Consider the following 72,089-nt stretch of genomic DNA (forward strand, 5'->3'; position numbering starts at 1 on the left):
GCTCCTGGGTGGCTCAGTTGGTTACGCATCCAACTTCAGTTCTGGTTATGTACTCATAATTTGTGGGTTTGAGCCTCGCATAGGGCTCTGTGCTGATACCTTGGAGCCTGGAGCCTGCTTCGGATTCTGTGTCTCCCTCTCTCACTGCCCCTCCTCCTGCTCATACTCTCTCTCTCTCTTTCTCAAAAATAAATAATCAGGGGCACCTGGGTTGGTTGAGCGGCCGACTTTGGCTCAGGTCATGATCTCACGGATCGGGGTTTGAGCCCAGTGGCAGGCTCTGTGCTGACAGCCAGCTCAGAGCCTGGAGCCTGTTTCTGATTCTGTATCTCACTCTCTCTCTCTCTGACCCTCCCCTGCTCATGCTATCTCTCTCTCAGAAATAAATAAAAACATTAAAAAATTTTTTAAATAAATAATCATTTAAAAAAAGAGTACATTTAAGAAAAAGAAAAAGGTTTCAAAACTAGTGACTAATATTTTTTGTTTTGCATGAGGGAAAAATCACAACAAATTATAAACTTTAAAGAGTTAGCAACTGTCACAAATACCATAAAATTTAGAAAAACGGCATTTTTTTTATTAATTAAGTGATTGTCCTTTCTCTATAATACTTCTCTGTGTATTTTGGCCACATTCTTTGAGGGCCCCTTTATAGAATAATGTGCTATCATTTTCTGCAGAGAAAGAATAGGATAACTCTGTTTTTCTTCCAGGGAGATTGATTGAAACCTATTTTTTTAATATGTATATTATGATGGATGGAAAAATTCTCTTTTAGGTTCAAAATCACTGTAGTAATGTGATGTACATCCTTAAGAGAAAGCCTCTATCAATTTCCTTTCACATAAGAACCAAAAGATTTTTTTGTCATTTTCTTCTTTCTTTTCTTTCTTTCTTTCTTTCTTTCTTTCTTTCTTTCTTTCTTTCTTTCTTTCTTTCTTTTCTCTCTTTCTTTCTTTCTCTCTTTCTTTCTCTCTTTCTTTCTTTCTCTCTTTCTTTCTTTCTCTCTTTCTTTCTTTCTCTCTTCCTTTCTTTCTTTCTCTCTTTCTTTCTTCTTTCTTTCTTTATCTATATTTTCCTTCTTTATTTCTTTTTGAGAAGCAGAGAGGGAAAGAATCTCAAGCAGAATTTACACACACACACACACACACACACACGTATACATACACATATATATCAATGTTTCAGTGTGTTAGCACTTAATTTTTTACATCTGTATTTAAAAGGAATATTATTCTGTAGTTTTCTTGTGATGTCTTTGGTTTTAATATCAGGTTAAGGTAACCTCCTAAGATAAGTTGGAAAGTGTTCCCTTATTTTCTATTTTTTAGAAGAATTTCTGATGGGTTGCTATTAACTCTCCTTTAAATGTGGGAAAATCTGTGATTACTAATGTCACCTCTTTAGTCGTAATGCTTATTCAGATTGTTTCTTCTTGAGTCATTTTCAATAGTTTATGTCTTACTAAGAATTAGTCCACATAGTCTAAGTTACTATTTTTTTGTGTTTTTTGGTTTTTTTTCCTGCATGAGGAAAATAATGTTAGAGGGTAAAGTAACTGTCCAGAGCTCATGACGTGGTGTTTGCAACCAGGTGTGTTGGATTTCATGGCACTAAACCAGTCCTCACAAAGATATAGCTTCCCAACAACAGGCAGGCGTGGAAGCCCACAGCCTTGGGGACTTTCTCAGAGGTCCTGAGAGGTCTCAGACTGGAGTAAGACTCATGCTACACTGCACTGAACTCTGCTTCCCAGCTTTCTGCTGGCAGAATATTCATTGGAAACTACAAAGTGAAAGATGAAAAAAAATCTGGAGAGCTAGCATTTGAATTTCATTTGTATTCTTTAAGTGTATACACATATCAAAATACTCATATATCTTTAGCTCAAACTTTAAATTTTATTTTCTTAACCTACGAGTTTTAGCATCACCATTTTTCTTAAGCTTAATTATTTTTGTTTTCTCATACTTTTCTTTTTGAACCTTGGGGTGTTTTATTAAATAGAATTAATGCCAAAACATAATATGTTATACTTTAATATTAATATAAAATTTACACTAAGTAATGTGCTTCTCGTATTTTAACTATAATTTTTGTCCTTTATTATAGTGTTACTATGTTCTCAGATAATACAGAAAATAAAGGAAGTCACAGTTCCTGACTTAAAGAGATTTACTCTCCATTAGTATGGGTATTTCAATTGTTCTTTCTAGGCTTTCATTTTAAGCTTTATTGTTACAGTATTTTTAAAATTTATCCTTATTCTATTAGCAAAATTATATATTAATAATAGATAACATGTTTGATGCTTATTAATATGCTATATCTTCCAGTTAGCTTATTTCACAATTGATTTCTTACACAACATCATGAAATAGATATTATTATACCCTTAATTTTGCATAAGACGATATTAAGGTAGAGAAATGCACATAAATTCACAAAGGTTATATAGCAACTAAGAATCAGATTAAATCTGAGACCTAAAGTTTGCTTTTAACCACCATACTTTCCTAATTAACATCTCATTGCAAAGCCAAGTATGGACAACTTTCTTTTTCCCTTCAAGTACATTTTTTTTAAACTGAAGTATAGTTGACACACAATGTTACATTAGTGTCATTTGACAAGTGGTTAACTTCTGAAAGCCTAGCCCAGAGACATTCCACCTCTGACTGTACCAGGCATAACAGTGCTGGAATTCTTAGGAATAAAAGTGTCTTGACTTGTGGAGATGTTATGTCAAGTGAGATGAGACATAAACATTTGAGACTCAAACAACCTAGATCATATTAGAATTAATTTACCTTTAAGTAATGGCTTTCCAAATCTTTCACTTATTTGAATTCGCCATGATCAAGAAAAGTAATGAGTCCATATAGAGAGAATCTTCCATGATTCATCTTCCCTGAACATTCTCTCTGAAATAATAATTTGGCCAGGGATTCAAGCTTACCATAAATTAACAGCATTGTAATTTAAGTGGAATATATTATACAAAACACAGAGGACAAAAACAGCAAGTCTGTGTTTTCCACTCCAGCTTATAGCCTAAAGTCTAGAACAACATGTATAGACCCAGCTATCTGTGAAACTTGGCACGTGCTAACCAATCTCACCCCCCTTTACCCAAATGTTTCCCTTTTTCTATAATCATCATTTCAGTGACTGGCATTGCCACCCACCCTGTGTCCAAAAACTCAGAAGCCACAGTATGCTTCTTTTTATATTTCACCTCCTTGATCTTTCCTGTTAAATACATTCAATGAATCCATGCTCATACTCCTAAACAACTCTTATTTCCTTTTTTTTTTTAATTTCCACAACTACTGCTGTGTTGTGTAGCTTTCACAGCTCTTACTATTCCACCCCGTTCATTCTCAACACTGCTGTCATGACTGTCTTTTAAAGATTCAAATCTGTTCTGGGTGCCTGGGTGGCTCAGTTGGCTGAGTGTCCAACTTTGGCTCAGGTTATGATCTCATGGTCAGTGAGTTCGAGACCTGCATCTGGCTTTCTGCTGTCAAGGAGGATCCCACCTCCGATCTTTGGGCCCCCTCTCTTTTTGTCCCTCCCCCACTCATTTTCTCTCTCACTCACTCTCTCTCTCTTTATCTCTCAATCTTTTTCTCTCTCAAAAACAAATAAACATTTTAAAAAATTCAAATCTGTTCAGACAAAATTATCAAAGCTAATAGACAAAATGAAACATTCTCAACATGGCATTATAGAGCCAACAATTATTTGGTCCCCAATCAACTGCCCACCCTTGCTGCCTCTTGTTCTTGTTTTATGCATGGCTTTAAGTCTTCCTTCAGGCCATGACAACTTCTAAGGATGAATGGGGTCACATTTTCAGTAATCATTTGTTTTATCAATGAGTATCCACACCTGTTAATTTATATTCCCTCCAAAACCTCACTGAATACTTTTTTTGTGTGTCCTTGGGATTGTTCCATATGAGCTCATGGACAGTCTTCTTGGCTATGACTACCACATGGAAACAATTCCATTGTCTTTAATTGTTTCCAATGGGAAAACTTTCTTGTCCATGTGAAGAATTCTATTTCCCAATTTGCCATGAATTTCATCCCCTCCCCCCCTCAAAAAAATTCCACTGTGAAGTTTGCTGGACTTGTAGTACTCCCTGGACTGGTGGTTGGTATTCAGGTCTGGTCACCTGTTATAAAGTCTCATTCTGCTATTTTGGCCTCTAATATCATCAGGCCAATAATAATTCCCCCCGTTTTCTTTCTCTTTCTTTTAAAAAGCCTTCTCTAGGGGGCACATGGGTGGTTCGATCAATTAAATGCCCAATTCTTAATTTTGGCTCAGGTCATGATCTTTGGGTTCGTGGGTTCAAGCCCCGTGTCCAGCTCTGTGCTGATAGTGAGGAGCATGCTTGGGATTCTCTGTCTCCCTCTATGAGCATCAGTATCTTATTTCTGTTTTATTTTTATTTTTATTTCTGAGAGAAAAAGAGAGAGAGAGAGAGAGCATGAGCAGGGGAGAGTCAGAGAGAGAGGGAGACACAGAATCCGAAACAGGCTCCAGGCTCTGAGCTAGCTGTCAGCACAGAGCCCAGTGCAGGGCTCGAAGCCATGACCCGTGAGATAATGACCCGAGCCAAAGTCAGAAGCTTAGCGACTGAACCACCCAGGCACCCCTGAGCATCAGTAGCTTAGCCTGCATCTTACTTCATAGTCCATCATATCTTTCTTTGATTTTACCCCCAGGGTAATAAAGTCCCCCAGGTGGGTACTCTATTTGTATTCCCAGCATCTACCACAGTGCCCGGAACATAGGATGCACTCAGTCAGTGTTGGTTAAATGTACCAAGAATACCCTTTCCTGTGTGCACACAGAAAAGCATGAGTTCGGAAAAATACAATTTATAAACTTAAAAAATGCTGCTTATTTTTCCTCGTTTTGTTTTGTTTCTATCAAACATTTATTTTGTATACACTCAAATGCTTATTTTTAAGCATCATGACTGCCAGATTACAAACTGTAGGATAAGTGAATTTAGGGGACTACAATCATGAAAGAGACTCTACATTCAGTGACGTGAGTCATTAATTCGACATCTCATTTATCACAAGACTTAACTAGAAAAAACAAAGAACAAGAACTAACATAGAATTCTGGTTTTGTTAGCAAAGAAGTTCAAGGAATCTGTATTTAATCAAAACATCCAAACAATCTCCAGATACTGTCTGGCAACAAATTTAGGATTTGCAAAACTGAAATGTTGATATGCTCAGCTATAAATATTACCTTGATGAAAGACAGTTCTAACTCTGTCTTCTACCATTTTCTATCTGATAAGAAAGTTACTATTGAATGTGTTTTCTTAGGAACTCATTAGATCTAACCTTTCTGGAAACATCCAGAGAGACATAATTATTCAACATGAAAAAAGCAGTCCAGATTTTACATGGAAAATGCCTACAAAACAAAGGTGCAAAAAAATGAGAAAGGACAAGAACCAGAGTAAAAGCTTTCCTCAAATCTAAGGACCAATCCAGCAGCCTTACAAAAACATAGGAAACTTCTTTTAATGTCAATGAGAACTCTGAATTCTCAAGTTTGGGCACAGAGCCCATTCTGTGATATGTTAACTAAAAGAAAAATTTTCTTTTCCAGGCGTCTGCCTTCCTTCCTCTCCATTTCCATGGCAAGCTGTTTCAAGGTGCTTCATGGAAAGCTTCTCAAAACCAATGTGTTCTAAAAGCCACAAGTTTGGTGACTGATGAAAGAACCATAAGAGAGAGTTTTTGCATCTTTTCTTTAACAGAGATCTTGAAAAGCCAAATGACTGGGAAAGAGCATGATTCACCCTCTGTAAATGCTGAAACGTATGTTTAACTGTCACCTCCTGCATTTTGCAATGGTACCTATTCAAAAGCTACCCAAAATATGCAAGTACTGTTCTGAGGAGGGAGGAAAAAAAAAAACTGAGTCATGATAAATCGCATACTGAACTTTCTTTCATTTATGGAAATTGTGAGTGTTTAAATGTTACAAATACTCACATTTCTATTCACATTATGTGAAAACTTATACAGTAAGTCTCTTCAGCTATACAGAGCTCCCTGGAAATGAGTTATTCTGAACAGCTGAATGTTCCAGACGGCTTGGGGTTAACTCACTAAGTTCCAGCTAGAATGTAGCAACTATCTCCAAAACAGACCAGGTTTTATCCATCTAAAATGTTTCAGAGCATAGGCCATGCTTAGAGATCAGTTAAATTTCACAAAGTTTATTCTATAAGTGTACACAAGTGTGCAAAGTATTTGGTACAGTTCCCTGAACAGGGTAAATACCTCAATGAATGGGAGAATTGTTGTTAGCTTCTTTGATTACAACCATTATTCCTAAAGATTCTTAATCTTTCTAGAAAGCAGGGCATTAGATCATTGGCTGTTTTGATCCTTGGATCATTTGACTGAGGACTATTTAAAACAGAAAATAATTGGGGCGCCTGGGTGGCTTAGTCGGTTAAGCGTCCGACTTTCGCTTGGGTCATGATCTCGCAATTCGTGGGTTCGAGCCCCGCGTCGGGCTCTGTGCTGACTGCCAGCTCAGAGCCTGGAGCCTGTTTCAGTCTGTGACTCCCTCTCTCTCTGACCCTCCCCTGCTCACGCTGTCTCTCTCTCTCCTAGAAATAAATAAAACATAAAAAAAAAAAATTTAAAAAAAAACACAGAAAATAATTAAGTGGTCTAACTTGGATGGATAAAATATGCCATGAATTTTTGTGTCCTCCTAAAATTCATGTGTTGAAACCTAATCTTCAATATGATGGTATTTGGAGGTAGGAGATAATTAAATCATAAGGGCAGACCATGACTGTAATTACTGCCCTTATTAAAGAGACCCCAGAAAGATTCTCACCCCTTCTGCCATATGAGAACAGAGCAACAAGATGGCCGTCTATGCATCAGGAAGCAGGCTCTCGCCAGACACGGAATCTGCTGGCACCTTGATCTTGGACTTTTCTGCCTCCAGAACTGTGAGAAATGTTTTTTGTTTATAAAACATCCAGTCTATGGCATTTTGTTACAGTAGTCTGAAGAGACTAAAACTATATGGTACTATACCACAGAGTCATGGAACTCAGCACCTGCAAAAGAATTAAGCAACAATACTCAGTGACTCTGGTATTACACAGGGAAAATCAGTTAGTGCTGCATTGAGTCATCCACATGTTTCAGAATTCACCCTACATGTGAATGCTTATTTCTTCTGAGATTATCACAATTTTCAAAATTGGTTTCCTTTATTAATTTAGAGAATTATGCCCACAGCTTAGTGAGCATATGGAAAAAACTGATGATGCAGGAAAGAGAGGGTATAACTTCAAGAATGAGGTCCTAATGGAGATGAGTAATGGTTGGCCTCAGTAGGAATTGTACCTATTTTTCCATTGTAAAAACAGTTTCACTTAACTCAGTCTATTTACTCAAAAAAGGACCAGCTATAAGGGATAAAACAGTAACCAAAAAAGTCTGTGGGTACAGGAGGAGACCATTTTCATCTGGTTGTATCTCATTTACTAAGGAAGTATGAAGTCATCAGCTGAGCTTTTATCACAGAAGTTTGAAGAAGAAGAAAGTATGAAATCATTGTCTAAAAGAGTGAGAAAAAAATTTTACCATGGAATATAGGAAGATCTTTAGTACCTGTCTGATAATTTTGTCATTCACTCTACTAACGCGTGACCAATGATTGTGGTCATGAGATTTTCTTCAGCAACTTTCAGCCACCTGGGCAGAGGCGAGAGTGGTAGAAGGATGAATCCGATTACAATTGTGGTCTTGCCGGAAGCGTACTAAGGAAAAAGAGAAGGGTAAGAGGAAGAGTGTTTGCAGAGGAGAAGTCATGATCCTTAGGCCTTGTGACCTAAACTTGAAAGGGAGAGATGGTGGGAAAGTAGTGGCTCAATGGATAGCATTTCCCAGTGAATGTGAAGCATGGCTGGAGTGATAGCACTAGCCCAAGTCAGCTGGAAGGAACAGATGACTTTACTGCTGGGCTTTTGTTTTCCTTTTGGGAAATATTCTGTATCTATTCTCTAAATGGTCATTTTACTGTTATCAGATAAGAAGCCTTTCAAAAGTTGTTCTCAGAAGTTGCAACACGAACTTTGAAAAGTTTAGTTTGGTTTTTTAAACATTTGACATTGAAAACAATTTTGTCCTATTCATTTTTTAAATGAGGCGATAATTTCTAAAGAATTAGGGGCTTTTCACCCGGGTGATGGATCCCTTCAACTTCTTTTTCTTTGCTCTGTTCTGAATATTTATTTCTGCATTTATTACTTAATGTTTTTTAAAAAAATTTATATTTGTTTATTTTGAGAGAGAGAGCATGAGTGAGGGAGGGGCAGAGCGAGAGGGAGAGAGGATCCTAAGCAATTTCCACTCTGCCAGTGCAGAGCCTGACATGTGGCTCAGACTCACGAACTGTAAGATCATGACTTGAGCCAAAGGCAAAAGTAGGATGCTTAACCAACTGAGCCATCCAGGTGCCCCAAAGTTATTCTTTTTTTAATACTATTTATTACATTACATGATTATATATGTGTATTGTTATATATTTCTATTATTTCATACTATTTATATTTTATATTATTTATTATTATCATTTAAGTAATAATAAACATTTATTCTGCTCACCCACATTATGCTGGATAGGCAGGATACAATATAAACTATGTATCACATGGTATTAAATTTCATTCTGGAAATGTTGGGACAAGAAGATGACTATGCAAACTAATAAGATTTATGAAAATTATTTGTGAATATAGTTTATAGATATTGATCTCAATTTGAGTCAAGAGCTAATTATTTAAACAATAAGGAACAAGTCTAGAATTTAAGATTCTTTCTAATGAACATTCCAAAACAGAAACTTGCATTTAAACTATTGCATGTAGTAGTAGTTTACTACTACATCTCAAGTTTGCTAGGTGTTTGCAGAATATAAAGTAATTTGAAAGATTCTGGCCATAGCCAACAAAGAATAAAAGAGTTCAGAATATCCCAAATTTCACAATAAAAAACTCAAGATTAAAACATCAAAGTGAAAGTCCTTTAAAAATGAGGAAAAAATAAAGAAAAAATTAGCCTGTTAAAAATTTGCTTGGAGAAATTTTCTTCTCATCTTTTTTTTAAATGTGTATTTATTTTTGAGCACATGAGAGAGAGACAGTGAGTGCAGGAGAGGGGCAGACAGAGAGAGGGAGACACGGAATCCAAAACAGTCCCCAGGCTCCAAACTGTCAGCACAGGGCCCAACGTGGGGCTGGAATCCATGAACCAGAGGCTCAAACCAGTGAACCACGAGATCATGACCTGAGCCAAAGTCGGAAGCTTAACCAACTGAGCCACACAGGCACTCCTCTTCTCATCTTCTTAATATTAAGCACAGATACACACATTCTTAACTTTGACTTACAGTTCCCTGTTTTGTTTAAAGCTCTCCCTGGATCATAATCCTAGCTAATGAACATGGAATCGAAGAAATGTAGCAACGCTGATTATTTACAGCTTTATATCAATCTATCTGTATGTATTTTAATGTTTCAATATATATTTACTGCCTTTAGTGATATTAAAAGAACTATCTTTTAGTCATTCAATTCCTACTTAATGCTTTCTCTAGGTTTAGTGAAGTGCAATTTACCAGTTACTTCACTGAGACTGTTTTATTGCTGATTGGACAGATTTGGTCATGGGTTTAAATCATGGCTCTTTGTTATAATAACTATGTGGCACTGAGTAATTGGTTTAGCATCTCTAAGTCTCCAATACATCTCTGTAAATTGTGGAAAGCATTTGAACCTACCTCATAAGATTACTATGAGTATTAGATAAAATAAATTATTGAAAGCATAATTCCTGCCACTTAGAATAAACAAATGATAGCGGAAATATTACTGTATTATTCTATAAGAGGTGCACAAAGGAAGCCCTCGGAAGTGATGTTATTATTGATATACTACAAATGGAAGGTGAAGATGAGTCAGGCAGAAATGTGCCCCCCGGGGAGGTACATGACCATTCAGCACAGCTTTGGCATCAGACCAGTGTTAGACTCTTTGACAGAAGACTGCACATGGTAATGCTACCTATTGACTCAGGAGAATGGGTGTTGTGATTGTTACCATCAGATCACCTGGAACAATGTTTTAAAAGAAAATTTATACAAAAAGCATTTAATCATATCTAAAGTAGAAGACAATGAGTCTCTGTATTTTTGTTTTTGTTGAATCCAGATTCAACAATCATTAAGATATGAAAATGACGTGTTTTAAAATTCTTTCCTCTGTGATGATTTATTCCTGTAAGGAAAAAATACTCCCAATTTCCAAAATAATAAGTGAATTAAATGTAACAAATTAAATACTAGCCATGTATTATTCAGCACATATATACTGGTTTCCTTAGATGTACTAGGTGCCACGCTAAGCTCTGGCATGGAATGGTGAAGAAGACAGACACCTCTCTGTCCTGAGAGACATCTGTTTGCATCATCACAACCAAATGTGGCTCAGAAAGCCCTAATTCTTTCATTTATGCAACTCATCAATTACTCCATAGCTGCTGAGGGGGAAAAATGGGACTACTTGTCTCCGTGTGGAAAACAGGAAGCATACCTGACATCTAAATTTAAAAATACATTATCAGAGTAGTTCTTGCTAAAGATGAATTCTGCTAGCTAACCAGTGCTTCTTTTACTTTGGGGGTTGCTTTTTAAAAAAAATCTCCATTATTCATAACCTATTCTGCTTATATATTAATAGTAAATTGAATTCAGCAGTTAAATAAGATTATAGGATTGCAAATTTCCAAAGATCTATTCCTATTAGCAATCATATTGGTATCTTACTAAAAACATAAGATAAATCTTAAGCTTTACCAGAACACAGACAAAATTGTTATGGTAATAGTGATACAAGTGAAGATATACCATTCAATATCTTCGATATTTTTGTGGTTCTTCTACTCTGGTTACTAAAATACCAAACACAATCCCAAGCTACAGATCCCTTCAACAGTTTTCCTGTTATATTTGGAATCGCCATGCTATCACCCATGGGGAACTTCTCTGGCTTGATATTTGTGCCATATTGTCTGTTGGGAAGTCAGCACTTCTTTCCATCTTGGCTGTTCCTTGTGTTGCACAGGCTGGAAGTCTGAGAACTAGGTTTCTCAGATTTTCTGTCAGAAGAGTTCTAAGTAAGATCCTTCCAATGAGAAGCAGTGTGCATGAAACATGGAAGGTAGAAAGGAAGCCGGAGACATATACTATCCCTTTGGCTGCAGTGGTCAGATATGTGGGTTTTTGGCAGGTGTGGCATATTTGCAATGGCCTCTCTTCAGGTATTTTCTTTTGAAATCATTCACTTCATTCTTGGAGGTGGTGGTGATTGCCGTGAGTTTCTGGCAGTTTCTATAGCTTCTTGGCTTCACTAATTCTCTGTATCAGATCCCTTTCTATTTACTTCGAGTAGAAAGAGATTCGTTTTCCCGACAGGCCCTAGATAAATTATTTCTAAATTAAATCAGAGGAGATATGGGGTGCCTGAGTGGCTCAGTCAGTTAAGTGTCCAACTCACAGTTCGTGAGTTCAAGCCCCATGTTGGGCTCTGCGATGACAGCTAGGAGCCTGGAGCCTGCTTTGGATTCTGTGTCTCCCTCTTTCTCTGCCCCTCCACTCACACTCTGTCTCTCTTTCTCAAAAATAAATAAATATTTTTTAAAAATCAGAGGAGATAGAAATTGGGAAACTAACAGATCAAAAAACTTGGTAGAGGTATCTTTATGATTGTTTCATGTTGATCTTTCATTTAGGCAAATAGTAGGTACTTAATAAGTACTCTTCATATTAATTTTAATTCATTAAAAATAGTATTTGGATAAATTCCATATTGGGAGAGAAAAAGCCCACCGATGTTTATTATAAAACAGGGGAATAAACTAGTTTTTATAATATCAAAACAAGGATATATAAAGTTTTCATTTTGATATTATCAGAATAATAGCGCTAATAAAAATAGAAATATCAACTAATAAGCAAATAACTATTCAAAAAAATTTTTTAATGCTTTTATTTATTTCTGAGACAGAGAGAGATAGCACGAGCAGGGGAGGGTCAGAGAGAGAGGGAGATACAGAATCTGAAGCAGGCTCAGGCTCTGAGCTAGCTGTCAGCACAGAGCCTGATGTGGTCCGAACCCACAAACTGCAAGATCATGACCTGAGCCGAAGTCGAACGGTTAACCAACTGAGCCACCCAGGCGCCCCAGCAAATACCCATTTTTATGTTTTCATATTTTATATTAAAAGCAGATCTCATAATATTGACAGGTCTTTGTGGATTGTTTTAAAGCCATTTTTTCCAGATTGTATGTCAACTAAATAAATGATAGAGTGTCTTACTACTATTCAGAACTGGAATATTACCAACTTAAAAGAATTTATTTATCTAGGTATACTGTTATTTTATACTATTAAATAAAAAAATTCTGGTAATAGGTATGATCAAATCTACATTATACTTTGCTGCTAGAGAGGTTTTATTAATTGAAATTATCTTTGCTCACCCTCCTGAATTAATAAAATGTGGCTGACAGTCATCACAGCCTTCCAGGCCACAGTTGTTAGGAAAAGATGGTTGCTAGGATACCTTCATTATTTCATCGTTATGTTACACCAGTCTATCAATTAATAAAGAAACACTCAAGTTAATTCTCAGTCACATTTATACACATTCTTAGCATATAATTTCCCTTATCTCCAAGTGACATTTCTCCCTCTAGCACTCACCTTCTACTCCATAAAATATTAAACATGAGGTTATCACATCAGTTTACAAATTACAGCAATGATGCACGTCTTCTACTTAACCTTTCCATTCACTTTCCATCGTGGTGAAAGTTCTTCCAGCAAACACCCATGCAGAGGGTAAATGATTTTTTCTACTTCTCAGATTTATTTCCAAGAAAATTGATGTCTGGGAAAAAAATGCATGTATTGAATTGATATTTAGTCCTTTTTTAGTTCTTTCTAAGGGGAAAAGTGGAGGAGGAAATCCCTTTGAAAGTCACTCCTGAATTTTTAGATATTCATAACTATTCCCAGATTATTGCTTTACATTTTCAGGTTAGATTCACAGAAGATGTCTGTTACGGGGTCTTATAAATACATTTTTTTATAACTATAATCCTGCCGTCAGATTCGACACATGCTGCCTTGAGTTGCCACTTGATACAGCAAATAAATACAATAAATGAAAATACTTGATATAATAAATTTTCTCCTTTATACATATTTAATTCAGTGCCTACTGATTCCAGTTTATACTACCAAACTAAAATGCATTGGTTTTTCAAAAAGCAAGATTGCAACAAGTTCTGAAAATTGTCTGGCAAAAGAGAAAATATTAATTCTTGCTATAGACAATATGTAAATATAGAAATTTTCTCAAGATTTCATTTAGGTTTTTTAGTGTTCAAAAATATTTAAAAAGTGCTTAATGTTTAAATGAAAATGTTTTAATGTTTATTTTCAAGAGGGAGAGGAAGAGAGAGAGAGACAGAGCTCAAACATGGGAGGGGCAGAGAGAGAGGGAGACAAAGAAGCAGGCTCCAGGCTCTGAGCTGTCAGCACAGAGCCCGACGTGGGGCTCAAACCCACAAACTGTGAGATCATGACCTGAGTTGAAGTCAGATGCTTAACCAACTGAGCCACCCAGGTGCCCCAAGATTTCATTTAATTTTGATATCTTCTTTAAAAATCCCAGTAAATAAAAAACCTTGTGATACAAAAAAACTTGAGTACTATGTGGATAAAATCATTTGCAAAGCTTCAGTTAGTAAGTTCAACACTCAAGGATAAAATTAAGATTTCCTAATTTTTACAATAGTTTTATCATTCCTCAAATTTAATGGTTAATATTTGCATTTGAACAGTTGTATCAAATCATACATGTGATGGGGGAGCCTAGGTGGCTCAGTCAGTTAAGCAACCAACTCTTAGTATATGTGCTGCTAATGCGAGCACAGTTAAGCAACCAACTCTTGACTTTGGCTCAGGTCATGATCTCAAGGTCATGAGATTGAGCCTTGTGCTGGGAATGGAGCCTGCTTAAGATTCTCTCTCTGTCTCTCTCTCTCTCTCTCTCTCCCTGTCCTTCCACCACTTGTGCTCTCTCTCTCTCTCAAAAAAATAAATAAATACACAAATACATAATAAATAAAAACAAAAATTATTTACCTGGTAGAATGCAAAAAAAAAGAAAAAAATTACAGAATACTGAATTCAAGGAGTGGATGTCTCAACTTTTAAAAATGTTTTTAAGCTGTTCAACATATTTTTATATTTATACGTAAATACATTAATGGTGATGGTATCAAAACCCAAACTGACCATCCAGATGTAATTTTTCAAGAAATTTGCCTTTGCCAAAGACTGTTCACAGCTGTTTTCAATCCACTAAAGTACATGTGTGGTCTTCCTTTCAGGTCAAAGAAAAATATCTTTCTCTTTTTAAATTTCCATGTGTGGTTTGGCAAATCACATAGTTAATGTAAGAACATTTTCATGTAAAATAATGTTCTTTATCAATCTTGGTATTGTAAAATGGGTTGAAACAGTCTTCTAATGAAATACAAGACATTTTCTAATATATTCAATGCTTTATAAATGTCTCCCAAGTGTCACATGCATTTTGAGCACCATGCAACCAGAGTTTTTAAACTCTGAGAATCAGAAATTAAAAGAATGTAACAATAAGGGATGCCTGGGTGGCTCAGTCAGTTAAGCATCCAGCTCCTGATTTCTGCTTGGGTCATGATCTCACAGTTTGTGAGATTGAGCCCCTGCGCTACCCGCACAGAGTCTGCTTGGGATTCTCTCTCTCCCCCTCTCTCCACCCCTCTCCAGCTTGCTCTCTCTCTCTCAAAATAAATAAACATTAACAAAAATTTTTTAAAGAATGTAACAATAATCTAAAGTCCAGGATTATAGTATTTTTATGGAATAATAAATTCGGGTCGTTTTGTTTCATGTTGGTATCAGTTCCCTTTTTATCACAGATCACTTGATTTTTCCTTGGCAAAATATGATCGCACTTCATTTCTCAGATAGTGTCCTTGTGACTCAGCTTCATCTACACTTTTGCCAGATTCAATACATTTTTTTTAATAGTTTATTGTCAAATTAGTTTCCACATAACACTCAGTGCTCATCCCCACAAGTGTCCTCCTCCATGCCCATCCCCCCTCCCCCCACATCCAATACATTTTAAATAGTATTCGTGAGGGCATTGAAAGCATTTTAAAAATCATTTTAAAAAAGACCAACATTTTCCCCTAAAACTCAAAAAAGACACTGGGTGCCTATGGCTCCCCACGATTTTGGCAGGCTTAACAAAATCTAAACCCATTGCTTTTTTCTTTGTAAGTTCCATTCCTTATTTTAAATTCATCATGGAACCTGTGTCTGAAAATAGTATAGTGAGGTAAATTTCAACGTGAAAAATTTATGTTTTCATCTACCCATTCCTTTTTATTTTAAAACATAAATAAAATTTGCAAATTGGATCCTCCGGTTATAACATGAACACATCCTTTCTCAATTTTTCAAATGACTTCAACATCCATTCTCTGTAGGTGCACAAATGCAGCTTTGTCCTTTGTGTTGAAAAGTATACGCTCACCGATTCAAAATATTAGTCCCTTCTTTTGCCCATTTATTTTTCAACAATTATTTTTTATCTTAGTTTCTAGCCCTTAGGGCAGAATCAACTCTCTTTTTACTTATTTCTCCTTGGCATAACCATAGTCCAACAATTCTAAGCTGACCTGACACATTCCACAATGATAGTTTTCCTAGTCAACTCAGTCAAATATTTATTAATGGCCTACTATGTGTCATAAACTATGAAGGTGGGCTACTCTGCCTACCCCACTCTAGGCTAGGTATCTATGCTAAAACTTCTTAAAATGGCACACTTGACACTAAATCACCAATTCAAATTTAAGGGGATGGATGCCAACATTGCCTCCACTATAGGCAGATGTAAAACAGCGTACAATTGTTTAATCTCGATTCATCTTTCAATTAAGAATGTCTCCCAAGTGTTACCTCCAGCTGGTTTATCTCTCAAAGGGAATAAGCTAAAAGAAGAAAATAAAAACAAAACAAGAAACTCAGTAGACAATGGAAAGACACCTTTATAACCTGATAGGAGGGGGCATGGTCTGGGGTGGGGGAAAGGGTGGTTATTGTTACATGCGGGAATATGGAAAAATCTGAATAGGAAATAAGAAATGAAGACCACAAGGAGAGGAGAATGAATATGTCCAGGAAAAATATTTAATTTACTAGGGCACTTTTTAGTTGGTTTACAATTTTGATTCCTTACTAGCAATAAAACATTTTAAAGTAAAATATTTTAGAGTAAAAATATTCTAGAAATTTTAGAATTCACATAGAGCATCAGTGTGAATGCTCAGTATGTTCAAACAAGGATAATGTACTTTTTAAAAATTCTCAACTGAAATATACATATTTTTTAAAACATGGAGTATATAAGGTGTATCTGAATATTCTTCTTGGATATTCAGAATTCAAAATCATACTTAGTCCCCAAAGCTTCACCCACTCTGGCGAATGCTCATTTGAGAGCTCCAATAAGAAGCTGTCTCTACAGAGTCTAAGGATTCCCCTCACTATCCTCTCTGTCTGTTGTATTCATCAAGAGGCAGTGTCTGAGCTTTAAATCTCGATTTCAGCAGACGATTTCAAAGAGCTGACATTCTTATTCAAACTCTAGGCTTAAAAGATGCTGGAAATCACCCAGACTTTGAGTAAAAAGAACAGAGACTATTTCTAATGCTCTCTGGAGAAGCATAACCTTTTACAAGCAATAATTTACTCAGCAAACAGAAAGGGAATAAATAAACTCCCCAAAATGCCTTTATTAGGCAACATAACATAAGCATAGCACAGTATCGATGACATTTCTTTTATGTAAACGAGGAATGTGCTGTTATCCCGGTGAAGGTGAACAGTGTTTGGCTATAGCAAAGAGAACCAGGAATCCGTTAATCTGAAACCGGACTACAGCCCTACGGGTACGCTTTGTCGCACACTCACGTACGGTGGCTTATTTTAGGAAGGTGAGGGAGCAGCTGTAAAAGCCAAGGACTATAGGATGTTAAGTTTAAATTGCAGACTGAAAGTGTACCGCTCTCTACATGTTGATACAATTTTTAGTTTCTAAAACTCATTGATTCACTTCTAATATTAGGTGGAATCTATGACAAAGGATATAACTAGGTCTATTCTGCTCCTTGAAAGTTCATGGCTTGCAATTGAACACATGAAAATATAAAGAAATTTTACAGACTGTAAGTTTGAAAATATATCATGCTAGGAAAAAAATGTTAATAATCACAAATTCTACGATTATTTTCTTGTTTGAAATCTGGGTAGCAGAGACAAATGCCCCTTAGATTCTTTCAAGGGGCGCCTGGGTGGCTCAGTCGGTTGAGGGTCCGACTTCGGCTCAGGTCATGATCTCGTGGTTTGTGGGTTCGGGCCGCGTCTGGCTCTGTGCTGACAGCTAGCTTAGAGCCTGGAGCCTGCTTCCGATTCTGTGTCTCCTTCTCTCCCCGCCCCTCCCCTGCTCACACCCTGTCTCTCTCTGTCTCTCAAAAATAAATAAATATTAAAAAAAAATAGATTCTTTCAAGATTTCTGCTGATGCCCTCTCATCAGGAAAGAAATGCTCATTACTAATTCTTCAAAAATTTCAGAAGTATTTTGGCCTTGGATTCAGTTTCCCATTGTTAAGATGAAGAAAATAAAGTGTAGAAAAATTTATTCAACTTTTATGTTCACATACTTATTCAGCAGTAGAGTTAGAACTCGGAAAATACCTTGGGTTACCTGACATTGCACATTTATGAATTCTGTAACTCACACTAGGCTCAACAGAATTTTAAAAGTGTAATTATTTTTTCCTTATCCTTTCCTGCCAACACTTGAAATGAATTCAACTGCAGTTGCATTAGCAGCATGGACCTGGTGATAGCATACAGGAAGATGAAACTCAGAGAAAACTAGGAGGAACTGTATGAGATCCTACGACATTTCTTCTAGTAAATTCTCTCCTGCTTTATCAGACCAAAAAAAAAAAAAGTTATTTGCTGCTCTACGGCATTGGGCTACATCAGAAGACTCATACGTGTAAGAATTGTTACCTTGAAAAAATAGTTCTTTTTTTAATGTTTATTTATTTTTCAGAGAGAGAATGCAAGCAGAGGAAGGGCAGAGAGAGAGGGAGATGCAGAATCTGAAGATGTCAGCACAGAGTCTGACAACGGGGCTCGAACCCACAATTTGTGAGATCATGACCTGAGCTGAAGTCAGATGCTTAACCAACTGAGCCACCCAGGCTCCCTGAAAGAATAGTTCTTAAATCATACATAAGCATGGTTTTAAAACGAGTTCTACTTGTCAGTCAACTCTGAAATAAACATGAATATTCATTCGTCACTCATTTGAAACCCTGAACTTTTGGACTTAACGTAGCTCAAGGCTTATTGTTTTATAACATGTTCGTGAGAACATAATGAAAGGAAAATTATTCATCTAATTTGGGAGAAGTGGCTGCCACATTTCGGTGTGGCATGTGGCCTTTCTATGTACACAGTGATGCCCCTGCCATGTACCAGCTTTTCAGCACTGGCATGTCACCTGGCCTGTGGCATCTCACATTCTCATGTTCTCACACTTGTGTTGTGGCCCAACCGACTTGTTTAAGCCAAAGCCGAAAAGCAGGTGGGGCGCATGCTTGAGGGAGGCTGGAATGGGAGGCCACATGCCCTTCCAAGTGCTGTAAACACCAGGGTGTGTTTGGAAATTTCATCTCCTGGTTACAGTAAACAAGACTTGCTGGAGCATCCAGCAGAGAAGTGGCATGCCCTTTTCTACGAAAAGGAATTTTTAAGAAATAATATGAGCTATTAGTGAAGCACAGAATAACTTTTCAAATCACCTATTTATAGTAGTGCTCCATGTCAACATAATGCAATATACTATAAGGCGAGCTGATATCTTATGACGTAATTTATGAAATGACTTAATCACATATAGTTCTGAAGTTCAGAGAGCAAACCTTGGAGGATACAGCACTATGAACTGGATGTTAAAAAAAACCACAGGTCTGGAGTTTTGCATAGTAACTTTTTAAAGGTGAATGTATAGTATTTTTGTAAGAAAAGATTAAATGATAGAATTATAGTATAGCATAATGATTACCTTTTATCACATCCTTACATCTCTAAAAAAATTATTCTTTTTTTCTAATGTTTATTCATTTTGGAGAGAGAAATAGAAAGGGGGGGGCAGAGAGGGAGAGGGAGCACAGAGTCCCAAGCAGACTCCAGGCTCTGAGGTGTCAGCACAGAGCCTGACTCGAGGTTTGAACCACAAACTGTGAGATCATGACCTGAATTGGAGTGGAATGTTCAACTGGCTGGGCCACCCATGCATCCCTAAAAAAATAACTATTCTATTCTAATTTTGCAGAAAACAGTTTTTTTTTTTTTTTTTACAAATAGTTTATNTAAAATCACTCTCTTGTCTAATAATTAAAATATAATCAACTACATAAAAATGAGATAATGTCCAGTATTATCAAAAGGTTTCATTATTGTACGAAAAGTCTAATAAGTCGTGTTGGAATAATAAATAGCCATAACACAGCAACTTGGTTTCCAGTGCATTACCAGCATTAAGGGATTAGCACAAAACTATGGACTACTTAGCTCATCATTTAATGATTTAATATTCATTGAAATTCTTTTTCCCCTAAACTTAAGAAGTGGAATAAAAGTGGAACTAAAAGTTATTTTAAGTTGGATTATATGCTCTTTAAATATTGTTGTTTCTTTGTTCCTCATCTTATGGCTGAAAATTCCAGCCATATAACTTTAGTTCTTTTTTTAATATATATTTTTACATTTATTTATTTTGGGGAGACAGAGCACGAAAGGGAGAGGGGCAGCGAGAGAAGGAGACACAGAATTCGAAGCAGGCTCCAGGCTCTGAGCTGTCGGCACAGAGCCCGATGCGGGGCTCGAACCCATGAACTGTGAGATCATGACCTGAGCCAAAGTCGGATGCTCAACCCACTGAGCCACCCAGGTGCCCCTTTAGTTCATTTTTACTGGTCCTAATTGATCGTGTGATCTTTATTTTTTTCATGTGGGACACATTAAGAAAACTTATAGCTGTATGAAAGTTATGTCCTGATTTTTTCTTAACACATACCCATACACAAAGACTTATAAATATATCAAGAGTTTAATTTGGAGGTGAGTGGTCAGTGAGTATCAAGAAAGCTGGAGTTTACTCCCCAGCTATACTTTATTGCTGAAGCTAAGCTTCAGGTTATGCAATACTGAAGATTTAGAAAGATTTAACAAAGATCTTTCCTTCCACAATTATAGTTCTAGACCAAGTTTTAAATCCACTGATTAAGCCAGTTGAGAAATATCCCTTATCCAGGCAGTAATATACTATACAACTGTCTTGAGGATATTTTAGGAGCTTTCATCCACAAGGTAGAAGGCCCACTCTGATTTTTATTAATGAGACTTCCAACCTTAGAGCTGACAGCACAGGTTAGATGACAAAGATAGATGGAATTTTCATTGAGGGCAACAGAAAGAACAGGGATGATGTCATTCCTCTCTCTGTCTTTTTTTTTTTTTTTTGAAATTGAAACACACTTCTAAAGAATTGTAATATGAAAAGGAGCTAAGTAGGAGTGAGACTTGCTTTAAAGCTTTCTTAAGGTAAATAGCTAGATTGGAAGCTTTTTCTTTCCTTTTGATTGTTTTCCCCCAGATTTGCTGCTAGATATTTTGTGTATCTGTCTCCAAAATTTTACTCTCTACCTCATACGTACAAAATATGGTATAGGTAAGGTTATGCAAATTTGTCAGCCTCTGTCCTCATATAGAACAAAGCGTTCAAATAGCTACAGCGCCTACCAGACCACAGTGATTCCAACTTTTTAGTTATAAAGTATTAAAAGTGTTAGAGAAAAGCATGTCTAGTTGAGGAAAATTTTTTAAAGCTTCATGGAAAAGGAGACATTTGAATGTCAGTAGAGATTTGACAGGAGGGAATGTGTAGAATATTTTAGGCGAAGGGAAAACCTTGAGGGAATATATAAATGCCCAATATGTGCTTGGGAGGTAGCCAGAGGGACAGTTTGTCACTTGTAAAAGGCAGAAGGAAAGCCGGGTGAAATAACACTAGATGGCCTGGTTGGCCCAGATCATCGGTGGTTAGGATTCAAGGCTGAGGAGTATATTTAGTAGGCAAGGAGGAAACGCTGAAGGCTGTTTTTGGTTGGAAAATGATGTGCTTAAGTGTGTTAAGCACAGCACACACTTGTGTGTCCTCTTGTTTCCTTAGGTATGGCTTCATTCCATCAATTTTCCACTTGACTATGCATGTTGTTGGTATGATTCCTGCATCCATATGTGATGCCTTGGAGGTGACGAGGGCTCGATGACTTTTGCAATAATTGCTTTATGGCCCTAATTATATCTAGCAAATGCTTTAAGATAAACTCCCTAACCTCTATTTGACATTTTATATTGAATTCTTTCTTTTTGGTTCTCTTTCTCACCTCTTTCTTTCTTTCTTTCTTTCTTTCTTTCTTTCTTTCTTTCTTTCTTTCTTTCTTCCTTCCTTCCTTCCTTCCTTCCTTCCTTCCTTCCTTCCTTCCTTCCTTCTTTCCTTCCTTCCTTCCTTCCTCCCTCCCCACCTCCTTCCCTTTCTCTCTTTCTTCATTTCTTCTCTTCTTCCTTTCTTTCATAATGGCATCATGAAACACACACAAATCTAAATTTCAAAACTCTTGGTTTTGATATTATTTTGATGCTGTCCTATCACCTAAAACAGTGAATTAATTTTCTTTCATCATCTATAAAATTGGTGACCATGTTTTCTTCCCTTTAACCTCTTTAATTTCATAGGCCATAACCTCTGGAATATATTTCACTAGTGGACAAAGAAAGATATCTGATAAAAATAAATAAATGTGAATGGTTTAAATCACCTTCATACATTCCCATTGGTGGTTAATATTAAAACTTATTTTCAATGTTTATATAATAGAACCTTGGGTTCATATATAACATAAACAACAAATTATATATTTCAGTATGTTTATGAGCATTCAGGGGTTGCAAGTTGGCCAGGTTGAGTTCAATCGGTTGATAATTTCATTTCTGTTTTCTATAATGGTTTACTGAGGAAAGGTATATTTTAAAAATTGCTTTCTCATTAAGTTCCTGGAAGAAACATCTGTCTAGTGATGGTCTCAGGTGTCTTGCATAGTACCTACGATATAGTAAATGATACAACAAATGTTTATTTTTTGAAGGATACGATTTGGATTTAAAAACATTTATGTGGTCCAGGTTAGATGATAGGAAAAACATAGCTGCTTTTGTCACGTGGAATAGTCCAAATGAAGATTTAAGGATGAGGGAAAAAATACGTTCTCTCGCTTTGAGAAGTTACAGTAAAATGTGATTATATTGTATGTGTTAGTTTTAGTAGGTACAGCCAAACCCTAGAAACCCAGTGAGTTTATATCTGACTGTTTCCAAACAGGTCCACATCCCTAACAGTGAGCCGAATTCTAAATGGAAGCCAAAACAGCCATTCTTATCCTTAGAGGTACACAAAAATGACTTTCAAGTTCAACATAGCTAATCTTGCTAATTCTGTCAGGTAAAAATTCCTTGATCTTGGGCAATGCCTACTCTGGATGCATCTATTAGTCAAATCTGCATAAACAAGTATATAACTTATATGTATATACACTTTGAATCATTGAGATTTTGACTTATCTTCTGTCAAAGAAGGATGCATATTTTTGACTCACTATAAGTAATAGTTATAACTTCTCATTGATTGTTAATGTGAAATTAATCCAATTCAAATACTTCTCTAATGAATTTAGTAGTACACTTCCAATAACTAATTTCTGACGTGTATATGATCATAAGAGACTGGAAAAATCAATATTTTGTTTCAGGGGTGCATTTTTTTCCAGGAAAGACATATCTAGCCAATGATTTTAAATGTATAAGATCAAGGGCGCCTGGGTGGCTCAGGTAGGTGAGCATCCTACCCTTGATATCAGCTCAGGTCATGATCTCCCAGTTTCTGTGATGCAGCCCTGCATCGAGCTTGGGCTCTGTACTGACAGTGCAGAGCCTGCTTGGAATTCTCTCTCTCCCTCTCTCTCTCTGTACTTCCCCTGCTCACACGCACATATGCACGCTCTCTCTCTCTCTCTCTCTAAAAATAAATAAATAAAATTTTAAAAATGTATAGAGTCTGATGTTAATTCTGAAAGTCAACCTTTTAGAACTGTGATATAGACACAGAAACAAATATTCAACAAATAATATATATCATTTTTGTCACTCAAAACTTATTTTCTAGGTACCCATACTCTCTATATATCCTAAATATTAGCTCCTGGCTGATATAAGGTATCCTTTATTTTGAGTTGCCTTGTCCTTCAGGATTTAAGTACAAATTTGTCTCAAAATCTATTCACAGGATCTCTGGGGATTAGTAGTATGGGCCTTGGTCAGATTTCCGTTGTTCCTAGACACGACTGTTGTACATTTCTTCTAAATCTTTAATTGTCTTCACATCTTATAGCTTTCAACTATTCTCGTCTCTTTCCCGTGTCATCCAATTATAAAGCAAATCCCCTTTCCATGATTACTTTAACACACTGCAGAGAGAGAGGGTTATGAGCCTGTACATTAAGACAATTTGACTGTTTCATCTAAGTATTCCATACATTTTGAACATTTTCCTGGTGAATATGAAACATTCCCACAGCCATTCTCATCAATAGGAGTATCCCACTAGCCAACTCTTCTTTTGTCTTCAACAATCACACCCCCTGGTACATCCTTAAACCCACCCCGAGTCCAACCTCTTTCCATCTTTAAACCCTTCCCTCTTTCCATCTTGGCTACCTCTGTAAAGTGAAAATTTATTAGGTAGCCCAAACAACCTCTTTTTGTGTAACTTTTACTGCATTCTAGTGCTGTTCTGAGAGATATATGTGATTTTGAGAAACAAAATAAAGTTATCTTTTCCCAGATAATCCCGATGCCATCTTTGAACTAACAGGTCTTTCTCTTCTGATTAGATGTGCATTACCCAAGGTTATGCATGCATGTAAATGAACTGTGTACGCATATATATTTCACTTTCATCTTATTTTTATTCTACCCTCTAGCACTTCATCCTTCTATAGTTAATTCCTGCTAAAAAAATGTAAATGTTCTGATTTCCCTAAGCTTTATTTAAATTACAAGCGTGGTGATGCTCACACTCGCTATTGCTATCAGTCTGTTTCCTCCTTGCACTTAATGACTGAGCATCTTGCTGACCACTTCTTCTTCTCTGTCCACCACTTCGATCCTTCTCTGTCCACCACTCTGTCCTTCTTCGATCCTCTAGGCTTGGTCTCCATTGCTGCCACTCCGCTGAAGGGATTCACTAATTCTTTTCTTCTAGGAAAATCCTTTTTTACTTCTTCCTCTCCATGAGCATCCTTTTCATTTCGAAGCTCCTCTTCACTGTAGTTTCTCTATCATTTGGCACTGGTAGTTATCCCCTGCCTGATTTCAATTGTGTACACTTTACCAGCCCTCATGTTTCCTCCTGCTTTCTATGATTTCATTCTCTAACGTTCCTCCACTTCTTTTTTTTTTTAATTTTTTTTATGTTTTATTTATTTCTGAGAGAGACAGCGTGAGCAGGGGAGGGTCGGAGAGAGAGGGAGATACAGAATCTGAAGCAGGCTCCAGACTCTGAGCCGGCAGTCAGCACAGAGCCCGACACGGGGCTCGAACCCATGAACTGTGAGATCATGACCTGAGCCGAAGTCGGACGCTTAACCGACTGAGCCCCCCAGGCGCCCCAATGTTCCTCCACTTCTATTCTTAATCGTAAATAACTCATCCATATGTTTTGGCCCAGCTACCACTTCTAAACAAGCAATTCCAAGATCTATAATTCCAGTCCTCCCACCTTTCAATCTTGTATTTCAACTCCCTGTAGATTCATTGTGAAGTATCAAACACCAAATTCATTATTTTCTCATGCAAATCTGTATTTTGCATTTCTTCCTTTATGTCACTATTCTTGTCTGCTAAATTTATTCTCAGTGCCTTTGTTCTATCAATTGATCAAGTCCATGGACTGTTCCTTTAACTACCTATCATGTTAAACATAAACTTTAGCCTCCTCTCCACTTTGACAACAGCCACACTAGCTCATACCTAATTACTACACACTTTAGTCTTTATATCCTCTTGATTTATAGCATCATTTCTCATACTAATCTCCATTCAAAAAATCGCTACTTAAATTTTCTTTTCTTTTATGCACGTTTTTCTCCAGGGTCTTCTCACTACATTACAATCAGCACATACTTATCTGTATATTTTTTTCTCAAATGCAATTTTATTTATTTTTTTAAAGTTTATTTATTTTGAGACACACAGAGAGACAGAGAGATAGCACAAACTGTGAGATCATGACCTGAGCTGAAATCAAGAGTTGGATAGATATTTCACCCAACTGAGCCACCCAACTGCCCCTCTCAAGTGCAGTTTTATTTTTTTTTTTAATATTTTTATTTATTTCTAGGAGAGAGAGAGAGACAACGTGAGCAGGGGACGGTCAGAGAGAGAGGGAGATACAGAATCTGAAACAGGCTCCAGGTTCTGAGCTGGCAGTCAGCACAGAGCCCGACGCGGGGCTCGAACCCACGAACCGCGAGATCATGCCCTAAGTGAAAGTCGGACGCTTAACCGACTAAGCCCCCCAGGCGCCCCCTCAAGTGCAGTTTTAATCACATCGCTTTATGTGATCTGAGATTAGATGTCTATTGCCATTTTGCCATTTTGGCCTGCCTTATACACTTTACGGTCCTTTGTCAATGGCCCTTCCCCTTCAGCAGAAAAACTGGTCTCAACAGTTCTTACATCTATCTGCCGTTTACTACCTCCAATCATGATATTTTCCCTGCAGTGACTCTTCCCCCTATGCCCCTCACTCAGGCTGATCATTTCACTAAAGATTTTTTCCAACGTTTACTGATTCCAAACAGCCTATGGGGAACACTTCTGGATTTCAAACTCCCTGGTGGCAAGGCGTATGTCTTCTCCATGCTTGTTAAACCTGATTACGCCAAGTACAGGGGTGTGTATCCAACAGGTGTTCAAGGACAGGTGAGCTACAGAACTAGGCAAAATGTAGTCCAGCGGTGAGTCAGTAAGTCACAGTCTTTCCTCCTATAGCTTGCTGCTCCTCCCCTGACACCCCCTCCCTCTTTAAAGCTCAATTATTAATGTGAAATAAATGAACAGTCAGGGAAGAAGAAATACTAAAACTCGCTATTCATCCTGAAGCCCACCCAAGCCGAGCAATGGAGAGGTGACACTCTGCATCAGACAGCGTATCTTTAATTTCTCCCTGTTCCAGCTCCTATTATCTCTCTACTGCCACAGCTGCATATTGCTATTGTCAGTGGTAAAGATGAGACATCTCTAATTAGAGGGCAGGGTAAATTGCTTTTATCTACTTTTAACACGCTTTTACATGGCACCTGGTACACAAGCCTTAGCTAGGCAGCCATAATTTGAAAAGCAAATGAATGCTCAGAGAAATACGATACGTTTTTAAAAGAAAATTAAATATATAGAGTAGCAAAATCAACATGCTGGAGACTGCAGAGTTTTAGAGCTGTCAGAATCCTGCACACTTATGTATTATAGTGAATTAAAATAAGCAATCAGGGTCCATGTACCCTGCAGAGTCCAGTGGCCCTGTCTTTCTTTTTCTTTTGGGGATAAACGGTAGGCTTTAAAGTCTAGAAAAATTATCAGTGCAAGAAGCAGACTGATGAAAGGGTGAATGAGCTAGAGGGATGGTTAATCTTAAGTCACATCTTTTGGGATATGTGCCTCTTTTAAAGGTGTCTCCTTGATGGTCTAGAAGAGTAGATTTTCAGGTGACAGAAAAAAATGCAACAGAGTCATTTTTTTTCCTTTTTTTACTTCATATATCTAATCACCTTCATAATAAATAAATCTATTACATATGACTTTCTGCCTCTGGTTTTAGATTCAGGTTTTATTTCTTTAGCAGTCCAGAACATTTTCAACAACCAGGCAACGTATCAGCTTTTGAAAAATAAAACAAGGAGATTTCAACCACAGTTTGAGTCATGGTGTGTTGGACAGTAATGTCATTCAATAAAAATATGTGACCTTTACTATTGGTTAGAATACGGATTCCAGAGTTTGGGAAGCTTGAGTCATTATATACTCCATAGACTCCTCTCCCTCTGATCATTATCAGCAAAAATGCACTAAGTGTTTCCCTCTCACAGCAGCATGAAGACCATGTGCTTGGCACTCGGTGCCATCATTACAGCCCTACTTCATGCATAAGTTCTATTACAGTTACAGGAGGTAGGGTATTGCCCTCCAAACTTTGGCTACTTATTTCCTTGGAGACTTCCTGATTACTGACTATAACTTTCAGGCTCTAAAAACTGGCAGCTCTAAATAATAACTGGGCTACACTGTTTATTTATTGCTGCCTTGGAAAAGAAAAATAACTCACGTCCTTTAGTGCATTGGATAAAAAGGACTTTCAGCTAAGAGAACTGTAAACCCAGTGCTTCCAGCAGGAGACCTGCCTCATTAGTGATCCCGTTTCCTCAGTTCCCATATGTGGGCATCTCTATGCATATAGAGCTTGTGAATTTCTTCTATCTTTAATATACTATAAGCGAGAGAGTATAATTTAAAAGGCTAAAGTAAGGGGCATACTGTAGAAGTATGTCTAATTTAACTAATTGATCCATATGCAAGATTAGTACCTGTGCTTCACTACATTAAATACTTAGAATGTATTGATTCCTATTTTAGTCTTTGTAGTCATCATTAGCATGGTTGGTTAAAGAGCTCTCTGCCTTCCATGCACGAGAGAGGATCCCACTTTCTGGCCCTTCCATCCACGGGTGTGCCTGCATCACCATTTCTGACCGGTGATTCATGAGCAGAAATGTCCTTTAAAGGCTGATGTGAGACTTTCCAGAACTTTCTGCCTAGGCAATCAATAATGTTCAAGATGGTGGCTGACCCATCAGTTTGGATCTGGAGCGAAAAACAGTGTGAAGGATTCAGAACTGCTGTGTTTGTCACGTAGCATAAGCAAGAAATTAAATTTAAACTACTGAGATTTTGGTGCTTTTTGTTATCATCGCATTATTTCGCTCACACTGATAACCACAGTGTTGTTACTCGTTTCACACTCTTAGTGTGGTTCCACCTACTGTACTTTTAATTTAGGTCCCTCAACACACTTTGATTATAGTACTAAACAACTAAATTACATTTTCTCCTCCTTTATTGGTTTATAATTATCTGGAGGACAGAGACCCTTCCACTCATCTTTATCTTTTCAACCCTTAGTACATTGCTGTTACACAGAAGATGCTCAACACTGAATTTGAACTGAATTCAATTTTTCCTGTATTAACATTTCAGCTCTCTGCTCAAATGGTGAATGAGCTAGACTGATGGTAATCTTATTAACATTTTTTAGATATGTACTTCTCTTAAAGTTAAAAAAGGCAAAAATGATAGTTGGTTTCGTAGTAGAATATACATTAAATTTAGTAGGCTTGGCTTTAACTTCTGATTCTAGCTATGTGACAGTCAACAATTCATTTCTGGAAAATATTTACTAGTTGTTCACTTATTCTTTGCCAGACAATGTTCTAGACCCTGAAAATACCAAGAGTAATAAGTGTTCCCCAAGAGTTAACAAGGTGATGGAAAGTTGCATGGGTTAAGAGTTAGATCCTCTAACAAATTAGACAATAATATCTACTTTATTTAATAGACTTATTGTAGGAAATGATATATGTATAAGGGTTTTATAAATTTCAAATCATTTTGTAAATACACACATGATATTTTTATTTTAAATTTTTGAACAATACATTTATACTAATGATTATCCACATGATTATGTTTAACAGCTCAGTATTCTACAGATTATATGATTCATTTCATGTGACTAGTTTGATTCACAAAGAAATAACTTTTAAGCTGTTATAAAATTTTAGATTAGTGTTTTTGTTTGGAAGAGGATGTATGTGTAAAAGGAAAACAAGAGCCACAAATAAACCTTTAGTTTGGCGGAATGCAGGTTTTAATTTCTAATTAAAAAAAAAAAAAAAAAGACAACTATTTCCCGGAAACAGTCATTAAGGAATTAAGAGGACGAAAAAAGGTAGGAAGGAAGAAGACCATGATTGGGCTTACCAGGTGACCTAAACTGTAACCCTGGGTCATAAAATGATTGATTCAGATGCATATAATTCATTCAAAGAAAAGGGATGCCTGGGTGGCTCAGTCGTTAAGCATCTGACTACTGCTGAGGTCATGATCTCACTGTTCATGGGTCAGTGCCCTGACTGGGGCAGATCCTGGGTCTGCCCCTCCCTCGTTTGCACTGTCTCTTACAAATGAATAAAAGTGAGAAAAAAGAAACATCGTGTTTTTTGAATATAAAAAAATACACATGTATACTCAAAGACAAATTTGTGTGTAACTTGCCAGAGTCAACTAATTTGGTAGGTAATCAACCAAAAAAACCACCCTAAGTTTCTTGGGCAGCAGGTTTAATGAAGCATTTCCTAAACTACAGGTTGTTTCATACCTCAGCCACAGGAATGAGGCCACCTCACATGATCCCTGGGAAATCCGCATGCTCTACTTAATATATCAAAGACATCAATTTATTTATTGTGCTTTTTAGTTGTTTTTTTAATTTATTTTTTAATGTTTATTTTACTTTTGTGAGAGGGAGAGACAGTGTGAGCAGGGGAGGGGCAGAGAGAGAGGGAGGGAGACACGGAATCTGAAATAGGCTGTAGGCTATGAGCTATCAGCACTGAGCTCCTTGTGGGGCTCGATTCTCCAAACCATGAAATCATGACGTGAGCCCAAGTCAGATTCTTAATGGACTGAGCCACCTTGGCACCCCTATTGTGCTTTTTAAATAGGTTATCAGTAATGATCTTTGCCATTCACTCATTTGTGTATGCAAAGAAACAGATTCACATAATGTCCCATTCTGTTCCAAATGTCATGCGGGGCCTTGTACATACAAAGGTGAGTTCCACCTAGTTTCTGCCCTCAAAGAGCTTTGGATGTTTTGCAAATGTTTATGGCTTTGTACAGAGACATATATTAGGTTGAACCTCATGAATTGCTAAAGTCGTGATAATATTAAAAAAAAAAAACCTGTAAAATGAAGGCTTAGCTTTTAAGAAGAATAAAACTCTAATTGGATACAAATGAAACAATTAGATAAGTGTGTGGCTTCTTCGTACTTTTTAAATCTTATTACAAGAAACAAATGACCACTATTTAATAACCCAGCAGTATTTTCTGTTCTTATGTATATTCTGTACAGCAAGGCCAATCTGTCAGAGAGTGTAAAATGTCCTGCAAAAGAAATAGATATCTCTAACAACACATGTAAATTCACAGGAGAATTTGGAAAACTTGACCTGATAATGAGATTTAAAAAAAAAAAAAAAAAAAAAAAAACCTCTTCCTTGTCTCTGGGACAGGTAGTCAGCAGTAGAGTTTAGCTCTTAGAACTCCCGTACAGCTTAGCTGGAACTCCATAGATAGAATAAAGTGCTGTGGGTTTGGTGGCAACAGTGTGAACTGACTGCCTTCCTTGTGTGCAGATTGGTCTGGGGGTGGCACAGCCCACTATAAAATTCCATGACAAGTGTGGGGGAAATTGCTGTTGCCTTCCATTTCATGCCGTCTCCACATACAGCAGCCTTATAGACGAAATGATCCTCTTTCAGCTCTCTGTGTGAATCTTGATTGGACTGAGCTATTAGGGTGGCCCCCCTACTTTCTAGAAGTTACCGATTCAGGAATGAGCTTGTAAATCGAGCCAAAACCAATCAGGCGCAGTATTCTCCTCCTTATAGGGTTTGGTTCAGTGAAGGGCATATGATCTGAATTGCTCTAATCTGAGAGAAGCCCAGGACTCCTGTTTGGTGATTAGAGAAAGAGAAGTTATCTTTCTCCTTGGAAGTGAACCAGAAAGCACATACCTCTGAAATCTACCTGTAGCCATCTTGTGACAAGGGAGACACCATTTTATGGTCCATAGAGGATGGTAGAGGAAAGAGAATGACAAGACAATGAAGCCAAAGACCCATGATGTTGTGAACTCCACTTTTTTCTACCACTTTCTTTTTTTTTTTTAATTTTTTTTTAATGTTTTATTTATTTCTAGGAGAGAGAGAGAGAGAGAGAGACAGCGTGAGCAGGGGAGGGTCAGAGAGAGGGAGTCACAGATTCTGAAACAGGCTCCAGGCTCTGAGCTGTCAGCACAGAGCCCGACGCGGGGCTCGAACCCACGAACCGCGAGATCATGACCTAAGCGAAAGTCGGACGCTTAACCGACTAAGCCACCCAGGCGCCCCTTTTCTACCACTTTCAAATGTCAGTAAAGTCCTGTTAATTCAGTAGTGCTATGAGTGAATTAGAGATATGCTTAATTGGATCTGGTACCAAAAAGATGGTCCTCTCTCCACAGCTGCTATCACCAGTAAAACTATGGTCACCACGAAGATCACTAATTGCAGAGAGCTACCTGATGAGATCGCTGGAAGAGAAGAGGGAGAGAGACTGCACCCAGCAAGTGTGTAGCCCAACCCTAGGAAACTCTCAGAATTTTCTGGGCATGACTTGGTGAACAACATTAGTGGGGCACTTGCTATTATACAGTGAATGACACCGGATGTTATTATTGAGAGAACATTGATTTCCAATCCACTATCTCAGGAGCACGGTGGTATATAATCTGTGTACTTCCTGTAACTCAATCTAATTTGTGTCTTTTCTTCATCCTGAAAATTTATTGTAGTCAATTCTAGATTTTCTTATTTAAGCCACTTAAGGATTTTTTGGTCTTATATAAATCCTTCTTCCTGAAATGTTAGAATATATATATATATAAATTTGGTGATACAACTCTTTAAGTTTACTTTACAATATTTAGCTTTTTTTTTTCTTCTTCCACTCAGCATCGTGGAGTGGAGAACAAGGAGATCATAGTTTGGTATGATCCTCAGATATGGCTATTACCTACCCTTGGATTCTGGTGACATAGCTCCCCTTTGTAGGCCTCCACTCACTGCTTCTCACACTCTATCTTTTGGTCACAGCCCTGAAACCCCAGATATGGTCTTTTAGCTTCTTTCATGCTTCCTAGGCTTTTCTTCTCTTCTCTTTTCTCTTCCTCCTCTCCTCTCCCAGACTTGGGAGAATTAGAGTTTACTTTCATTTTGTTTTTTCTTCTTTATGCCAGAGTAAAAATAAAACTGGTTATGACAATTCTTTATTATCCAAATCCATGACTCATTGGGTTTCATGTTTTAAAAAGATGACAATTAACCTCATTTGCCTTCTTTTGCATTTGCCTGTGCCTCACTTCTCTATGGTGCTGGAGTCCAAGGTCTAACTTACAAGAGTGTGTGTGTGTGTGTGTGTGTGTGTGTATGTGTGTGTGTGTGTGTGTTGTTTGGGGTGAAGGTAAAAAGGTATTACAGGGATTAATAAACATCTGTGGTAAATATTATACCACTGCAGTCTATCTGTAGAGTGGTGCTACAATATTTACAAAATGCACATTAGTGTTAAACTTTATGGCAAAGAGATAAATGTTCTAGAATGTCACAGAAAAGGAGGAATTCCGTAAGAGCCTGGGAATTAGGAAATATTTCACAAAAGACATGGGAACTCAGAGAAATTACAACACACATATCTAATATGTCAGGGAATTCTAAGATAGAAGAGCAACAGAAGCAAAAATACAGATGAAGAAATATATGTGCCCTTGGAAAAGTTAGAAAGTTCACATCAGTATCTTGGTGATATTTGGTGGAGAGAATCAAGACAGCACATATGTGGTTGAGATGGATTATGAAAGGTCCTAAAAATGAGGCATTTTGGTCTAGAGTTCATGAGGTAGACATTTAGCATGTACTTGAAAAGTTTACTATATAATTCTAACTGTTTTTTGAAGAATGAGTACATAGTGTTTTGTGACTTCCTTGTCAGTGAGTACATCATTAAAACACACACACACACACACGCACATGCACACACACATGAACTTAAACAAAGAGTTAAAGAAATGGCAGAGGGGCACCTGGATGACTCTGTTGGCTAACTGTCTGATTCGATTTCGGCTCAGATGATGATCTCACGATTTGTGGTTTTGAACCCCATGTTCAGCTCTGCACTGACAGCACACACTGCCTGCTTGAGATTCTCTGTCTCCCTCTATCTGCTTCTCCCCTGCTTGCTCTCTATCTCTCTCTATCAAAATAAAATAAACATTAAAAAAATGGCAAAAATGTTGGGAAGTTATCAATTCTCTGTAACAGATATAATTTAGTTCAGCTTCTAGTCAGCCAGGATCAAAGTGAATTTGATGCTTGTGTGTTTTGAGGAAATATTGCATCATTACAATTAGACTCTGACTTTTCTTTAGATCAGACATCCACTGGCCAAGTTAGAAATGTTCCCAAACCTTTCTTCAAAGGATCCATCCAATTCCTATATTAGAAGCACTCTAAGCAGCCACAGCTGTACAACTGGGAGTTGTTTACTGTTCTTAACAGGGGATTTTACAATAAAAACATTTTTCACTAATTACTTCAGCTTTTAGAATTAATATTAAATTCATTAAAGGTATGAGCTCATAAACCTAGTTCCTCCTTGACCTGTTAAATTCAAATTATATATTAACATTTAAAAGCTATTGCATTCGAATTAACACTAAGGTAGTTAATGCTGATGTCAAATTATGAAATATGACCATGTTCCAAAGTGAAGTTTTATGTAGGATGTAAACCATATCACATTATTGTATTTTAATAGTGTTTTTTTTAATTTTTAAAAAAATTTTTATTTATTTCTGAGAGAGAGAGAGAGAGAGAGGCAGTGAGAGCAGGGGAGGATCAGAAGGAGAAACAGAATCCAAAGCAGGCTCCGAGCTTGCTGTCAGCACAGAGCCTGATGCAGGGCTTGAACCCACAAACTGTGAGATCATGACTTGAAGCGAAGTCAGACACTTAACCAGCTGAGCCACCCAGGCACCCCTTTAACAGTTTTAAGCGGGCTTTTTAACTTGAATAATTCACCTTACTTAGGCAGTTTACTTTTGAGCTGCCTTAATAAATTAAATTTTTAAATTTCCTTTCCAGGTATTTCCCATTTTTTGATTAACAAATAAAATCTACCTGAGTAGTTAAATAATGCTTGCAGAACTAATACATTAAATTTATGGATATGGTGAGTCTGAAGCTATCTTAGGTGTTTCAGGGCTCTTTCATGCATTGATGCTCATAACTTTCCAATAAAAACAGTAACAAGGTCCATCACTCAATCACATGTTTAAATGTAAATCTATTAGAAAATCCACTAGGCTAGGGGCGCCTGGGTGGCTTAGTCGGTTAAGCGTCCGACTTTCGCTTAGGTCATGATCTCGCGGTTCGTGGGTTCGAGCCCCGCGTCGGGCTCTGTGCTGACTGTCAGCTCAGAGCCTGGAGCCTGTTTCAGTCTGTGACTCCCTCTCTCTCTGACCCTCCCCTGCTCACGCTGTCTCTCTCTCTCTCCTAGAAATAAATAAAACATTAAAAAAAAAAATTAAAAAAAAAAAAAGAAAATCCACTAGGCTAAATTCTTATTACAAGCTCTTAAGTAATCAAAAATATATAGATCATTCCTTATCACAAAATATTGAGTTTATGAGCTTGATATGGTTCATTGATTATACACTTAAGTCTACATTTTCTCCAGGGTTAAAAAATGTCCACTCAGGAAACCAATCGTGTCATTCCAAATAATTTGGAGTTCCCTTTCCAGACAAATTCTTAAAATTGCCTTTTCAGTCGGGTTGTTTTTCAACTAGAGAATGTGGCCCATTTGTGGGTTAAGGATGAGGCATCTAAGGACATGATACTCAAGATCAGGAAGGACATACTGAGCTTCAAATGAAGTGGTCTCTGGCTTAGGGTCTATAGTAAAGTTACATTTTGCTAAATTCTTTTCATTTAAAGACATTGGCAATCCACAGTGAAATTAGCTAACTTCCTTCATACTGCATTTTCAAAAATTTCTTTGGCTCTTTCAAGATATTAAGTGACATCAGATTGGATTTAGCATTTTTCCTTCTACTTTTCTGGCTCCATATCATACTTTGTAAGATCATTCTAACATTCAAATGACAATACCAAATGGTGAAATGTTGTCTAAGCAAAATGTAAGAGAAAAATCTGCCCTCATTTTAAATTCCTTTAATATACCAGTAAACTTGTTACACATTATGCTCTGTTGAAACTCAATGTATTTGGAGACTATTATGGTGAACAAAAAATAGTTCTTGTCCTCAAGGAATATAACTTAGGGAAATAGAGAAACAACGAGAAATTTGCAGAGCCTTGTATAATCTCTGGCTCTGGAACTAATGGGAGAGAAGACTGAATCTTTTCTTGGGATAATCAAGGAATTCTTCCCAGAGGAAACACCTTGATTATTGCATTAACACTTCAAATCACTTTAAGGTTTTCTATTGGAGTAGGGTTGAAAAGAGGTTCTTCGAGTGCAGTCCCTAAGTGGAAACAGCATCCACATCACCTGGAAACTTGTTACAAATACCAGCTCATCACCTCATATCTATTGAAACAGAAACTCTTAGGTGGGGCCCTGCAATCTGTATTGCATAAGTGCTCCAGGTGCTTCTGATGCCCGCTAAAGTTTAGAAACTACTGAATTAGAGTACCACTAAGGTAGGAAAGGTGGATCTCAAATTATGTGCATCTGAGAATGACCATGTTTGAAAGTGAGGTTATACATGGAAAGTAAATTCAGAAGAGTTTTATGCACAGCTGATTCCTTAGTGAAGACCCCTAATTCTGGTTTTGGATACTGAACTTCACTGTAAACTAATGTTTGGAAAAAAAAAATGGTGCTCTATTTCCCAAGTGATAACGGGTCAAATGTTGCATTTAAATATTTTCCAGTGATCCTGAACCTGGGTAATTCTGGATGACGTGTTGTGGGACTATCGGCAAAAAGATGAAAGGCTGATGAACAAAGACCTTTGAGTTACGCGTCTTATAGCAAGTTTAGTTCCTAAAAGCGTAGAATGAAAAGTAAGCAAAACAAAAACAAAAACAAAAACAAAAACAAAAAAAACAACAAAAAAGCCCTCTACCAGTTTACTGGATGTTTTTCTATTGGCAAAAAGGAAACAGTGGTAGGATGGTGCAGACTTTCGACAGGGCAGTAACTCACGTACTACAAAATTACTCTAAGTGAATCCTACCTTAAGTCACTAAAATGTGCTTCATGGATGAAGGCACCAGAGAAATTTTTTTAAAAAGGAAAAGAAAACAAAAATAAAAACCTGCACAAAATCTTACTTTACCACCTCGTCACATACTTAACAAATTCCAAATCCGTCAAGATCAAGATGGGTGTGATGCAGAATACTCTCTCTCCCTTTCTCCATTCCTAGAGAACCAAGAGAACAGGAGTTCTAAGATGTACCATGAGAAACCACATTACATGAAAGAAATAGCTTGCCCCCCTCCAAATCCCAACTGCCAGACACAGATGGTCACATAGAGCCCTGATGATTTCCCCAAATAATGCCCCAGCCTTAAGGATAAGACAGGAATTTGGGAAACAGCATCTATTCCTAATTAAGCCTACATTTATGCAGTGAGATAAAGCTATTCAGAAATGTGGGGAGAAGGTTGTAAAAATTCTATTTTGGCATAATTGATTAAAAAATAAAATTGTAGGGGCGCCTGGGTGGCTTAGTTGGTTAAGCGTCCGACTTTCGCTTAGGTCATGATCTCGCGGTTTGTGGGTTCGAGCCCCGCGTCGGGCTCTGTGCTGACTGCCAGCTCAGAGCCTGGAGCCTGTTTCAGTCTGTGACTCCCTCTCTCTCTGACCCTCCCCTGCTCACGCTGTCTCTCTCTCTCTCTCCCAATAAATAAAACATTAAAAAAAAATTTTAAAAAAATAATAAAATTGTAAAGACCGTTTATAATTTTTAATAACCCAAAAAGAGTTTGGTTTCTAAGCTTAATTCCCCTTTTTACCTGAAAATCTTCATGTTTATGGATTAAGACAATGTGTTTCCTATTACAATTAAAAATTATCATTCTGAGGAATCCCCAAACATCCACTTATGTGTCAAATACTTGTACTATTAATTAGACTTCTGGAACTAATCAATATGCATACAAAGTTCCTACATGGAAGTTATCCAGTGTATCAAGATATAGAAGCCCCTGTGCAATTGAGGACAAGAGCTTTTCTGGGTTTCAGCAAGAGTGTTCACAAGTGTAAAGAAGAAAGTGGTTTCTACTCTTTCCTACAAACAATACTACTATGGCAATTGCTGTCAGCACAATGATGGTACAAGAATTTCTAGAGCCCATCCCCTCCTAGAAGCATTAATTAGAACAATTGTCTATGCATGAAGATACCTTCAGTAAAACTAAGAATTTCAGGTGAGGGATTACAGAAACTGGGTGAAACAAAGAAATAAGAAAAGACGCATGGAGGAGGGTAGGAAAGATAGATTCATATTACCTCCATCACCCTCCCATAAGTACAGACAACCCAGCATGGAGACAGTGAGCCTGGTGCTGAAGCAAAGCAGCACTGGGGTCTATGATGACATTGGGTACTTCACTCTCTTTCTCCCACAAACTGGACTACTTGGGTTCAAGTGGTCCTTGTAACATCAGGCTTCTAACAGGCTCCAGCAAATCCAGCCCATATGGACCTAGATTCCAAACTGGCTCCCTTGGACCCATCCCAGCATCAGGTTAGCCCCTATAACACCAGCATCAAGGTTGCCTCCCACAGACCCAACCTCTTGGATTTCCCTAGTTCCAGATCACCTCCCAGAGACCCAATATCCAGGCAAGCCCCTCAAGGTCCAGTCTGACTCCCATGTACCCAGGCTTTAGGTTTGCCCTACCTTCAGTCTGACCCCCATTGCTCCTGCCTCCAGGCAAGCTCCCACAAAAACAAGGTCCTGGCTCTTCGCAATATCATATTGGCCCTTACAGACCAAAATGCCAGCTCCACAAAAGTGGTCCCTGGTGTCTTATTGCCCAAGATCCAGATCTACTCACGTAGACTACAGTCCATGGCCCATCTCTACTGACTCAAGCACCAGGCCATCTCAGTGAACCCAGGCTCTGACCCATTCCGAAAGACACAGACACCAGGCTGGTCCCTGTGTATCCATACCTTGCCCACTGACTCAGGCAATGGACATCCCTGCCTAAGGATTCCAGCAGAAAGTCTGCCTTTGGATAACACCAGACATCCCACCCAGAATCTTTAGACAAGCTAACTAGCTAACTAGTGAAGAGCTTTCTCTGCCAAAGTCAAGGTTGTAAAGACTGGGGTGGGGGTGGGAGTACCTACCTTCTCAAACATGAAGACACAAACACAAGATCCTAATAGTCATAAATGATGAAGGAAACATGACACCACCAAGGAAGCTAATAAGCTTCAATGACTGACCTAACAGAATGAAGATGCATTGACTGACAATTCAGAATAATCCTCATAAAGAAATTTAGTGAACTACAAGAAAACACAGACAATTAAAGACAGTTAGGAAAACAATGTGTGAGCAAAATGAAAAGTTAAACAAAGAAATATAAACCATTTAAGAAGAAAACCAATGTAAATTCTAGGATTGAAGAATACAATAACTGAATTGAAGAATTCGATAGAGAACAGCAAGAGAATATTCAACTAAGCAAAGGAAAGAATTAGTGAACTAGAAGACAGGTCATTTGAAATCATCCATTCAGAGGAATTAAAAGGAAAAATAATGAAAACAATTGAAGACACCTATGTGAAAGATGGGATACCATTAGGAGAAACAATCTGTGTGTTATTAGAGTCCTAAAAGAAGAAAGGGAGAAAGGATCAGAAGTTCCCAAGTCTGAGGAGAGATTTGGATACTCAGGTTCATTAAGGTAAGAAGCCCTCGCAGAATTTTGACCCAAAACAATCTTTTTCCAGACATGTTAAAATAAAACTGTTGGGGCCTGGGCAGCTCAGTAAGTTGGACATTCACTTTTGACTTGGGCTTAGGTCCTGATCTCACAGTTGTGAGATCTAGCCCTACATGAGGCTCTGTGCTTTCTCTCTCCCTCTCTCTCTTCCCCTACCCCTTCTCAAAATAAATAAATAAACTTAAAAAATTTTTTTTAAACTGTCTAAGATCAAAGCAAAGAAAGAACTTCAAGAGAAAAAAAAAAGAATTTTTACATATAAGAACATGAATAAGGCCATGAGAGGACTTCTCAGAAACCTCATAGACCAGGAGACAATACAATTATATATTCAAAATGATGAAAGAGACAAATAGGCCAACTAAGAATACTTTATCTATCAAAGCTGTCTTTCAAATATGAAGGACAGATAAAGATATTCACAAGTAAATAAAAGTGGAGGGAGTTCAACACCACTAGACCTGCCTTACAAGAAATGTTAAAAGGAGTTCTTCCAAGTAGAAATAAAAGGACAACAGTTAATAACATGAAAATATAAACCATGCTGCTAAAATTAAGTATAAGATCAAATTCAGAATATTCCAGTACTATAATATGTAACATTCTCCAGGATAGATCATATGTTATGTCATAAAATAAGTATTAGCAAATGTGAGAAGATTAAAATCATGACAAGTATCTTTCCCAACCACAATGATATAAAACTAGAAATCAATAACAGGAGGAAAAATAAGGACTACTATGAATAATTATATGCCAAAAATTTAGGAATCCTAGAAAGAAAAGCAAAAACCCGCCAATACTGAATCATGAAGAAATAGAAAATCTGAAGAGACCAATAACGAATTAGGATTGAATCAATAATCAAAAATCTCCCAATGAAGTAAAGCCCAGGACCACCTGGTTTTACTAATGAACTCTACTAAACATTTAAAGAATAAATTGCAAGCCTTCTAAAACTCTTCCAAAAAATTGGAGAAGGGGGTATAATCCCAAACTTAGTTTACAAGACCAGATTTATTCTGATACCAAAGCCAGATAAAGACACTACAAAAAAGAAAATTATAGGTCAATATTCCTGATGAATACTGATGTAAATTTCCCCCCAAAATTAGTATTCAACAGAACAAAACAGAATTCAAAAGCATATTAAAAGGATAATATATCATACTCAATGGGATTAATCTCTTTCATACAGAGATTAATGTACATTAAAATGTTATGATTATCTCAATTGATGCAAGAAAAGTATTTAAAAAACTTTAATATCCATTAATGATAAAAACTCTCGACTGGGCGTATAAAGGAATGTACCTCAATATAATAAAGTCCATATATGTCAAACTCACAGCTAACATCATACTCGATGAAAAGCTTAAAGCTTTTTCTTGAAGATTAAGAACAAGACAAGAGTAGGTACTCTTACCACTCCTCTCGACATAGCACTGGAAGTCCTAGCCAGACCAATCAGGCAAGAAAAAAAAAAAAAACAAGACATCTAAATAAAAGAAAGAAGTAAGGTTATCTATATGTGATACAATTTTACATACAGAAAATCCTAAAACTTCATTAAGAAACTATTTGAATTAAATTCAACGAACTTGCAAGACACAAAATCAAAATGCAAAAATCTATTGCATTTCTATACACTGAGAATGAACTGTCAGAAGGTGAAATAAAAAACAATTCTATTTAAAATAACATAAAAAATAATAAAATTACTTAGGAGTAAATTCAACAAACGGGGGTGAAAGATCTATACATGGAAAGTTATAAGACATTGATAAAAGCAATTGAGAAATACACAAATAAATTGAAAGATATCCTATGTTCATGGATTAGACAAATTAATATTATTTAAATGTCTGTACTACCCAAGGCTATCCATAGGTTCAACATAACCCCTATCAAAATGTCAATGTCAGGTTTCACAGAAATAGTAAAAACAATCTTTTTTATAATTATTTATTTTGAGAGAGAAAGAGGGAGAGAGAGAGAGAGAGAGAGAGAGAGAGAGAGAATCCCAAGCAGGCTCCATGCTGATGTGGAGCTCAATCCCAGGAACCATGAGATCACGACCTGAGCTGAAACGAAGAGTTGGACACTTAACCGACTACGCCACCAGGGCACCCCTGAAAAAAAAATCTTAAAATCTGTATGGAACCACAAAAGACCCCAAATATTCAAAACAATCCTAAGAAAGAAGAATAAAATGGGAGCCATCATAATTCTTGATTTCAAACTTTATTGAAAAGCAATAGTAATCCAAACAAGATGGTGTTGGCATAGGAACAAACACATAGACCAATGGAACAGAATTGGAAGCCCAGAAAAAAAAATCTACACATATGCAATTGATATTTGACAAGGGAGTCAAGAATACCCAATGAAGAAAGGACAGTCTCTTCAATAAATTATGCTGGGGAAACTGGATAATCACATGCAAAAGAATGAGGGCATTATGCTTAATGAAATAAGTCAGACAGACAAAGACAAATACTGGATATCTCTTCTATAAATGGGATCTAAAAAAGTTGAATTCATAAAAGTAGGGAGTAGAATGGTGGTTGTCAGGGGCAGGAAGGTGGGGAAATGGAAAGATGTTGGTCGAAGGATACAGATTTCCAGCTATATGATGAAGTTCTGAGGATCTAATGTAAAGCATGATAACTATAATATTGTATTATATACTTGAAAGTTGTTAAGAGAGTAGATATTAAAAGTTGTCACCACAGAAAAAGAAAGAGATGGTTATATTGGGAGTAGATGTGTTAGCTGACTTTACTGAATCATTTTGCAGTATATACATGTATGAAAAATCACTGTATTGCATACCTTAAATTGACATTTATTACAAGACTGTCTCAGTAAATCTGAAAAAAATTATTAACATGATCATGTTTAGATGGGATGGTTTCAATGTGTGATAAAATTTGAAATGTTTATAATATTTTACCAAAGTTTAGAATTTGGCATCCATTTAATGTTTAATTGGGAAGTATGAGACATGGTCCTTGATTTAGCAAACCAACTTCGGGTTGCGTTTTCATTTAAGAGTTACTTCAGAGGGATAAGAAAAGAATAGAGCAAAACCAATTTTTTCTTTTCTTTTTTTCTTTTTTTAAAGAGAGACAGAGACAGTGTGAGCACAAGAAGGACAGAGAGAGAGCGAGTGAGAGAATCCCAAGCAGTCTCTGTGCTGTCAGCGCAGAGCCCAATGCAAAGCTTAAACTCACAAACTGTGAGATCATGACCTGAGCCAAAAACAAGAGCTGGATGCTTAACTGGCTGACCCACACGGGTGCCTCAGTTTCAGACTTTAAAACACAAAACAGGGGTCATTAGAAAACTTGCTTATAAACCTTGATTAGAGTACAGCTGAATAACTCTTTTCAAATACAGTTAAGGCGCATAGGCGCATCGCAAAGCAAAGAGGTGGTTTTTATCAGTAAACAGGAAAATCACTTCTATATTGTGAATAGATAACTCTCCACCACATAAAATAAATCTTCAAAAAACATATTAGATAAACATAATACACTAATTTCTAACATAGGCCACACAAAACACATTACTTCATGTTCTACTTTATATACAATATATTATGAAATGGACTATAAGAACCAAAGAAATTAGTCTATAATAATAAATGGCACTGCTATTTAAGTTCTAGTGCCTAATACATAACAACAAATTCACTCTATGATGGACAGTAAATAATGAAACTTGCTGTTGCTCCCGCAGTGATATTTTAATAAACACCATAAGGGTAGATGTCCAAACTAAAACATTTTGTGTGAAAGTTATTGAATGACATCTTATTCAAACCTGTTTGGGGCAAGAGAGAAAATATGCCAGATTTCCTCACATGCATCTCTCATATGGAATCACTTTCCGTAGAAAGCTGCCACTCCCAAAGTAAAACATTCCTTTGCCAGTTGGTCCTCTTTCTGAAATGGCAAGGCTACTTCAAATCTTGCCGCACCCTAAATAATGGATCTCAGTAGTCTGCACAAGCTAATTCCCAGGGCAGCCCAAGCTCCCAGTTCTTCCCATCCATAAACTGAAAATTAACAGCAATTTTTCACTATGACACCAGGACTCTCACTGTGCTCATAAGTGTTTCAGAAAAAAAAAATGCAGCATAATATGATTTCCATATATACATATATTTTTTGAGGTTTCCAGTACAGCATTTTTCAGTCCCACTTATGTAAATACAATGATATCTAATAGAGGGGGGATTATCATTATATTTCATTTTAAATGTTTGAGAAGGAAAAAGCTCATAGCACAAATCTGAACCAACACATTGTTTTCTTGATTTACAGGGTTTGAAGAGATACTGAATGAATAGCCCTCCCTAAAGCAATCTTTCATGTACTTTCTATAGGTCTGTGAAATTTCTATAATGCAGCAAAATAAGCCTTGCCTCAGGTTTAACGTCTTCTGTTTATTAGCAGAATCTGTGCACCTGCTCAGGACACCTGCACATTTTAACGTAGCATTTTAAACCAGATTCGATCGAGTATGCATTAGCGCACTGACTCACCATCGGGTACGTTAAGGATTTAGGGTTCAATTCATAAATTGCTTAGCAAGATGGATGTCCCCTCTCTCCTGCCTCCTTGTCGCTCCTTCAGTCCCACCACCCCATGCAGAGGATTATCTATCACAGTAGAACAGTAGCTTTATCCTTACTGTCAAGTGGAATTAGGAGGTTATTTAACTCTTGGAGGCAAATCCATAAGACTCACGGGCTGTTGTTCATGAGACAACAGGAATTTTATTTGTGATTATAAATAGGCATATTTTCAAAAGGAAATGTCTATCAATCATGAGAACATGAACCTTGTGCGTGACAATTTTTCTTTTCGTTTGTAACAGCAGCGGCCAAGCCTGGTTCCTATACGTAGCAGGGGAAAAAAAACAACAACATTGTAAGCCCGTTTTAATTTTTTTTTTTTCTATCTAAGTTCAGGTTTATTGTCCTTGTTGGGTGCTTTCTCAAAATATGTGCATTTATTTTTCAAGTAAAATATGATGCATTGGTAAAATGTTGTGTTTCTAATTGAAAACATCCTCTCACTTCTCTTCCTGCATCTGTGAACATTTAGTCTCGTTTTCCTTAATCAGCTACTGCTTTTTGGTCTATCTTTCATATTTACTCATTCAGTAAAAATAAAAAAATAAAAAATAAAAAAATAAAATAAAATAAAATAAAATTAAATAAATAAAAGCTTTGGAGTCATTACTATTTCTCCAGCACCATTACAGGTGCTGGCACACAGCATCTAACAAGACAGAAAATGTTCTTTGCCCTGGTATAACATGTATCCTAGTGGTGGTGAAGGGTGAAATTATAGACAATAAATTAATGAATAAGCAGAGAAACAAAAATTAGGATGTACGTTACCGTCACGGTAAATGATAGGAAAGAAATAAGCAGGGTAATACAATAGGAGGAAACTAATTTGAGTGGATTTCCAGTTTCTCTTTTTAATGGTATTCAATTAATTTTTATATTATTTTGTACACTAACTTTGAACTAGGTCCTGTCTGATAACGAGTCTACAAAGGTAAGCAGATGTGGCCTGTATCTTGGCAGAACTTATATTCCAGCAGAGAGAGGAATGTAAATAAATACAACAGTCTATGACAAGGGCTAGAAGAAGTTCTCTATGGTGAATGGGACAGGGTGACGCTCTGATGCTGCGCAGAGCGCAAAGGAGACTTTCCAGAATAAAGGAGAGCAGAGGGGACCATTAAAGGGGCAATCAGAATTAACTTAAGCTGTTATTAAAGTTAAAGAGCGTTGTGGGTAGACATGCAAAGGCACAGATGTTTAGATCATGTACATTTGAGGACTCCTGTTCAACATGTACAAAAAGAATCATGTTGTCAGTTACCAGATCATGAATGTTTACGTGCTAGGCTTAAGTGTTTGGACTTTTATATTCGGACTCTGAAGGGAACCGGTGGAGGATTTTTGAATGACTAGAAGTGAGATCAGATTTGGGTTTTAGTGAGATCATTTGATCTCCTGGGATGAAAGCATCATTCTAGGGGCTACATGGGGGCCTGGGGAAAGGTAGAGGGAACAGCGAGAACATGCTACAAAAAGTGCAGGCACGACTCATAGGGCTTGAACTAAGGTGGGTGGCGCAGTGCAGGCTCTCGGTAAGTTTTTTTTTTTTTTAAGTGAAGAAAAATAAATGAAAGCCTGAATTAAAGAAGGGCCAAATAAGAAAATGATTTGGGAATGAAAATGGCTTATTGATTTAAGTAAACTCAAAGATGGCTTGTCGTTCCAATGAAATATAAAGTGCTCAAGTCCCAATAAGTGTCATGGTTTTCAACTAAGAGTGACTTTGCCCTTCAGAGAATATATGGCAGTTTATGGAGACATTTTTGGTTTTTACAACCTGGAAGCACAGGGAGGTACTACAGGCGTCTAGTAGGTAGACACCAGGGTTACTCCTAAGCATTTGACAATGCACAGAACAGTCCCCTACAACAAAGTATTATCCAGATCAAAATGTTAGTAGCGCCAAGGCTGAGAAACTATAGTTTAGAAGAATAATGTCACTAGGTGCGGGAAAGCCTATTTAGTACAAAGCCCTAAGACAAAAGCCACTGCATTGAGGGTGATGTCTAGGAGAAAAGTCTCACTCAAAGATTTAAAAGGGCTTTGATTCTAGGTCCACAAGCTTTGTTTGAGTCAGTCAAGTAACGAGACTGTTTCCTTCATCCCTGCTCTTCCTTTCTATGCCTTCAGAAAAGACACAGCAAAAAGACCTCTGTAGGACACATCTGACTCCGTGTGATATTTGCTTCTTTGTACTATGCACACATATTGCTGTCGGTCATGAATGAGGCAATGCAGGAATTTTCTAAAAACTTTGAAGGAGAAAAGAGCGACGTATTACATACTTGATAAGTAAACTCTCAGGCTTCAAAACATGGTTAAAAGCATGATGTAATGAATCATCAGAGAGAGAATCAATAATGGAACTGGAATATCTGAGAGGGTTAGTTTCAATTAATGATGACAATAGCTAATATTTATTGAGTGATTACTAGCCATACACCCTTCTATTAGTTTATACACGTTGTCTTACATAACCCTTAAACATCCCTATGAGGAAGGTAGAATAACCATCTGCATTTCACAGACAAGGAAACCAGAAAACAAAGGGACAGTTAATGACTTGGCAAAGTCCCTTGACTAGACAGTGTTGGAGCCCTGAGTCTGACATTAGAATCACACTCATACTTACTGCTATGCTGCCTCCCAGGTTACAAGCCCTAAATATTATAATGTTACCTTGCTTTTCACTTATAGATAAAAATAATCTAACCGTTCCTGGAAATGAAATGGGAACAAACATGCAATAATGTCACCATGTTTCCTTAGGAGAATCTGTTGAAGATTTCAAATTTGGCAAGTGATTCTGTGATCAAGGGCTTGTCATTCTCCTCCAGATCATGAACACTGGTGGCAAGTGGGCGGATGATTTCAGTCGGTCTTAAATTGAGGTGACAGCTACTCCTTATTTCAACTGAACAGGAAAATTCTTAGCAGTCAGAAAACTTGAAATAAAAGAAAAATGGAAGCAGTTTCTTTAAAATTGAAAAATAACATTGCCCCATGTAAGTATTGTACAGCCTCTTTGTTTGGTGTGATACACCTTTTGAAAGTGAAAATATATCTAGTGATGAACAAAAAAACCCATATAGGAATTAAGTCTTGTTGGAACTCACACAGCTTGCAAGAGTAAAATCTGTACTGATTCTATCAATACATATAAGCAAGTATGGAAACCAAGTAAATAATGCGTTTACAAATTAGGTCCCCAAGGTGCAAAACACTTGGCAGCAGAAATCTGGAAAACCACTTTTTTTTAAAAACTCTTGATCAAAATAATAAGATTGGAACAGGACTTTGTTTTCTGTTTTTCTTTTTAAAATTATGCTTCAAGGGTTTGTTTAAAAATATGAAATAAAATAAACTTGCAGCAGCCTTTAAATATGCATGGTTTTCTCCCAGAGATACAAAAAAACTAAATGTTTTGATAGAAAACGGGCAATTTTAAGTAATTTACAAAAGTTCCCAGCACTTGGCATAGAGTCTTTATACATAGTAGATGTTTGTCGAATGTTGAAGTTTCTGGAAAGTTTTCCCAAATGTTTAAAGGAATTAACAGGTAGTGTATAGTCTGAGATAAGTAAAATATTATATCTGAGAAGGATGAAGGAGAACCCAAGGAAATTTATAAGTAATTTGACTAATTTGGCCGAAGATTAAATGGTAGAACTGAGGCTAATGTCTTCAGGAGCAACTTCCACTCCTATTTTATGGCTGAGGGGTGTACCTTATAATGACTTTTCATATAATTCTCCATAAAGCATATTCACCCACGTTATTTCACATAGACCTCCAATGTTCCTATTGGCACTGTTACAGTCTCCCCATTTTACAGACTCAGAAAAGTTCAATAACCACCCTAATGCCAATATAGGATTTGAATCTTGGTCCTCAGACAATTAAGCCAGTATTTTTTTCCACCTTATAGCTTTTATACATATCTTTAGTCCATTCTGACACTAAGACCCATTGCGCCCTCTTATTTTCCAAGTGAGGAAACAATAATTTCCACTCTCATTTGGGCATTCTCCCACTCAAGTGTGGGAAGCAGCCCAGAGCTCCAAGAAAGCAAAGTGATTCTAATAACTTTCCACAATCTCTTCCCAATCCCACAGACTATTCTATCAACAGCCCTTCTGGCTTTAACTATCTTGGAAGCCAGGCTAGCAGATTTATTATATCATCCAGCAAATAGCTATCTTTTATCAGTTTTAGAGAGTGTGGGTTTTCTCTAATCCCTTGCATTTCAGTGGTGGGTGAGGCATCGTTTGCTCTGTGCCTCCTGACTCTCCCCCGTAGGAGCTCTGGTCTTTGGAGCTGGACTCAAAGAAATGTGTTTGTTGGCATGATCTCGTGCCACATCCAGTTACACAGCTCTGACATGGTCACACTCATCAGCATCTGTTCAAGTGGGTGAAAGCCAGTCTATTTCACAGTTAGCTGGGAAAGAGCTTGTTGGTTTGGGGTACTCCATGGCTGGTGGTGTAACATTATGGTGAGCGCTTTTCTTCCCTTCCTGCTCATGGAACACATCGTATATTCCCAGCTGTCCCCTGGAATGAAGGCAAAGGTGTCTGCACCTCCAGATAGAGAGGACTTTAATCCTTAATAACTTTACCAGGACCATCAAGTAGTGTCTTTTACTTATCCTCTTTCTGTTTTTTTTTTTTAATTTTTCATTTATTCTACCCAAGAATAAGAAAAACAGACAAAATTGCCCACAAAATATGTGTGCACAGTAAAAGTTATGACAAGAATCTCTCCAAGATAAACAAGCCATAGTTCCATTTCTGCTGAAAATCTACCTCTTGCTGTCATACAATGGTAATTCAGGCTTACTTCTTGGAATGATTCATGGATCAATGGCTTGAGCTGTAACTGATTTAAGAAACCAAATGGCAAATTTCCACTACAGAAGTTCAACATGGTTGTTAAAAAATAAGTTAAATTCTGAACCAAAAGATCAAGAAACTGTCCCACAGAGAAGCCTTTTTTTCTACCAAGTAGATATTTAGGTAATATTTAGATATCCCAATATTTATTTTAAAGCCTTTCCATTTTAGATTAAATCTGAATTTCCTAGTTGGGGAACCCATATTATTAACAGCCTGCTAAAAATAACACAAAATAAGGACATCATGGGAAGCAAGTCAAGGCAAGACAAAAACATGAAAGATGACAAATCATTTCAATAACTCTCTTTGGGGGTGTTAGAATTTGAAGTGAATACAGACACTCTGATGGATGGTTACAATATTTTTCCTCCTTTAAATCTGATGGTTTTATTTTTAGTAAACAAATATTTTTAAGAATTTTCTAGCACTTTCCTCAAAGAAATAATTGGAATTACTCTTTTTCATATACCAATGGGAAATGACTTAACAAGGGTTGAATGCTCATTTTATTAAGCCCGTGCTTAGACTCTTCCGTTGTTAAATCAAGAGGATCCTCTGTTTAATTCCTGCCTTTTCAGTCCACTTTCTGATTTATGGTAGTTGGAGCTCATATGCTGTAATTAGTTTGCTGTAAAATCGCCTTGAAGAGGTAGTCAAGTCAAGGAGTTAGAAAATCTGCGATTTGAAGGAATTTGAGATCCTTCATTTTGTGTATTGTCGGTGTAATCGATTTTCTTCTAATCACTAGTATTAGAAGGCTCTAACAAACCTTGAAGGCTAATCATATTGTGATAGATTTACATTATAGAGTGGTTAAATTTAAAGGAGTCAGATTTTAAACATTCATTTGATACTAAAGTGAGTGCCAACATTTAGCCCTCAGCACTCTGACTTTGGATTCTATTGTGTCTGCTGCTTACTCAGTATTGACAGGACAAGTCCACAAATACTTTAGGATTTTTGATTCATAGAATCTAAATATCCCATCATGTTATTTAAAGTCAAATACCAACTAGAACCATAAGAATCAAACTAAGACTTTTCTAATAGGCTGTTTCTAAATATTTAACAGTTTTAAAAATATTTAACTAGTATTAACAGTTTGAGTCTTTGGAAAAATTTTAGTGAAGAGATTATTAAATTGTCTATAGGCTGGATTAAATATAGCATAAACTATCATCCATTTCATATAAGTTTTTAAAATCTTTATAGCTTAAGAGTAAAAAAATATATTTATGAGTTCTTGTTTCATCATTTTAATAGAAAAGAAGTTGAAAGGTAGAAAGTGAGTACTTCATTTCAAACTTTTAAGGGAAAATCTTAGAAAATGGGCCATCAAAGAAAAGTAAGGTATGTTTTTATTAACCTAATCGGTCTATCAGGCAGAGGCAGGCTTGACTCATTCTTCCCAATTCATTACAAGGATACGGTAGCCACATACTTGAGCTCATGAAGTCAGTATCCATCTTCAACCATGCTACAGACCATTATGACTTTTCACCTTTCCAATAGTCTCTCCAACCATTTTACCTACCATATCCAATTCCTCTCCCCAGGATCCATCCAGTTAAATATTAAAAACACAACGCAACTATTATTTTATAGAAAGGCTACTCCAACTCTCCTGGGCAGAACTGTTCTCTAGATCCTCTTATGAGCTATTATGACATCTTGATTAAATCATGTGCCTTGTTGGGACGCCTGGATGGCTCAGCCAGTTAGGCGTCCAACTTTGGCTCAGGTCATGATCTCATGGTTTGTAGGTTCGAGCCCTGCATCGGATTCTGTGCTGGCAGCTCAGAGCCTGGAGCCTGCTCCAGATTCTGTGTCTCCCTCTCTCTCTGCCACTCCCTCACTCATACTCTGTCTCTCTCTGTCTCAAAAATAAATAAACTTAAAAAAAAAATGAACCTTGTTAATCCTCCATTACACTATGAACTTTTTCATTACACTATGAAATTTTTAATGGTGATGAACCATGTTGTACCTAACCATGTTTGCATAAGTACATGATGAATGGGAAAAATTCTAAGGTACTTGGTTTTGCTTGAAGATACTTCCCAAGATTTATTCCCCTGTGAAATATTTGACCTATATGTAAACCGTGAACCATCTCAAATATTTCCAAAATGAGATTCAATTTTAAGAACATGATTTATAGATGCTCCAAGGTTAGGCATGAGCAAAATAAGTAAGCATTCCCGTTCACCTCTTAATGACTTAAAGAATGTTATTTAGATACTTATAAGTATTGGTGGGAATGAATGGGTACAGATTTTTAGAAAGCACTTTAGTAAACTATGTATTTTATCTACATGATACAGGTAAACAGCTTTCTGCTTAAATTTTAGTTTTCAGTGAAGTGTTACTCTAAGCTGAAAGCAAAATATACAAATAGCTAAGCAGAGAGAGATAATAAATTAATTCAATGGAATGTCAGGGAAGAGTTTTTAAATAATTTGTATGAAAGTGCTAATGTGATGATATTATGGGTAAAGAAAAATTTTACATCATACACTATAATCATAACTGTCCCAAAAGATGTATAGGAAAATACTGATTGAAATAAAAATACAATGTGAAAAGACTTTTTTTTCCCTACTTGTTAAATCTAAAATTGCTTTCCCTAAAACAAATGTATGATCTTTTACTTAAAGTAAAAATGTAAAACCTTAAACAAAGACAAAACACACTATTAACCTTTGGGGTATTTTTCTTTTTCTTTTTTTTTTTTTTAAGTTTATTTGAGAGAGAGAGAGAGTGTGTGTGTGCGCGCGCGCGCGCGCGCGCGCGCAAACGCATGCCCAAGTGGGGGAGGGGCAGAGAGAGAAGGAGACAGAGAATCCCAGCAGGCTCTGAGCTGTCAGAGCAGAGCCTAATGCAAGGCTCCAACTCACCAACCACGAGATCATGACCTGAGCTGAAACCTGGAGTCGGTCGCTTAACTAACTGAGGCACCCAGGCGTCCCTGGGGTATTTTTCATAATAGAGTCCTAAAATATTAAAGATGGAATGGGAGTTAATAACCATGTTTTTCACACTTCTCTGAGAAAATCCAGGCCTCCATCAAGGTGCCTGTGTATTTGAAGGTGGCAGGCAATGGTACAAAGTGGCAGCCTCTGTCCCCCACCCTCTCATTCAACCAGAACACCTCTACTCTTACCTATTTTATTTATTGTGGGTCTGTCAAATATATTGTTTGAAATAAGAATTTTGCTAATAAAATCAAATAAGCTTGAAAACTACACTTTAGGCACAAATGTTTTAAGTTATAGGTAAAGACACTGAGTCTTGGGAAGACAGAGTGACCCATGATTGTTCACTGAGATTAATGGAAGTGGTGTAGGGAGATATTAGGCCTCTTAATATTCCAGTTCATCATTGGTTCCATCACACCTAAAGACATGCTATTCCCTGAATTACTGCACCAGTCTCCTCTCTAAACCACACATTACTCTGTGGGAGGAAGAAAAAAAGAAATCACATCAAGCTATTCTAGAGCCTTAAATGTCAAGTCAGGATCTATTTTTTGTTTGTTGGCTTGTTTTTTATTTTTAGGAGAGCACAAGAAGGGGAAGGGCAGAGCGAGGGGTACAGAGGATCTGCAGCAGGCTCTGTGCTGACAGTCTAACAGCAGCGGGGCTCAAATTCATGAACTGTGAGATCACGACTTAAGTCGGAGTTGGATGTTCAGCCAACTGAACCACCCAGAAGCCCTAGGACTTGTCTTGATTAACTCATCTAAATCGATCCAATGTGTGGAGAGTTTTCACTCTTGAATAAAGCTCAACGACCTCAACAAATACATAAGTTCTCTTCTATAGGGAAATGCGAGTTTGTAAACAGTCAACAAATAAAAAGAGAAAGAGAAAATTAAGGTTGGTTATAGAAAATACTTCTTCTATTATCAAACCACAACATACTGAAATGATAATTCTGATACTGATGCTTTCCAAAAGATCAACTTTATTTATTTATTTATTTATTTATTTATTTATTTATTTATTTATTTATTTATTTTTGAGATAAAGGGGGAGACAGATAGAGAGATAGATAGAGATAGATAGAGAAGGGGAGGGGCAGAGAGAAAGAGGCAGGCCCCACACTATCATTACAGAGCCTGATGTGGGGTTTGAAGTTACGAACCATGAGATCATGACCTGAGCCAAAATCAAGAGTCAGATGTTTAACCGACTGAGCCACCCACATGCCCCCAAAAGATCAACTTTATTGAGGTATAATTTATATACAATGAAATGCATCCATTTTAATAGCACAGGTCAATGAGCTTTGATAAATGAACACACCTTTGTGACCACTGTAATGACAAAGATACAGCACACTTTCATTGCCCCAAAAAACTTCTCGCATGCCTCTTTCAGGTCAACCTCATCTTCACCCCAGACCTGAAGCAACCACTGATCTCTTTTTGTTACCATTGATTTGTTTTGCCTTTTTAGTAATTAGCTATTACTGAGGCTGTTTCCTTGTTGTTCCAAAGTCATCGGTTTAATAGTATGTTATGTATAGATTGTACCATCACCATGAAAGCACAATTAGGCAATAGCTGGCACTTGCTATTTAGTTATGAGTTACGTAAAATGCTAGAAAGGTCTGAACACCAGTCCCTCAGCCCAACACTTACAGAACTGTTTCAGAGAAAGTGGTCTCTGCTTCTAACATTGGAATGGGTTGGATCCAATGATAGTATTCTAATAATTTCTCAAACCAGCATTTTACATTAAGTCTCACATTAGAGAGGACATCTTTTCCCCTTTGTAAGTACAAAACGTCATGTAAAATGTGACCCTGCTTTGAAAAGAATCATAGAGCCTGTCCATATCACACGAGGACATTTATGATCAAATATGAAATGACTCTGCTTCCCTCTCCACTTCTCATATTAAAATATTGCCAATTGGTTTTCAAGATTTTCTCCTACTGCAGCAACTTAAAAATAATTTGGATATCAATTTTTTTGCTTACTGTTGTGTTGTGATTCTTTCCTCTGTTGTCACAAGTATGAATATCAGGTAATGGGCACCATTCATTTTTGTGCTTAGTAGTTTTCCTGGGGTGCCAGTGACAGGAGAAATGTATGCATTAAAACAAGCGTGATGAAAAGCAGCTCTCTTTATAATTTCAGCCCAGCTGCTGTATTGATGGATACAATCTCTAGCACATGCTCCAGGTGGCTTCTAATGCCTGACTCCCTGCAGAAGCCTCTATTTGCACATCTTAAACCACTTATTGGATTTGAACAGGATTTTTCAGCCTGAGTGCAGTAACAGTGTTCACTTGTGTAATATTTGTAAATCCTGGCTTTACATTTCACTCACCGAACCATCGTCAGAAGACATTCAACAGTGCTTTGTGCATCCCCGATTCTCTTCTTTGGATTATATGGGGTCCATTTTGTGGGGCTACAAAGTGTATTGGCAAATATACTTCCATCACTGTTGGCATGTACAATAAAGAGCAATTCAATTAGTCAGCTTTCTCGAATGGTGCTTTTCTTTGTCTTCAAATGATATAAAATTCATTGAAAGCTTTTATAGTCAAACTGTACAAAGTTTAGCTTTTTATTCAAAATAACAGAGCTCCAAAGGCTCTGCCCAGTGCATTTGCCCCTTTGTTTAAAACTCTACTTACTACTGTATCAGTTGCTCTGAATTATGCGCTTAGGACTTTTGTTCAATGCTGACAACACTCTAGTATGACACCCTGTATCCTGCACAATTCAAGGATTTTATGGTTATGGGTCAGAGCTGGTATTGACTAAAGCAAATGCTCTCTTTCAGTTTGAAATGAAATACCTCAAGCAACCTCCAGGCAGATATTTTGCTATGCTCTTTGTTTGCAAGTAATACAAATTTCAGGATTTCCTAATATAACTGATATCTCTGCTTGCTTATCTAAATCGTGTAACATTTAAGAGACTCGTTAATGGGTTAGCTCACCAATTAGCAGGAATGACAAATGCCTGTGATTTATAGGCAATGCCCCACGTGTGATTATGTTGCTGAACCACAAAGAAACCTTATTTCTTAACTGTATGCCGCTAGAATTAATTGTACATCAACTCATTTGTAGCTCTGAGCCTCTGGCTTTTATTTTAAAGATTCCCATCCCTGGAAGGTTGGGCTTCTTGTAGCTGAAGAAGTTCTTTTCCTAGTGAACACCATTGGTATTCAGAAGGACTGTAGGTCATGTGGACTAAAGCACGGGGTGTCTGTATCCTCTGTGTAGAATAAAGACATATTCTCTTGTTGAGTGATGCTTGTGAGTTGGTATTCCATGGAGGTTGCTTGAGTTGTGACCTGAATTCAATTACATGTATGTGCAATGTGGATTATTACAACAGGGTACTCTGAAGGGTGCTGGGGAGATAGAGAAACAAGAATCGTGACCTAATGATTGCGTTTAGCTTTGGAGTGGGCTTACATCAATGTTCTTTGCTGAACTCTCAAAAGCACAAAGGCTAAGCATGCCTATGTGGCAGTGGACTGGATATAATAAACTAAGGGGCCATTATACATCTTGTGGGTCAATAATTCTTGAGCTAAGAGGGATTTGCATCCTAAGAAGAACTTTTCCTTTACCAGCAGTAGCGTCTGTCATGTTCAAAGTCTACTTTCTGAAAGATACTAAAACATAGTCTATTGTGAAGATCTTGTATTTTCACAGTTATTAAAGTATTCATTAAGTACATAAGCCTAATAAAAGGTCCAAATATGTTTTAGGACTTTTGCGAGTTTGGTGGGGGAACAAACAAATAAGGCACAAGATAAAAGTAACAAATAAAACATGAGATAGTAAGTGTGGTGCTTTCTAGTTGCTCAAAGTCCTCACATGTTGTGTCATGAGCGAGGTGTAAATGGATATGCTTACACTATGTAGCTTACACGATCTTTGCAGTAAAAATTTTAATGGATTATGTGGGACTTTTTAAAAATAAAATGGAGTGAAAAACGTGCATTCAGAGTTATTTGTATCAGAATACAAAGTATGTTAAACTGCACATCTAGGCATTTATATCTGGCTCTCCACATTCTGAATTGACTACTTGTGACCTATTTTACTGCCATTCCCTGCCTTTTCTCTGGTCACAGTGGCCTGAAATTTTTCAGTTATATTATAATTAGCCAGCCATATGATTTGGCATAATAAAGTCAGATATCAGAGCAAGATGACGAGTAAATTGGGCCAATAAGGACTTCACATTTGCTTCTTCTAAGTCTTATCTGCATCTGAAATAAATTTCAAAAAGGAATTCCATTTTCTCTAGTTGATGGATTCAAACACACCTGAGAGAGACTGGCTTCAAACCAAGCCATTCTCTACCATTTGGAGAATTCCAGAATACTGCTTTGCTTAAGCCAGAGCCATTAGGCAGTGATGCCCTTTCCTATCAGTTGTGACATACTTCACTGAGGATGAGATGGCACTTCTGACACATTCCTTCCTCACATGACAGTCACTTAAGGGAACTAACTATCCAGGCAAATTCCACTGTACATCCTTGGCATCTGTGTATTTTTAGTCACCCCAAAGATACTGTCTTGCCCTACCTTCTCCACCGCCTCATGATAGTGGCTGCTAAACGCATCAAACTTCCAGCATGGACAGGTCAGCACGTCTTTCCTAGAGGAACACACTCATCACCTCATTATCATTCAGCAAGGCAGAGGAGAAAAACTGCTTCTCATTCAGAGTAGCCTAGACAAATGGCTGTTAAGTTTCTCACTAAAGACCATCGAGCAAAAACGGGAGGGTAGAACCCTGTAATTACTGCAGGGCCCCAAGCCAAGGTAACCACAACATTTTAGACAAAATAATACTGCAAGAGCCATCGTATGTTGAGATATGCTTAGGAGAACTGATTTACCTGCCATGATGGCCAAATTCAGTATTTGTGAGGATTTTTTATAAAAGGCGCTTTACCATTCTGTGCCACTGCGCCCCCCTGCACCCCTCTCGGCTTCCTTATGACACCATTACAAATCTAACAATATTTAATAAAGAAGAGTTTTTGAACCCTGATTTTACTATGGGTTTTCATGATCAGTCATCCCCCTGCTGCACAAACACACACACAGCACACAGGCACACACGTACGAGCGCATGCACACACACACACACACACACACACACACACACACACACACACACAATCATCAAACAACAGTGCCGAAGAAAGAACTACATATTAACTAGAACACTGGATCCCATGCGTTGACCATGGGATTCCTCCTCTATCCAGGGCAGTACATAGCTTCACTTTAACTTTGCAGCCCTTATAAAACAACTCATTAAGCCACAAAAATCTGCTTCTGTTTATCACATACAGACAGACCCATGCTGATGCACACTATATTAGAAAGCAAGAATATGGCACCACAAATAGCTCTCTGTTACGAGAATGGCTCCCTAGGTTGCTATCTTAGAAGCATGCACTTTCCCATCATCCTGCTGGAATTTCAGTTTTCCATCGCAATGGGTGTCCATGTAATGTAAATCTCTCTTAAAGGTACACTCAAGTCTTCCAAGAAATTGTTCTCGATATGGTCATTAAGAAGTTGCCTTACAATGGGATGTTGTCTTCAAGTATGGCTATTCAAAAGAGAAAATAATTGGGGGCGGGGGAGTGTTGCTGGTATACATTTCTATAGTGAAATCTATGAAATCATGATATGATATGAGAATTAGTAATTGGCAAAGTCACCCAAATAGCGAACAGCCCAGAAAAGGGTAACAGACACAAATCCAAGTCAATAATTCTAGAAAGTGGTTGAATATATGTGTATTTAGAACTTGCTGGTCTGGAAGTACAAGTGCAACCTATGCGATTTGCTAAATGAAAATAAAGCTTGCAGACACCACAAAGGAGTTGGGAAAATATATGCATTTGCAAAACATTCAATCATGCATTGACAGTCTGATAATTCAGCCACCCTTGTATTCCTATGTAATTCTCTTTACAACATTCCTATTCAGTGATTGGGTATTGTAGTCACTAATATTACTATCTTCGGCATACAGTATGGGATTGTATTTCCTGATCATTTATGTTTGGAGTCAAATGTATACTGCTTGCCAATGAGTTGTAAATGGAAATAATGTGTCACTCACAGGCTGCAGCATTTAGTTGCCCATTCATAAACTTCTACAACGCATTACTTTTCTCTCAGCCATGATGATTGGGCAACATTCAAGATGATAGTCGTTCAATCAGCCTGGGTCTAGGTCAGTCAAATGGTCAAAACATCTCTGCCAACCCATGACGGATACAGAGCATGAAAGACATTGTTTGGAGTCCCTGAATTTTGGTATTTTTTTGGTCATTTCCGAGTTTTTCCTGATGGATGCAACAACCTCTGCTAAGAAAAACTCAGTGATCACAAAGACATTATTTTAAAAAGTATCCTGTTCCATTTTTGGATTTCTCTGAGGTTTAATTTTCATGTTTCTTACATTGAACTACCATTTGTCTTCTTATGACATCCTGTTACTCATATAGTTTTATTCCAGAGGGTATAGAATGCAGCACTAATTGCCCTTCACTTGATTACCTATCATTTTCATTTAGCTGTTTATTCAGCAAACATTACTGATCACCTATTAAATGCCTGGTAATAAGCTGAATGAATGGCACCAAGAATAAAGAAAACATAGACCCTGCCTTAGAAGAGTTTACACTCAAGTAAGTGTAGTCCCCTAGTCTTATGAGTGAACACCACAGAGTGGTGGGCAATGTAGCTGGGGTAATGGGCTAGACAACCATGCCCGTGCTGGCTGGTGCTTTAGGGTTAAGTTGCCTTCGTAAGCATTATCCTACTTATTATTATCACCATCACTTTCACTGATAGGCTTCAAAATCTTGTAAAGAGGGAGACTGGAAAGATAATTTTATGATTAGTATTATTTTCCATCTTTTAGACAATTAAGAAACAGTTGGCGTGGTTAAGGAATATGTTCACACCCTCACATGGAATAACATTTGCTGCCCAGGCTACCACCCAGGATGTGTATCTCCAAAGAATGCACTCCCTCCAGGCCCCAATCCTGGATGTCACACTCCCAGGAAGTTTCACCAGACTGAATGCCAACCAGCAGAAGGTGAAGTAGACAACATTTCCGGGTCATAGAACGATCACAGAAACTACTGGAAGAACCATAACAGACCGTTTGTTTTATCCACCAGAGGCTGTAAAGAACTTTGAGGCTACTACAGGAAAATCAATACTCTTGTCATCTTAATTTTTTCTGTCTTTTTATATTTGTTGTCTAATTTTGAATGCCTCGCTGGCATATCTTAATAATAGGTCTCTGAAACAAGGATCATTATAGACTGCAAGTTAGGTGAACAGCCTAATGGCCTAATGTTGAGAAGAAGGTTTCAAGCCAAGAGATGGGATTTTTGAGAAAATTATTGCAACCCCTGTCCACTGGCACCTTTAGTAAAAAGCATACATGACATTATGATTGCCAGAGCTTTTCCTTGTGACGGCACAGTCTGGTGGAATATATCTGCCGGGTTGTTTTTGGTCTACCCGGCTCCTCCTTCCTCACCACCCCTTCCCTCCCACTGTAGCTGACATGCTTCCACGCATAAAAATTAATGTTCCCATTTCAGCTCAGTCATTTGGCAGGAACGAGTTTGTAAGCCAAAGCAAACACGGAAGGAGGGAAAGAAATAAAGCATGGACAAGAGGCACGCAGAGGACATTTGGAGATTTTACAAAATGAGCATCAGAATTACATTATGACAACAACAACAAAACGTTCTTATAATTTGTTCATTATTTTCTGAACTTGTATCAAACCAGTGCTAAGCAGCACTCAGTAACAAAGTAAGAAACCAAAGTTAAACAGAAAACACTAAAATTAGAGGTAAGACGTGAAGTTTATATTAGAATTAACAAAGATATAAAGGATATATAATATGATTTTAGATTTTCTGTGAGGTATGCATTTTGTCCATTATAAATTTTATCCAAAGATTAATTTTTCTAACATTTTTTTTTACCATTGCCCATTATGAGCTTTGTAAAACATCTGTGCTAATTTATATTTTCTTATGCACAGGCCTCAACCAACATAGGAGCTTAATTTAAAGTGCTAATTTTTCTTATTGTTATTTCCTTCACCCTGAAAACACTGATATTTCCAACAGTTCCAATAGCCCCTGAAAGAGTATGCTATAGTCTGTCAAGTGCGCAGAACACTCGCAGGGTGGTTTCCTTACAGGATAGCAGGAGACTAGCACACAACAGTGCAGGTCATTAAATAATAGATATGGCAATGATAATTTTAACATTTTATGTAAAATGCTTTTAAAATACAAGGAAGATTTACCATTTAGCTGAGTGTCTAGTAACAATAGTAAATTATTAGAAACACAACTACAGGAAAATTATATTTAAAATCATCTATGTATATGTTTCATGAAGAGAAATAGATGAAGTAATTAGCTGGTGAGACGTATTTCATTTCAAAAATTAAAAATAAAGCCTCATAGGGGCTCCTGGGTGGCTCAGTCGGTTGAGTGGCTGACTTCGGCTCAGGTCATGATCTCATGGTTTGTGGGTTCCAGCCCCGTGTGGGGATCTGTGCTGACAGCTCAGAGCCTGGGGCCTGCTTCAGATTCTGTGTCTCTTTTGCTTCCCCTCCCTTGTTCATGCTCTGTCTCTGTCTCTCAAAAATAAATAAACATGAAAAAAAAAATAAAAACCTCATAGAGAAATACTTAGAGATGTGGGTAGAAGGTGCATCAGTAACTGCCCAGACCATACCCCTCCACAATTATACCCCCAGACTAGATTTAACCTCAACATTGATACACTGTCCTACTCAAGTACAGTGCTCTCCTAGGTCATGGAAATAAGGTGGATTTTTCTCCAAAGAAAAAAACCAATTGAAATTTTATATTTCTCCCCTGTCACGTCCTATTCTCTTAAGGAGCCAAAGCAAAATATATGGGGAATTAATGCAAGGCCCGGTATTTTTATCCCTATGTATGCCGATCTGTAACCACAGCCATAAAACTTTCAAAATCAAATGACCCTTTTTATGTCTACTTTTATTTGTCTTGTATTCCAATTGCAAAGAAAGTCTATAAAACAGTTGCACTCTGTAACTTGTGATATTCAATTCAAGTTGTCAAAATAATGAAGGAATGGCTATAGTTTAAAAATAGATTTGTCTGTGGCCATTAGAGTAGGTAAAAGAATCGCATTACTGAAAGAAATGACACTAATAAATAAAATTTATCTGGATTTAATTTCTAGGCAAGGAAGAAAACAAGATTCAGGACATTCTATTTTATACAAGTTGATTTCTAATTGAGTGCTAAGATTTTGCTTAATGTCAATGATTAATTTACTCAACAATTTAAAAAATCTTTCTGATACTCGGTCTCCTGGTTTAAAGTTTAGAGTTTTCTTTTAATATCTCTATAATTTTTATGAGATAAGTGAATGGATAATGTTTCATTTAATTTTAATTTGTCAGCAAGTGACTGCATTGTATGATCAGCAAATAGCACAATTAGGAACATGTCAAAGGATATAATATAAAAGTTCTGGCCACTTTTGAAGAATATAATGTTGTGAGCAAATAAAGCCCACACAAATTAGTGTGTGGCAACTTTAGCTACAGCAAAGTCACAATTATGCTTCATGGTAGTCATAAAAATTATGTCATTTGCTAGGTGGACTCAAATTCAGATTATGCTTAAACATCAAAAGAACATGCCTTCAGTTGTCCTTCTAGAGAGTTTACTTGTTTGCTTGCTGTCTTCATTCAATCCTTTATTGGCTTGGGATACAAAAGTTCTGGCCACTTGTCTCAGCTCTGACACAAATGTCCTTGCTGAGCCTCTCTTTCTTTATCTGTGAACTAAATGGCTGAATTAGCTAATCCTTAAAACCAGTTCTAGATCTATGACTCCAGAATACTTGATTAGACCATAAAATCTCCATCTTTTCTGACTATAAAACATTATGCTTTTCAATACTTCCTGCTCTCTAACTCTAACAAGAGCAGCTAATCCACAATTCATCTTGCAGAAAAGAGTGGACAGCCTACAAAACAACCCCCAGTGATCCGCACCTCCAATATCTTATAATCTTGTGAAGTCTTGCCTCAAAATGAACCAAGACTGGCCTGTGTGATTGAACAAATGGGGCAGAAGTGATAATGTGTGACTTATGAGGATAGGTCATAAGAGGCATTGCAGCTTTGGCTTCTTGATTACATAATCTGGAGGAAGCCAGCTGCCCTGTGGTGAGGGCACCCAAGCTACCCTGTATATAGGCATTCAGTCAACGTCCTGGGAATGTGGGTCCTCAGCCCCAGTACAGCCTTCAGACAGCAGCAGCCCTCTGACTTCCATCACGTAACCCCAGTGAGAATTGCCCTGTCAAGTGCTTCCTGAATACCTCTCTTAAAGAATTTGCAAACATAGAAACAATTGCTTACACCATTAAGATTGGAGTAAATTGTGACTTAGCTATAGGAATTGGTATACAAGAGCAAAAGAAATGTTTTCTTCAGTGAGAAGAAGAGAAAATTATAAAACGGAGGAGACAAAATACCTTCTGATGTTATCAATTCTGTATTATTATAAAGAAAATAAGTTACATTCTCCTTAGTGCAATTCTGAAAAGTACACACAATATATATTCAAAACACACTAGTCGCCTAATATTCTAATGGGTTTTGAGCTATGTGTTTGCAGAGAAATCGCAATCACTAAGACGTCATTGTTAATCTTAACGCATGCAAGGTGAAATGGGAGAGGCAGGATTCTGTACAATTGTTCCCAAATCTCCCTTCTCCATAACCACCAGGCACAACTCTCATACACTAAAGATGACTACAGTTGAGGTTCTTAGGCCTTCTCAGCCTTCTAAGGGAAGTGCTGTTGCTCTCTGAAACTTTCAAACTGCAAAATCATAAGGAAAAAAGGGGGATGAGGAGAATAAAAGTCAAATGGAACATGTTATGTTAAAGACTCTCCAGGAAGTTTGGAAAAGAAAAGTATTATGGCAGGTGGGTTGTAAGAAAATTGGAAAGAGAAAAACTTGGGAGCAGGGGTGCTTTGTATTTTAAGTATCTTTAGTGTTCTCTGATAGACATAAGCAAACAATGGGATTTATTGCATTGAATGATTTTTGCCCAAAAAGCTGTACATTTTTAAAAACCATTATTCCAGCACTTCCTGTATTGTCAATTCTTATAATGACAAAAGCAAGAAAGTATGAAATGTAAGGGAGGCAGAGTGTTTGAGAATATTGCAGAAGGAGCTACCGAAACCAATACTCACAAAGGGGAGTTCAGTACCAAACCAGGTGTGAAGCACCTGCATGGTATGGAGGTAGAAACTCCAACTAGATGGGAGTAGGTGTGTGGGAGTAGAGAGAGACAGGCAAGGACAAATCGACAAATCTGGAGAGGCTTTGTGTGCTTTGTCTTTTTCTTCTGGCTGGGGGCTCTCAGCATTGGTCCATGGAGTGGCTTCATCAAAATACCCAGGGTTAGAGTCTGAGCTCACCAAATTCCTAGTGAATCAACGTCATCAGAGGCAAAGCGTTCGACCAGGTGAGTGTGGTGGGCAACCAGGGCTGGGATTTCTGCGGAGGCAATGCAATGTTATTAGACTTTTGAGCATGAGTAGGGTGATCAGTGATGTTATTTGGAAAGCTGATTCTAAATGCAGTGCAGATAGATAATGAGATATAGGTAAAGGAACAAGCAAGTTAGGAAGCAAGGAAGGAAACTTCTCAGAATTTCTAGTAGTAAATGATTAGGGAAACAAAGCAGCCATGCTGGGGATGGAAATAGAAATGGAAAAACATTGCTGATTTAGAATCCATAGATGTTTGGGAGCAGCAGGATGTGGAGCACATAATTTATATATTTAATCATCAGGGACACGTTCACTGCATCCCCAAATCGTCTATCTGTCTGGCACTAACTAAAGGTGTTTTAAAGAAAGAAATGCTTTTAGTTTATCATTATTGAAAAGGGCTTAAAATCTAACTATGTCTGGTTGAAGAGACACAATGAAAATCATTCACAGACCTACAAATCAGATAACTACAATATCAACTAAAAAGTGTGATAACCTGACATCAGATTAGTTCTCCTTTAAATGAAGAGTGATTATAAAGTAGGAAGATACTGGAGCACCTGAGTAGCTCAGTCAGTTAAGTGGTTGACTCTTGATTTTGGCTCAGGTCATGATCTCACAGTCAGGAGTTCAAGCCCCACATTGGGCTTTGTGCTCACAGCCTGGAGAATGCTTTGGATCCTCTGTCTCCCTCTTTCTGCCCCTACCCCATTCACCCCCCTCTCTCTCCCTCTCCTTCTCTCTCTCAAAAATAAATAAATGTTAAAAATGTTTAAAAAATAAAGTAAGAACATACTAGGAATAATGAACATATACTGCAATGATTTCATAATTTTCCCCACAAGAATAAAGAGAAGCTGTGTTGATTTGAAGGATAATGCATGTCAATATGGGATAAAACCTAAACTTCATTCAATTAAAAGTGGATTTTATGCATGTTAGGCATTTACAGGCTAGAAAAATATCTGAATATTTTGAACACATTATGAACAAAGACCTTGCCTTGCTCCATTCTCTGTGCTGGGAATTTTACCACCTACCTATCCTTATTTATCTACTTACTGATCAATTACTCATAAGACACTTACAATGTACCCAGCATTGCTCTAAATTCTTTTTTCTTAATTTTTAATGTTTATTTTTTTAGAGAGAAAAAGAGAGAGAGAGGGCAGGGGAGGGGAAGAGAGAGAGAGGGAGACACAGAATCTGAAGCAGGCTCCAGGCTCTGAGCTGTCAGCACAGAGCCTGATGCAGGACTTAAACCCACAAACTGTGAGATCATGAACTGAGCCAAAGTCAGAGGCTTAACTGAATGAGCCACCCAGGTGCCCCAGCTAAATTCTTAATAAGTATATTATTCTTTACAAAGCTTCATAAGATTGGCATTAGCTGTAGTTACAGTTTCTTCATTTTACAGAGAGAAAAACTGAGGCACTAAGAGGTTAAGTAATTTGCCCCAACTCACACAGCTGGCAAGAGGCAGAGCTGATTCGAACCCAGGCAATCAGGCTCTAGAATCTGTGCTCTCAGCCACTTCCATAATATATTCTCCATTATTATTAATGAAAGAAAGAGAGAGATGGATGGAAGGGTGGGAGGGAGGGAGAAAGAGAGAAGAGAGGAAGGAGAGAAGGAAGGAAAGAAGGAAGGAAGGAAGGAAGGAAGGAAGGAAGGAAGGAAGGAAGGAAGGAAACATTGATTTACTGCATGGTCCATACAGCCATTAAACAAATATTTTGAATATTTTGAACCAGGTACTGTATTTTACCTTACTCTGCAGTATGGCCATTTCTTAGAAATGCAAAAATATACATTAAAGATGATAGCAGCTGTAGAGCAGGATTTACCTGAACTAAATTCGTGAGACCATTATTCTCAATGCAGAGTCCATGTAAATTGAGTCTTTCAGAACCTTTTCTTTTATTTCATTAACTTGAGGGTAAATTATTGATTTTCTGGGCTTATTTTTTAAAGCACCTATAGTGAACTCTTGGTCATAAATATTCAAAATCAATACTGACTATTAACAACAAAATGGATTACCTTTTCTCTTTAAGGAATTCCAAATAGATAAATAGGAGGGATTTTAGAGACTAGAAATATAAGAGATACCATTTCTATGAAGAGCTGCATCAAAACATTGACTTTTTCAAGGAAAGAAAAATCTAAAGAGGTAGATTTATTTACTGATCTGAATAACATTCCCAAAGTATTATGGATGCTAAAGAAGTTGTAGGCAATACAAAAGATATTATATTGAGATATCAGAAAATAAATAGGAAGTCTCAGCAATGCCCATTGTCATGACTAGGAAAATAAAATTTCAGTTCTGAAAACCTGAGACACGAGCATTTACTTGAACTTCAAGTTGGTTATTTTATACATAGATGGAGAAGATATCTTTAAAAATATAAATATAAAATCCACAATCTGGTTTGCTGAGAGAACTCTTAAGATCTTGTTTCCAGTTCATCCATAGAACTCTCCACCCAGACCCATTTTTTACCAGCTCTTGTGTCTGTTAACAATGACTATTAGATTGTAAACATATAGAGAAGAGAATACTCAGCAATATATTATATTATAGAGAGCCCAGAAGGCAATGTTATCAGATACATGGTAAATAAAATTATGCTTGGATATCATCATGTTGTGGTTATAACTTTACAACTTTCAGTGCCATCTTTCATTGGGAATTTTTTTTTTAACCATTGCCTCATTAAAACTGCTCAGTTGGAGAAGTACAAAAACATACTTCTTTTTATTTCCCTCGGAATATTCTGGGTTACCTATTTATCTGCAGAACTTTGAAACAGATTCTCTCGCTTCAATGAATATGAGGTAGCAATTTAGTACCTGGTCTATACCAAGAATTATTTATAACAACACTGAATAATGTATAAGTTTTGACTGTGACAACAGTGAGATGTCTTTGGGAAACTATAATGAAGGCGCATTATTATAGAAGAACACCTTAGAAGCTTGTGAAAGAAATTCCAGTCTAATAGAGTTATGAAGAAGTATCAAATATAAATGAGTTAGTTAACGTGAACGGGAGGAAGTGCTAAGTACCTTCAGTGTTAGGGAGGCTCTGTAATGTGGGTGATTTTATGCTTTCCTGCCTTTATTCTATTGTGAAATGCTGACTGATATGCCCTTTAAATTAGATCAAATCAATTTGAGATTTAAACTTAAAGTGAACCTAGGGATTCTGATAACAAATGGGTTGGTAAAACTCCAGCATCATTTTCAATCTTACTGCTTAGAAGATTTTTTTTAGCTGTCTTTCTTTCCATAGTGATTTCTTCTCTTTGAGAAATAGGTTTTTACCTGGATTTACCATTAGCAAAAGGTATAGTTCTGATTTATATAATTTTGAATTGGAAGTTTATATTTTAATATTAATAATTAGTAGCATTAAAATATTAATATATTTTAAAATTATCTTAACATGTTTTAATACTTTAACATTAATAATTAATACTTTTAATATTACAAAGTCATTACAATATTGAAAGGCTTTAAAACAGACAGCAGATTTCCAGATTACATCCAGAACTAACAGAATGAATTTCTTCATCAGACACCTACCAGTTCACTTACAAATTCTGAGGATCACATAGATAATATATCTTCAAGGTCTGTCTATAGACTGTTTACAGAGTTTAAAACGAGAACAAGTCAGGGTGCCTGGATGGCTTAGTCGGTTAAGCATCTGACTTCAGCTCAGGTCATGATCTCATGGTTCCTGGGTTCAAGCCCCATGTTGGGCTCTGTGCTGACAGCCAGCTCAGAGCCTGGAGCCTGTTTCAGATTCTGTGTATACCTCTCTCTTTGACCTTCCCCTGCTCACACTGTCTCTGTCTCTGTCTCTGTCTATCTGTCAGAAATACATAAAAAAAAAGCATTTAAAAAATGAAAACAAGTTATTGGCTTTCCAATTTCTTTTCTTTGTCCTGGTTTCTCTTCTTTCTTCTTCCAAATTCACTGAGCACAAGTTTAGGAGGAATGTCTATCTCTCTTTTTTCTTTACCAATGTTTCTTCTCTAGACTCTTTTTTTGAAAGAAAAAGACTACACTACCACAAAGTTTCATGGCTGTTATAACTTCTAAAAGAGAAAAAGAAATCAAGCCAATTCCAATGGAAGAAAAAAATCAGTAGTATAATGATACATGTCAGAGCTGTGGGGTGAAAAGTTGATGCCATTTTAGACATTTAATACATTTACTTAATGATTTCTTTTACCTCTAGAATACTGATACAGAGCTTGATGCAACATCATTAGAAGTCAATTTAAAATCAATAAATTGTGGATGCTCTAAGCCAGGCATAACATACACTTTGAGTCAAAAGGCTTAGTTACAAAGCTAATCATCCCAAGTGCAACTCCATTGCACGCTTTCATTTCACACCCAGAGAGCAGGCAGTCAAATCCCAAATGGAGGAGGTATACAAACAGGTTTCAGTATGCACACACTGCTACCCTGGGGCTGGGGATGTTGCGTATCTGTGTACACAGTATATGAACGTGTGCAGAGCAAGTGGGGATTACAGCTGAACTACCGCATAACTAAATACACTGCTGCAGAAAAAAAAACTTTACAGGAACAAACTAAAGGTGAAAAACACCTTTTCGAGAGTGCTTCCAGGAAATTCCACAATGTTTTCTCATCATTACGATATGAAAATCACTAGAATAAATAGAAACAAGTTTCTTTTCCTCCCTGATTCCCACCCACCATGTACAGGCTACAGAGAATAGCCCTTTTCTGTTGTCACTCTTTAGCAACTTTGAGCCAGTGTTTTTAGCAGTTCACCCTCTCCATTATATTATGCTGTAAAATGCAGCACGGTTCAGCACATCAGAGCATCATTTCCCCAAGGTTTTATAAAAATCATTAATATGAAACATTAATGTGAAGGACCCGTAGGCCTTTTTTTGTGAAGAGTTTAAATCCATTGACTTGTAACTGGCTTTTAAAATGACATTTTTCCTTGCTGCCTTCAATCCAGTCCAAATTTAAAAAAAAAAATAATAAAATAAAAAGATGCCAGATGTCATGAGGCCAATAAGCAGGTGGGCTGAAGCTTCTGTACCAATTCAAACTGGCACCGCATCAAACCTGGTGGGTATAACCTTTAATTCACTGCTTCCCTGGCACCAGATCTACTTCCATCTGCTCCGCCGCGCTAAGCTGTGCTTGTTTCTGTGCAGGGACGATGCCAACAATGCAAACTGTCTCCTACATGTGCAGGGAATCATCAGTGCAACTAGTTTTTCGAGACCCATATGGTGGCATCTGCGAATGCACACTGTCAGCATCACCGCCTGTACCACCCTTCGAGTTTTAAGAATGGGAGGAGAGAACGCCAGTTTGTAATTCACTATTGAGAGCCAGGAGGAAAACTTTTTCCTTCCTTCCGCGTGCTTTTATTGGGGTCGTTGGACGTGAACACCCACGGTATCGGAAGAGGCATGATTTGATTTTGGCTCAGGAGCTAAGAACTCCAGGAAGACCCTCCATGAATGTCATACCCAGAGATGGTCCCCATGTGTAGAAGAAGCCTGGAGCAGCAGAGCCCAAAGTCGTCCTCCAGCCATTCACCAGCACTCCAGAAGCTATCTTTTAAGAGTTCTGTCTTGGTTCCGTTAAGACCTTAAATTCTAAGATTTAAATAGATGAGGGGCATGGGGAGGCATATCTTGTTTGACCGGAAAATGAATGAAGGTGGGAAAACACGTTTGTTTCATCAGTGTCTACATTCAGCATGCTCTAGAAATACTGAGTATTCTTGAACAATGGTTTTTCATGAAGAATGACCCTTAATCTACTCATTCATTTTGTATCATTTGCTGAGCCCTGATGAGGTGATTTGAAGGAAATGCACAGGCGCACACCGATTGTGCTTTGTGAAATGGTGGGAAAGGCATACACTGCAGCATACAGCCGATTGCCTTAGAGCCCAGAGCTCCCAAATGAAACAGTGAATTTTCTAGATTCATGGTTACTGACAATTCCCCACTCTGTTCCAGATCTCGGTACAAATGCTCAGAGTCTGACTTCATTGGCCTTATGGCAGGAATCCCTGATCAGCACTCTACTGCTAACCAGACAAACAGGATTTGTTAGTTTGCTTGTTTATCATCTATTTCTCTGAATGACCACAATTTCTGTTAAGAGAAAGATTTTACTTAGCTTACCATTCTAAACTTAGCTCCTAGAAAGGTATCCTACATATAGTAGTTACTCAATGAATACTTAATAAATAAATTTATAAACACAGAGAAAATTCTGCTTTTAGGTAGTGTTAAAGAAAAAATACATATATTCCAGAATATATGAGATATAGCAAATGTGGGCTAATCTAAGTGAATTAACATTGCTATTCATAAGTAATAATATGCCCACAATACTATATACTGAACACCAACTTTATGCTAAACACTTTCCTAAGCAATTCACATTCTTTATCTTATTTTATAATTTTAGCAACCTTATTGGATACTGATCTGATTCCCATTGTACAACTGAAAAAAATCAGTCCTGCAAAGTTTAGCTGGGAAGCCATAGAAGCCCAGAGCCAAACCGAGCTCTGACTCCAGAGTCCAAACTTTTAATCACAACATTAAAAGGCCTCCCCTCTATCAAAATATTTGGTAAATTCAGCCTAAATCAAATGCGGAAAAAGTGTCAGACAAATAGGTTTATGTTTCTACCATATGTTAGGTATTATTTTGAAAATTTCTTGTTAAACTATTGTTATCATTCTTGGGTTAATATTTTGGGGCAGGTATGTGTTTAACTTTGTATTTGTTTAAAAAGACATTCATATTATGCCATATATGAAACATGCGTATCTCACTAAGAATCCTAAAATTCACAAGTATGAAAAATATAATTCTCACTCTCTTAACACCCGTCTCTGATGGTTACATTTCTGCATATATGGGAACTCTTGATTGCTGTATTAGTGATCTCAATACCATCTGGCAAAATAAAGATCTTGAAATACAAGGCAGAATCATTTAGGGAAAGGATCATGATAATTGTAGTGCAATATTTGTCACACGCATGTTTGAGAATGTTAATTCACCTGATAAGTGTTAGCAACTGAAACTGGGAAGACAATAGCTTTCCTAAACATAAAATTATTGAAAAAATGATTAATTATCACTGATTTTAGTTGTCACTGTACTCAGTGAAATAGTTTAAGCAGCACACCCAGAACCTGATGACATTGTCTCACCAAAAAAAATATGTGCCATAAAATCACAGTCACTATAAATTCACACCTATGTAGATCCTGCCTTTAACATGTAAGGATTTCTTTGGGAACTTGACAATTTTTTTTCTGCTTTGATTAATTTAATCCATCCTTTTACTTACACTTAATTCCTAGCTTTCTTCGGTCCACACGTGTACATGTACACACACACACACACACACACACACACACTTTTTCCTAGAAACATAAAGAAGGAAGGAAGGAAGGAAAGAAAGAAGGAAGGAAGAAAAAGGGTGGAGTGAAGGAAGGAAGGAAGGAAGGAAGGAAGGAAGGAAGGAAGAAAGGAAGGAAGGAAGGATAGAAGGGAGGGAGGCAATGAGGAAGAAAAATAACTTAATTATGTTAACACCTACTACAGGGAGCATTTCCACCAGAAATTCAGCCAAGAGTCCAGTCTCCAAGTGCATTTCTTCCCAACAATTAGTAATGCTAGAGAGAAATTAGAACAGGATGGAAAGAGTCAGAGAATGGAGAGATTTTTAAAAAGGCAAATGGAGTATGAAAAAGCAAAATTTAAACAGCAGAGAATAGACACTGCAAACAGAAAGGAGGGCACTGGACACACAAACATGGGAGCACACACTCAAAATGAATGCTAGAGACCATGGCTTCTTAAAGAATATGGCTAATCTCAGGCTGCAGTAATTTTTCTAGTTCACTGAATTGCTTCAAGGATCAAATACGATAATGGATATGACACTGCGTTGTTCAATGTGGCATACAACACAAATGTAAGGTGACTTTTTATAAGCATTATTATCATTCCTTATTGCCAGCCATGGCCCAAACACTTTTGTCAACACAAAAGGGACAGGCGAGGCTCCCATCATCAGAAAAGTCTGACTCCAAATGGCAGATGCCTTGAAAATGACCACTTTGCACATTTAAGTTCCACTTCATCTCACACCCAAGCTGCCAGGTCAACTGACTTGAGCTTCATAAACGTAAATCAGCACATTTTGGTCTCAGGGACCACTGTCCTCATTTGCATTCAGGGAGGTCTTGCAACTTGGAATCTGTTCCAGTTTAAACCTCAATGGAAAATCCCCTTGACTGTGATTCATTGGAGGAGGTTAAATATCACCCCAGGGCAGCTTCCCAAAATGGTAGGACTGAAGGTATAATCCAGTTTAGGATCACTATCCTCCCTCCAGACCCTAGTCCCAGCTTTGATTACAAAGACCATCCAGGCTATACACAAGAGTGAGGAGAAAGAAATCAACAAGCTTCTCTCTGCTGTCACATTGGTCACTGTATCTTTGCCTTCCTTGACCTTCCCATGCCTAC

This window comes from Crocuta crocuta, unplaced genomic scaffold, assembly GCF_008692635.1.
Source record: "Crocuta crocuta isolate KB4526 unplaced genomic scaffold, BGI_CrCroc_1.0 scaffold235, whole genome shotgun sequence".
Lineage (NCBI taxonomy): Eukaryota > Metazoa > Chordata > Mammalia > Carnivora > Hyaenidae > Crocuta > Crocuta crocuta.